This window comes from Triticum dicoccoides, chromosome 5B (assembly GCF_002162155.2).
Source record: "Triticum dicoccoides isolate Atlit2015 ecotype Zavitan chromosome 5B, WEW_v2.0, whole genome shotgun sequence".
Classification (NCBI taxonomy): domain Eukaryota; kingdom Viridiplantae; phylum Streptophyta; class Magnoliopsida; order Poales; family Poaceae; genus Triticum; species Triticum dicoccoides.
Genome location: NC_041389.1, coordinates 309184735 through 309256823, shown reverse-complemented (window position 1 = coordinate 309256823; position 72089 = coordinate 309184735). Strand labels below are relative to the sequence as shown.

General features: G+C 48.7%; 1 protein-coding gene across 1 annotated transcript; it reads left to right on the top strand.

Annotated features, from left to right (window-relative positions):
- Positions 1-28142: 28142 nt before the first annotated feature.
- Positions 28143-35021, top strand: LOC119308619 (CCR4-NOT transcription complex subunit 10-like). Its single transcript, XM_037584746.1, has 6 exons — positions 28143-28518; positions 29601-29687; positions 31157-31333; positions 31917-32003; positions 32074-32145; positions 32869-35021. The coding sequence occupies exons 1-6, from the start codon at positions 28333-28335 to the stop codon at positions 34720-34722; spliced, it is 2463 nt and encodes an 820-aa protein (XP_037440643.1). The 5' UTR covers positions 28143-28332; the 3' UTR covers positions 34723-35021.
- Positions 35022-72089: the final 37068 nt, after the last annotated feature.

The following is a 72089-nucleotide window of genomic DNA, read 5'->3' as shown; positions in this document are numbered from 1 at the left end:
TCCAGCAAAAAGTATAGCAAGTCCACCGGTCGAAGACCTATCCCAACTGCAGAGACGGCCAATTCATGTAGATTGGAACCTCATTCCATTTATTCCCAGTTTTAAAGACAATGCTTTCAATGTTGTTAGGGACTACGTGCATATATTCCCATCATGGGAAGATTATGGTGAAGACAAACACCATTTTCACATCTTCCTGTCCAACTTACGTGTAAGTGCTATTATTCATGGTTATTATTTTCCTGTTTTCTACTAATCGAACACATCAATGATTTGCATTACATTGTTGTAACTAGGCGAGGGTCAATCTGGATAGTCATGACGAGCAAAGCTTGCTTGTGCTTTTCAAGGAAGCATTGCAGCAGTATCGGTGTTACCTGAGGAAATCACACTTTGATGGCAAGTCTATAAACGAATTTCCGGTGAAGTCTCCTATGCCAAATTTAGAAGACATTGAATGGAAAAACCTTGTTATGCACTGGTCTCGTTCCCAGGACGAGGTACTGTCTATGAAATTACATGACAATTTAAACTTCTACTTTTCCGCATGTGCCTTACGGATCTTTTTTGCGGGAAATCTGCTCGAAGAAGAATTCCGGTTTGAAAAGAACGACAGGATATCGCAAATATGCTGCCCGCTGCTTTGCTCTTGTTAGTACCTGTTGTCCTGTATCACTGTACTTGCATATATACGTGGTTCATTATGTGATAGCAGTATGCATGATAGCTTGCTTATCAATTGTTCGCTCCAAATTATCTGATCTCTATGAGTGGTTACATTAGTGTAGAATATATCCAATGCTAATGATTTTTTTTAGCTCTGCATTGTTCTTGTAAGTACATGTTGTCCTTTATCAGTGTACTTATATTGACAGGTAGTTGTTCATGTACCATCACTCTACAGCTTATTTTCCTTTGCCCTCCATTTTCTACACATTAGATCTATATTTACTCTTACCATAAGGTTGGTACTGAAGAAGTTTAGCTGTGCATTGCTCTTGGTTGTGCCTTTTGCCTGTATTGCTGCACATACATTTATAGCTACTTGGTTATGTAGCATCACTCTTCATCTTAACTTAAATATTCTCCATTTTTTCGTATATTATCACATATATATTTACTCTTAACAAAATGTAGAATAAAGGCAATGCTTATGAAGAAGATTCTGTGGTAAACTTCTTGAATTGCCCCCCCCCCCATCAGCATGGACAAGGGCTTTATAGAGCCTGTCTTCACCAGTAATGTAAGTTTGTCCTTCTCAAGCCTTCAAACTTTGTTGTGTATATTTGGTTAGGCATGACTGCAACAACTGTTTATTTTTGGTGTTTGCATCAAATTGCATATTTACAGTTTATTATGTAGTTCATAAACAAAAGTTTGTCCTTCTCAATTTAAGTTTTCAGTTGTACAACCAAGTTCCTTCTTCATACCATGTAAATTAAACTATACAGAGCAAGTGATCTTCTTTTGCACTGCATGTATGCTTCTGTTCTTCATCCATAATCCAGTGGTGTGGTGAACCTACCCACTACAACACAATGTCATATTCTGCAATGTCTTAACTATGAACAATGTCACATCATTCTACTATTATTTAAACCGTCTCTTTATTTCCCAATCTGAAATGGGATAAATTGACAGCACACTAACAATTGATACTTATGAGTTCTTGATCTGTAATCCAGTGGTGTCGTGAAGCTCCCAACTCCTTCACAATGTCATTTCCTGCCATGTCTTGACCTGAACAATACCATATTGTGTTAATGCAATTTTAAACTGTGTCACTTTATTCGTTAGTAAGAAATGTGATGAATTGTCAGCACTGATACTTTTATGTGCAAAACATGTCATCTGTCTGCTTGTTTATCTTTCAGAGTGAGGAAGATATAAGTGTTGAACAAGCGCAGTCTCATCATCTTGCTCAGGTGCTTGCGCTGCAGCTCGTCAGCAGGGCTAACCTTTCTTGAACTCTATTGAAGTGTTGTCGGTTTTGTATATTATTTTGTCGGCGTGTTTATTTGCACCGGTGGCGATCTTTGATGCCCAGTGTATGTAATCTGCTGTCTGCTTGTGCTTTATTATCATAGTGGCGAACTTTGATGCCCAGTGGATGTAATATGCCGTAATTTCTTTATTGTATAATCTAGGTTTTTTCTTATTCATGATGCTGCAGTTATTTTACTATATATATATCCTATCTTCGCAGTAAACCGGCCAAACCGTATAGTTACGGTACATAATCGGGCCGTCATGCAATCACGATGTATGATCCGCATCATGGCCCCCGTCAAACTAACCCACTAGTAGATTCGGGCCTTTAATAGGCCGAGTAACCCCCGACCCTCTTTTCGCAAGAAAACTCAATGGGCTTTTAGGAGGCTGAGAAGTAGGTTGGGCCTGAAACGTGCCGAATAGCTCATTGGCCGGCAGCAGCCCGAAATGGACCCCGGCCCATGATTGTGCGAATAAAATCACAAGATTTTAACAGGCCAAAGTTGTCTCGGTCCTTGGTTGGCCCAATCAGATATCGGCTGCGAGCAGGTCGCATGCAAGTCGGGCCGTAGTTAGGCCCAACTATATGACGGGCTTTTAACAGGCCGAAATTAATATAGGGTCAAAATGTTAAACGAGCCCTTAACAGGCCGAAACTAATATCAGGCCGAATTACTAAATGGGCCTTTAGCAAGTGGGTCCAAAAGCATAGCGTCCAGTTAACGGGCCGAATCTGATATGGTCCATAATTGATCCCAAAGCCTCTTAAAGGGTCGGACCTGATCTGGGCCGTGATTTGGCCCAGAGCGTGGGAGGCTTTTAACGGGCCGGATCTCATATGGGCCATTATTAGGCCCGGAACATGGCAGACCATTAATGGACCGGATCAAATATGGGCCGGCATTTGGCCCAAAACATGGCAGCCAGTTAATGGGCCGACCTACTAGGGTCCTCAAAATCTTGTGGGCCTACAGCTCGGCCGGCCCATTAATGTCGGCGAAATCTCGTGGGCCTTTAGCTGGGCCGGCCCATTATGATTCGCAAGAATTTTGTGGGCCTTTACCTGGGCCGGCCCATTATGGCACACAAAAATCTTGTGGGCCTTTACCTGGGTCGGCCCATTATGGCTCGCGAAATCTTGTGGTCCTTTAGCTGGGCCAGCCCATTATGGTCCTCAAAATCCCATGGGCCTTTAGCTGGGCTGGCCCATTATGGTCCGCAAAATCTTGTGGGCCTTTAGGTGGGCCTGCCCATTTAAACTTGATGGGCCGCGCCACATGTCGACGTATCATAGGCGCCTTCTGTCCAATAAGTGGATGACATCTGTCCCAACGATGAGCCGACACGTGTTTCCTCCAGCCAATAATGATTTTACACATGGAAAATCCCCATTGGTCGGGGCTGTTAACGGGTTATTGGATCCAAAACCCGACCCGATAGCTTAACAACGTTCCGTTACGGTGGATGCCACGTGTCGGTCACCCTTGACGAAAGCACTTATGTGACGCGTGATTTATCGTCATGGAAGTGGACACTTCCGTGATGATAATTTTGGTAATGTCATGGAACACTTCTATGATAGCACAGGTATGATTATCTTGATTCTGTCATAAAATCGTCATGGATGTACATGCATGACAAAAAATGTGATCTACTGTGACAAACATGTATCATCACAGAAGTGTATTTTTTGTAGTGTAGCAAGCAATGACCTTGACGAAGAGATCCAGCGTATCATGGCACCATTGTCCCAGCATGCTGAAGAGGCTTATGAATCAGTTAGCACAATTCTGGACATGTCCTTCCGGGAGTCAGTGGCAACAAGCATCAAGGAGATGCAGAACAGGAACCGCCAGAAATGGCTGGTGCTCAAGGAGCAGTGCGACTCCGCCGACATCATGGATTAGAAGCTGAGGGACAAGGGCAGCAAGCTGCGCGAGTGGCACAGTGGCACAACCCTAGATTACCTGGGTGTAGTAGTTGCATCAGTGAGCATGCATCATGTTTAATTCGAAGGAATTTGAAATGAGGGAATTGTCAAAGCCTCAGAAATCTTTTAAAAATGATCAACATTAAAATCTTCTCAAATGAGTCCAAGAAAATGTTCCTGTTATTTTGTGAAAATATTGGCAAGAGGTAAAATTGAAACCAATATTTTTGGAGTCATGGAAATAATTATTTCTAGGCCTTTGAATTAATTCACTAGCTATTTGAATTGGGTTTATATTTACTATAAAATAGATATAAGCCCAATAGTTTTGAATGTTTGCATGTGGCTCTGGACTAGTTTCCTAAGTCCACATAATAATTTTCAAAAATTATAAAAATGGTTTGGTCTTTGAACTACATCAAAACAAAGTAAGAAAAATAGCAAAACAGAAAGAAAAGCAAAGGTTTTTTTACCTGGACTTACCTGGCACAGCTACTCCAGCCGGCCCAGCCCACCTGCCAACTGCGAGTCATCCACTACCTCTTGCCAGAGGGACGGGAGCGCGTGGCTGATGCGCGAGAGCACGCGCCCGACCACCTCCTACCTGCTTACCGCTGCTGGAGACGGCCCCGAGCGCCATGCACCCACCCTATAACCCCCTCGACCCTCTCTCGCTCTCCCAGTGTTTCTCTGTCCCGCTCCTCTGCTTTCCCTCCCCATGGCTGAGCATGCCCACCGCCACCGACGCCGTTCGCCGCGGCCATAGCCACAGCCCCGCCACTCCGTCGTCTCCAGAAGAACTGTTGGGGATCGTAGCAGAAATTTAAAATTTTCTATGCATCACCAAGATCAATCTATGGAGTCATCTAGCAACGAGAGAGAGGAGTGCATCTACATACCCTTGTAGATCGCGAGCGGAAGCGTTCAAGAGAACGGGGTTGATGGAGTCGTACTCATCGTGATCCAAATCACCGATGATCCTAGCACCGAACGGACGGCACCTCCGCGTTCAACACACGTACGAAGCGGAGACGTCTCCTCCTTCTTGATCCAGCAAGGGGGAAGGAGAAGTTAATGGAGATCCAGCAGCACGACGGTGTGGTGGTGGAAGCAGCGGGATTCCAGCAGGGCTTCACCAAGCGCTACTAGAGGAGGAAGAGGTGTCACGGGAGGGAGAGGGAGGCGTCAGGGCTTAGGGTGCGGCTGCCCTCCCTCCCCTCCACTATATATAGGGGCTAGGGGGCGCATGCCCCCTTGGAGATCCCATCTAGAGGGTGGGGGCGGCGTCCCCCGGGGCGGCGGTCCCCCGGGGGCAACGACCCCCTTAGGGTTTCCAACCAGGGGGGTGCATGCCCCCTCGGGGGGGCAACGGCCCCCTAGGGTTTCCAACCCTAGGCGCCTTGGGCCCTTGGGTGGGGCGCACCAGCCCACCAGGGGCTGGTTCCCACGCCACTTCAGCCCATGGGGCCCTCCGGGATAGGTGGCCCCACCCGGTGGATCCCCGGGACCCTTCCGGTGGTCCCGGTACAATACCGGTGACCCCCGAAACTTTCCCGGTGGCCGAAACTGGACTTCCTATATATAAATCTTTACCTCCTGACCATTCCGGAACTCCTGGTAACATCCGGGATCTCATCCGGGACTCTAAACAACTTTCGGTTAACCGCATACTAATATCTCTACAACTCTAGCGTCACTGAACCTTAAGTGTGTAGACCCTACGGGTTCGGGAGACATGTAGACATGACCGAGACAACTCTCCGGTCAATAACCAACAGCGGGATCTGGATACCCATGTTGGCTCCCACATGCTCCACGATAATCTCATCGGATGAACCATGATGTCGAGGATTCAATCAATCTCGTATACAATTCCCTTTGTCAATCGGTACGTTACTTGCCCGAGATTCGATCGTCGGTATCCCAATACCTCGTTCAATCTCGTTACCGGTAAGTCACTTTACTCGTTCTGTAATGCATGATCCCGTGGCCAACCACTTGGTCACATTGATCTCATTATGATGATGCATTACCGAGTGGGCCCAGAGATACCTCTCCGTCACACGGAGTGACAAATCCCAGTCTCTATTCGTGCCAACCCAACAGACACTTTCGGAGATACCTGTAGAGCACCTTTATAGTCACCCAGTTACATTGTGACGTTTGGTACACCCAAAGCACTCCTATGGTATCCGGGAGTTACACAATCTCATGGTCTAAGGAAATGATACTTGCCATTAGAAAAGCTCTAGCAAAAGAACTACACGATCTTGTGCTATGCTTAGGATTGGGTCTTGTCCATCACATCATTCTCCTAATGATGTGATCCCGTTATCAATGACATCCAATGTCCATATTCAGGAAACCATGACCATCTGTTGATCAACGAGCTAGTCAACTAGAGGCTCACTAGGGACATGGTGTGGTCTATGTATTCACACATGTATTACGGTTTCCGATCAATACAATTATAGCATGAACAATAGACAATTATCATGAATAAGGAAATATAATAATAACCATTTTATTATTGCCTCTAGGGTATATTTCCAACAGTCTCCCACTTGCACTAGAGTCAATAATCTAGTTACATTATGATGAATCAAACACCCATAGAGTTCTGGTGTTGATCATGTTTTGCTCGCGGAAGAGGTTTAGTCAACGGATCTGCGACATTCAGATCCGTATGCACTTTACAAATATTTATGTATCCATCTTGAACTTTTTCACGAATGGAGTTGAAGCGACGTTTGATGTGTCTGGTCTTCTTGTGAAACCTGGGCTCCTTGGCAAGGGTAATAGCTCCAGTGTTGTCACAGAAGAGAGTCATCGGGCCCGACGCATTGGGAATAACTCCTAGGTCGGTAATGAACTCCTTTATCCAGATTGCTTCATGTGCTGCCTCCGAGGCTGCCATATACTCCGCTTCACATGTAGATCCTGCCACGACGCTTTGCTTGCAATTGCACCAGCTTACTGCCCCACCATTCAAAATATACACGTATCCGGTTTGTGACTAGGAGTCATCCAGATCTGTGTCGAAGCTAGCATCGACGTAACCCTTTACGATGAGCTCTTCGTCACCTCCATAAACGAGAAACATATCCTTAGTCCTTTTCAGGTACTTCAGGATATTCTGGACCGCTGTCCAGTGTTCCATTCCAGGATTACTTTGGTACCTTCCTACCAAACTTACGGCAAGGTTTACATCAGGTCTGGTACACAGCATGCCATACATAATAGACCCTATGTCTGAGGCATAGGGGATGACACTCATCTTTTCTCTATCTTCTGCCGTGGTCGGGCTTTGAGCTGAGCTCAATTTCACACCTTGCAATACAGGCAAGAACCCCTTCCTGGACTGATCCATATTGAACTTCTTCAATATCTTATCAAGGTATGTGCTTTGTGAAAGACCTATGAGGCGTCTCCATCTATCTCTATAGATCTTGATGCCTAATATGTAAGCAGCTTCTCCAAGGTCCTTCATTGAAAAACACTTATTCAAGTAGGCCTTTATGCTCTCCAAGAGTTCTATATCATTTCCCATCAACAGTATGTCATCTACATATAATATGAGAAACGCTACAGAGCTCCCACTCACTTTCTTGTAAATGCAGGCTTCTCCATAAGTCTGCATAAACCCAAACGCTTTGATCATTTCATCAAAGCGAATGTTCCAACTCTGAGATGCTTGCACTAGCCCATAGATGGAGCGCTGGAGCTTGCATACCTTGTTAGCATTATTAGGATCGACAAAACCTTCCGGCTGCATCATATACAATTCTTCCTTAAGAAAGCCGTTAAGGAATGCCGTTTTGACGTCCATTTGCCATGTCTCATAATCGTAGAATGCGGCAATTGCTAACATGATTCAGACGGACTTAAGCTTCGCTACGGGTGAGAAGGTCTCATCGTAGTCAACCCCTTGAACTTGTCGATAACCCTTAGCGACAAGTCGAGCTTTATAGATGGTAACATTACCATCCGCGTCCGTCTTCTTCTTAAAGATCCATTTATTTTCTATCGCTCGCCAATCATCGGGCAAGTCTGTCAAAGTCCAAACTTTGTTTTCATACATGGATCCTATCTCGGATTGCATGGCTTCAAGCCATTTGTTGGAATCTGGACCCGCCATCGCTTCTTCATAGTTCGAAGGTTCATCGTTGTCTAACAACATGATTTCCAGGACAGGGTTGCCATACCATTCTAGTGTGGAACGTGTCCCCGTGGACCTACGAAGTTCAGTAGCAACTTGATCTGAAGTACCTTGATCATCATCATTAACCTCCTCTCTAGCCAGTGCAGGCACCACAGAAACATCTTCCTGAGCTGCGCTACCTTCCGCTTCAAGAGGCAGTACTTCATCAAGTTCTACTTTCCTCCCACTTACTTCTTTCGAGAGAAACTCTTTCTCCAGAAAGGACCCGTTCTTGGCAACAAAGATCTTGCCTTCGGATCTGAGGTAGAAGGTATACCCAATGGTTTCCTTAGGGTATCCTATGAAGACGCATTTTTATGACTTGGGTTCGAGCTTTTCAGGTTGAAGTTTCTTGACATAAGCATCGCATCCCCAAACGTTTAGAAACGACAGCTTAGGTTTCTTCCCAAACCATAATTCATATGGTATCGTCTCAACGGATTTCGACGGAGCCCTATTTAAAGTGAATGTGGCAGTCTCTAAAGCATAGCCCCAAAAAGAGAGCGTTAGATCGGTAAGAGACATCATAGATCGCACCATATCCAATAGGGTGTGATTACAACGTTTGGACACATCATTACGCTGAGGTGTTCCAGGCGGCGTGAGTTGTGAAACGGTTCCACATTTCCTTAAGTGTGTGCCAAATTCGTGACTTAAATATTCCCCTCCACGATCTGATCGTAAGAACTTTATTTTTTTGTCACGTTGATTTTCAACCTCACTCTAAAATTCCTTGAACTTTTCAAATGTCTCAGACTTGTGTTTCATTAAGTAGACATACCCATATCTACTTAAGTCACCAGTGAGGGTGAGAACATAACGATAGCCACCGCGAGCCTCAAGGCTCATTAGACCGCACACATCGGTATGTATGATTTCCAATAAGTTGGTTGCTCGCTCCATTGTTCCGAAGAACGGAGTCTTGGTCATTTTGCCCATGAGGCATGGTTCGCATGTGTCAAATGATTCATAATCAAGAGACTCCAAAAGTACATCTGCATGGAGCTTCTTCATGCGTTTGACACCAATGTGACCAAGGCGGCAGTGCCACAAGTATGTGGGACTATCATTATCAACCTTACATCTTTTGGTATTCACACTATGAATATGTGTAACATCATGTTCGAGATTCATTAAGAATAAACCATTGACCAGCGGGGCATGACCATAAAACATATCTCTCATATAAATAGAACAACCATTATTCTCGGATTTAAATGAGTACCATCTCGTATTAAATGAGATCCAGATACAATGTTCATGCTCAAAGCTGGCACTAAATAACAATTATTGAGGTTTAAAACTAATTCCGTAGGTAAATGTAGAGGTAGCATGCTGACGGTGATCACATCGACCTTGGAACCATTCCCGACGCGCATCGTCACCTCGTCCTTCGCCAGTCTCCGCTTATTCCGCAGCTCCTATTTTGAGTTACAAATATGAGCAACTACACCGGTATCAAATACCCAGGAGCTACTACGAGTACTGGTAAGGTACACATCAATAACATGTATATCACATATACCTTTGGTGTTGCCGACCTTCTTGTCCACTAAGTACTTGGGGCAGTTCCTCTTCCAGTGACCACTTCCCTTGCAACAAAAACACTTAGTCTCAGGCTTGGGTCCATTCTTTGGCTTCTTCCCGGTAGCTTGCTTGCCGGGCGCGGCACCTCCCTTGCCGTCTTTCTTGAAACCCTTTTTGCCCTTGCCTTTCTTGAACTTAGTGGTTTTATTCACCATCAACACTTGATGTTCCTTTTTGATTTCCACCTCCGCTGATTTCAACATTGAATATACTTTAGGAATGGTTTTCTCCATCCCCTGCATATTGAAGTTCATCACAAAGCTCTTGTAGCTCGGTGGAAGCGACTGAAGGATTCTGTCAATGATCGCGTCATCCGGAAGATTAACTCCCAGCTGAGACAAGCAGTTGTGAAACCCAGACATTTTGAGTATATGCTCGCTGACGGAACTATTCTCCTCCATCTTACAACTGTAGAACTTGTCGGAGACTTCATATCCTCGACCCGGGCATGAGCTTGAAAAACCATTCTCAGCTCTTGGAACATCTCATATGCTCTGTGCTGCTCGAAACGCTTTTGGAGCCCCAGTTCTAAGCTGTAAAGCATGCCGCACTGAACCAGGGAGTAATCATCAACACACGACTGCTAAGCATTCATAACGTCTTGGTTCGCTGGGACAGGTGCTTCACCTAGCGGTGCTTCAAGGACATATGCTTTCTTGGCAGCTATGAGGATGATCCTCAAGTTTCGGACCCAGTCCGTATAGTTGCTACCATCGTCTTTCAGCTTGGTTTTCTCTAGGAACGCGTTGAAGTTGAGGACAACATTCGCGTGGGCCATTTGATCTACAAGACATATTGTAAAGATTTTTAGACTAAGTTCATGACAATTAAGTTCATCTAATCAAATTATTTAATGAACTCCCCCTCAGATAGACATCCCTCTAGTCATCTAAGTGCTACACAATCCGAGTCAACTAGGCCGTGTCCAATCATCATGTGAGACGGACTAGTCATCATCGGTGAACATCTTCATGTTGATCGTATCTTCTATACGACTCATGTTCGACCTTTCGGTCTCTTGTGTTCTGAGGCCATGTCTGTACATGCTAGGCTCGTCAAGTCAACCTAAGTGCTTTTGCATATGTAAATCTGGCTTACACCCGTTGTATGTGAACGTTAGAATCTATCACACCCGATCATCACGTGGTGCTTCGAAACAACGAACTTTCGCAACGGCACATAGTTAGGGGGAACACTTTCTTGAAATTATTATGAGGGATCGTCTTATTTATGCTACCGTCGTTCTAAGCAAATAAGATGCAAAAACATGATAAACATCACATGCAATCAAATAGTGACATGATATGGCCAATATCATTTTGCTCCTTTTGATCTCCATCCTCGGGGCGCCATGATCATCATCGTCACCGGCATGACACCATGATCTGCATCATCATGTCTCCATGAAGTTATATCGCCAACTATTACTTCTACTACTATGGCTAACAATTTAGCAATAAAGTAAAGTAATTACATGGCGTTATTCATTGACACGCAGGTCATACAATAAATAAAGACAACTCCTATGGCTCCTGCCGGTTGTCATACTCATCGACATGCAAGTCGTGATTCCTATTACAAGAACATGATCAATCTCATACATCACATATATTTCATTCATCACATCCTTCATGGCCATATAACAACACACGACACATGCTGCAAAAACAAGTTAGACGTCCTCTAGTTGTTGTTGCAAGTTTTTTATGTGGCTGCTATAGGTTTCTAGCAAGAACGTTTCTTACCTACGCCAAAACCACAACGTGATATGCCAATTGCTATTTACCCTTCATAAGGACCCTTTTCATCAAATCTGATCCGACTAAAGTGGGAGAGACAAACACCCGCTAGCCACCTTATGCAACTAGTGCATGTCAGTCGGTGGAACCTGTCTCACGTAAGCGTACGTGTAAGGTCGGTACGGGCCGCTTCATCCCACGATGCCGCCGAAACAAGATAAGATTAGTAGTGGCAAGTAAATTGACAAAATCGACGCCCACAACAATCTTGTGTTCTACAAGTGCATAGAAACTACGCATAGACCTAGCTCATGATGCCACTGTTGGGGATCGTAGCAGAAATTTATAATTTTCTATGCATCACCAAGATCAGTCTATGGAGTCATCTAGCAACGAGAGAGAGGAGTGCATCTACATACCCTTGTAGATCGCGAGCGGAAGCGTTCAAGAGAACGAGGTTGATGGAGTCGTACTCGTCATGATCCAAATCACCGATGATCCTAGCGCCGAACGGACGACACCTCCGCGTTCAACACACGTACGGAGCGGAGACGTCTCCTCCTTCTTGATCCAGCAAGGGGGAAGGAGAAGTTGATGGAGATCCAGCAGCACGACGGTGTGGTGGTGGAAGCAGCGGGATTCCAGCAGGGCTTCGCCAAGCGCTACTGGAGGAGGAAGAGGTGTCACGGGAGGGAGAGGGAGGCGCTAGGGCTTAGGGTGTGGCTGCCCTCCCTCACCTCCACTATATATAGGGGCTAGGGGGCGCATGCCCCCTTGGAGATCCCATCTAGAGGGGGGAGGCCCCCGGGGCGGCGCCCCCACGGGGGCAACGACCCTCTTAGGGTTTCCAACCAGGGGGGCGCATGCCCCCTCGGGGGGGCAACGCCCCCCTAGGGTTTCCAACCCTAGGCGCCTTGGGCCCTTGGGTGGGGCGCACCAGCCCACCATGGGCTGGTTCCCACGCCACTTCAGCCCATGGGGCCCTCCGGGATAGGTGGCCCCACCCGGTGGACCCCCGGGACCCTTCTGGTGGTCCCGGTACAATACCGGTGACCCCCGAAACTTTCCCGGTGGCCGAAACTGGACTTCCTATATATAAATCTTTACCTCCGGACCATTTTGGAACTCCTCGTGACATCCGGGATCTCATCCGGGACTCCGAACAACTTTTAGTTAACCGCATACTAATATCTCTACAACTCTAGCGTCACCGAACCTTAAGTGTGTAGACCCTACGGGTTTGGGAGACACGTAGACATGACCCTGACAACTCTCCAGTCAATAACCAACAGCGGGATCTGGATACCCATGTTGGCTCCCACATGCTCCACGATAATCTCATCGTATGAACCATGATGTCGAGGATTCAATCAATCTCGTATACAATTCCCTTTGTCAATCGGTACGTTACTTGCCCGAGATTCGATCGTCGGTATCCCAATACCTCGTTCAATGTCGTTACCGGTAAGTCACTTTACTCGTTCCGTAATGCATGATCCCGTGACCAACCACTTGGTCACATTGAGCTCATTATGATGATGCATTACCGAGTGGGCCCAGAGATACCTCTCCGTCACACGGAGTGACAAATCCCAGTCTTGATTCGTGCCAACCCAACAGACACTTTCTGAGATACCTGTAGAGCACCTTTATAGTCACCCAGTTGCGTTGTGACGTTTGGTACACCCAAAGTACTCCTATGGTATCCGGGAGTTACACAATCTCATGGTCTAAGGAAATGATACTTGGCATTAGAAAAGCTCTAGCAAACGAACTACACGATCTTGTGCTATGCTTAGGATTGGGTCTTGTCCATCACATCATTCTCCTAATGATGTGATCCCATTACCAATGACATCCAATGTCCATAGTCAGGAAACCATGACCATCTATTGATCAATGAGCTAGTCAACTAGAGGCTCACTAGGGACATGGTGTGGTCTATGTATTCACACATGTATTACGGTTTCCGATCAATACAATTATAGCATGAACAATAGACAATTATCATGAACAAGGAAATATAATAATAACCATTTTATTATTGCCTCTAGGGCATATTTCCAACAAGAACTGCCTCGTCGCCCTTGTCCTCTCCGTTGAGTCACGCGGCGTCGGACACTCCCGAACGCCATCACCGCGATCGTCTTCTACCTCGAGCAACCGAGATCGCCGGCGACCTCCCATCGTCACTAGCCCCTTCCCAAGCTTGGCGAGGCCTCCGTTCAACTCGTTGTGAGCTCCTCCCTGTTCCCCCTCTCTCCATTTGCTCGCCCCCATGCCATAGCGTCGTTCCCCGCCGTCACAAAAGCTCGCCGGTGCTACGTCTGTCATCACCGTCGCTAGCAGCCCCGTCTGGCCAACCCGAGCATGCAGCCATGCTTAGGGAGCTCCCAGGAGCCCAACGCGCCCATCATCTCGCTCGCTAGCACGCTGTAGTCCCCGCGCCCGTGGAGCCATAGCTCCGGTCCCCGCCTTGCTCGCTGCCAGCGCTGCTCCCGGCCACCCCACGGCCTCCCGTCTAGTCCTTTGGATGCGAACGAGCAAGAGCTCCTCCCCAGTGCCCTCAACACGCTAAACCACCGCTCGTAGCTCAAATCTGAGCCGCGCCACCGTTGTTTTGGTTGGCGCCGGCACCCCGCTTGCAAGCAAACGACTAAGGAGTTAGTCACTAGGTGATGTATTACGGAACAAGTAAAGAGAATTGCCAGTAACGAGATTGAACTAGGTATGAAGATACCGATCGAATCTCGGGCAAGTAACATACCGATGGACAAAGGGAATTACGTATGTTGTCATAACGGTTCGACCGATAAAAATCTTAGTTGAATATGTAGGAGCCAATATGAGCATCCAGGTTCCGCTATTGGTTATTGACAGGAGAGATGTCTCGGTCATGTCTACATAGTTCTCGAACCCGTAGGGTCCGCACGCTTAACGTTCGATGATGATATAGTATTTATATGAGTTATGTGATTTGGTGACTGAATGTTGTTCGGAGTCCCAGATGAGATCACGGACATGACGAGGAGTCTCTAAATGGTCGAGAGGTAAAGTTATATAGGACGATGGTATTCGGACACCGGAAGTGTTCCGGAGGGTATCGGGTACTTATCGGGTCATCAGAAGGGGTTCCGGGCACCCCCGGCAAAAGATATGGGCCTTATGGGCCAAGAGGGGAAACACACCAGCCACAAGGGGCTGGTGCGCCCCCCATATGGACTAGCCTAAGGAGGATAAGTAAAGGGGGAAAGGGAAAGGAAAGTGTGGATTAGGATTCACACTTACTTCCCTCAACCCCCCTATTTCCTTCCCTCTCAGATAAACATGGCAGGGGGGCACAGGGCAAGGCAAGCCCCCAGGAGGCCGGTGGCCAGCCCTAGGGCGTGCCCTGGCCTCTCCCCTCGCCCTCCCACTTATATATATGAGGGAGGGGGCGCCTAACACATACAATACAAGTGTTTAGCCATGTGCGGCGCCCTCCTTCACCGTTTACACCCCCGGTCATATTTTCGTAGTGCTTAGGCAAAGCCCTACAAGGATCACTTCACCATCACCGTCACCATGCCGTCGTGTTGACGGAACTCATCTACTACCTCAATGTCTTGCTGGATCAAGAAGGCGAGGGACGTCACCGAGCTGAACGTGTGCAGAACGCGGAGGTGTCGTGCGTTCGGTACTTGATCGGTTGAAGCGCGAAGAAGTTTGACTACATCAACCGCGTTGAGAACGCTTCTGCTTACGGTCTACAAGGGTATGTAGACACACTCTTCCCCTCGTTGCTATGCATCTCCATGGATAGGTCATTGCGTGTGCATCGATTTTTTTTCCATGCTACGATTCCCAACACTATGGTCTTCCAAATCTGAACCTCTCCAAAGGCAATGTATCATGTATTTTATAATTTGCTTTTTGATAGTTTTAGGAAGATCCAGGCAGCACATGAAAAATATTGGAAGAGATGCAAGTATAGATTTGACCAATAGCAGTCTTCCTGTTGTGTCATGAATGTTGCCAGCCCCATTAATTTTCTTTATATCCTTTGAACCAAAGGTAAACATTGCTCCACAATAGGTTTTGATAAGCCAAGATAAGTGAACGGGAATTCACCTCTCGTACATCCCATGGTGTTAATTAGCACTTCAGTCCTCTCTTCACTGACACTGATTGGGACCATGTTTGATCTATTATAGTTAACCTGTAGACCAGTGGCACTTGCAAAGGTGTTTAGCAGTGCTTTCAGGCAAAAGAGTTGTTGAGTGTCTGCTTCCATAAGCACCAATGTATCATCTACATATTGCACAATAGGGAAATATAGGCAACTTGTAGCATTCAAAGGTGAGTTGATCAGCTATTTATTCATGGCCAGATTAAGGACTGATTGAAGCAAGTCTGCAGCCAGGACAAAGAGTAAGGGGGATAGAGGGTCTCCTTGCCTAACACCCCTTTCGCAATAGAATTTTTTTCCAGGGACTCCATTGAGGACAACAGAGGAAGATGCAAAGCTGAATAATAGGGTCATCTAATTAATACATCTAGTTCCAAAGCCTTTTGCTTTCAATTTTTCCAAAATGGTTTGGTGTTGTATGGTGTCAAAAGCCTTCTCAAAGTCAAGCTTGAGGAATCTACCTGTTCTTTTGATGCATGGCACTGATGTAAATATTCATATACCCAGCCCAAACAATCCTAGATTCCTCTATCTTTGAGAAGCCATACTGGTTTACATGTACAATCTTCACAATAATATTTTGTAGTCTATTGGCCAACAACTTGGCAATGATCTTAAGGCAACTATTGAGCAAAGATATGGGCCTATAATCATTAGGGCTCACAGGATTTTCCACTTTGGGAACCAGGTGATGTAAGAGGAATTGATGCTCTCGAGGTTTACATTGCCATCATATAAATCATGGATCAACTTTTTGATATCTGGTCCAATAATGTCCCAGTAAGATTTGTAAAATTCATTATTAGAGCCATCAGGACCCGGGGACTTATCATTAGGTAGTTCTTTCACTACATCATTGATTTCTTGGTTAGTGAAAGGTTTTTCAATATCTTGAAAGAGAGCAGGATCATGTTCTTGATGCTAAAGATCTCTCAAGTCAAAGTGCATTATGGGTTTTTCAGAAATGCCCAACCTTTTTCTGAAAGCATTCCATAAAGTTGCAGCTTTTCTAGCATGTTTAGAAATGTCCACTTGGTCCTCATTTTGTAAGATAGCAATGTGATTATGTATGTGGTTGATGGTGGCTTTGTGTGGAAGAATTTTGTATTTTCATCCCCGAACCCTATTCCTTTAATTTTGCCTCCTTGCTTCTAATAGATCCTCTAATTTTTAAGAAGTACAAGAAATTCCTCCTTCAAGATTGCTCTGCAGTTCCATTTAAGAATGCTCAAGTCTCTTAACTCCTCAAAAACATCAAACAAGGAGATCCATTCATTCAGAGATTCAATTTGATTTTTCAGGTTGGACAAACCCTTGGCCCACTACTTAATGGCTCTTCTGAGATTCTTGAATTTAGCATCAGTGCTTTTAGCTCCATTTGTGAACCCCACAGGAATATTCCATGCATTAGCAACCGACCTCCTTAAAGGAACTATGTTGTTGCCAGAAATTCTCAAATCTAAAGACATTAGATTTGGGAATAGAGGTAACAATTTTATTCATGCAAGGCAAATGATTAGAAATATGCCTAGCTAGGGGAAGCACTATAGTGTCAGGAAAAGAGGTCATCCAAGAAGTATATGTAAAGAACCAGTCAAGTTTTTCCAACAAAGGATTTTGCTGCATATTAACCAACTATATTTTCTCCCTTTGAGATGTAACTCTACCAGTCCCAAGTTACTAATTGCTTCATTGAACAGAAGAATTTCATTCACATCTCCCCCTTGTCTGTTTCTGTCTGTAGAGCTTCTAATAAAGTTAAAGTCTCCCATGATGATCCATTCCACATCTACTGGCATGTGAATATTGGCAAACCACTCAGTGAACTCAATTTTTGTCGGCGTTCTGGGAATGGGGGTCCCCAGACTTGCCTGCCTGCAGCCTGCGGCGTGGCTCAAGGGGCGGCCCAGCATGGCCCATCTTCATTAGCACGAGCTCAAGACCCTCGCGAGGGGCCAAGCCTCACGGGGCGGACGACAAGAGGCTTCCTCAGGCACGGCCTCGTCAGGATGGCTCGCGAGGAGGCGGAGAGATCAAGTCGGGGTACCTCACGAGGTGCCCATGACGCAAGCCATGACGACCAAGGGCGCCAGGCGGGCGCCAGGCCGCGCAATGTCCTCCCTTTCCTCTTTGGTGCAAAGGGAGCAAGCGCAGGCGAGAGCATCAAGCAAAGGCATCCATTTCGGTGCAACAAGACCAAGACTAGCAGAACGGCCGGACGGAGGTCATCGTGGAGCTCAAGCCGGCGTCACCACCAGAGCCTTTAGCACACGAGGACCAACTTTAGTCAGGATAAGTGTACTAGATGTTCCCCTTTAAAATGGCCAATTGTTGGTGCCCTTCCCGCTCAATATTTGGGGGAGGCCCAGGGCCTTTGCCTATAAATAAGACTAGCCACCACAAGATAGAGGCAGAATGGGATCCTCACCAGGAAACCAGTAGAGAGAGCGTCTGAACTCCCCCAAGTAGTTCATCGCACCAGCGAGGAACAGACCCTCGCGAGGTTGTTCTTCCTTGTATTGTTCATCATCAGCCCAAGAGGCAATCCACCACACCACACATTGGAGTAGGGTATTACACCAAAATGGTGGCCTGAACCAGTATAAACTCTGTGTCTCTTGTATTGTTCCTTTGATTGCTTAGATCCTAGCAAGGCGGCGAGGCGCAGGCAGTAGAAGGCTAGATCTCCGCGCGCACCCCAGAGTTCGAACCTAGAGGGTCTGCCGAAACCCGAAATCCGACATTTGGCGCGCTAGGTAGGGGTGCGCCGGAATCCACCTTCTGCCGCTTCGCGTCCCGTCGCATCGTCATCATCATGTCCGGCGACCAGGCAGGCAACCCCGATCCCTGGGCGGCCTGGCCTGCCCACGCAGAACCGCTCGCTCTGGGCAACCCCATGCCCCGGGCAGCTCGCGGTCCACAAGGCGCTGCGGGCCGCGGGCGGCGCGGACAGGCAGTGACAGCTCTCACAACGCGGCAGGCGCGGTCGGCGGCGAGGGCCTCCCACCATGCCGCGGCCACGGTGCCATACACCCGACGGGAGCAGGCGAACTCGAGGGCCGCGCTCACCGTGGCCCGAGAGCTGCTGCAGTGCAGGCTGCTGGAAGGCAGTGGCGACGTGCTGCTAGAGCGGGTGGCAGAGCTCCTGGGCTTCGCCGCCTCGGGGGCTCCCCCCTTCTGCACCCAACTCCCACCTCAGGTCTAGGGTGGTCTGCACGGGGGCTCCGTGCACTCCCGTGCGGCCCCAAGTGGACTCCAAGACCACCCCAACGCCGGCCAGGCCGTCAGCCCCGGGCCAGCAGCGGTGTTGCCTCTACCCCCGGCCATCAAAGAAGGACTCGCCACAACCCGCGGCCCCGGTGGGCCACCGCGCTATCACCCCAGGCAGGCACATCAAGAAGAATTGTTGGCACGCAGAGCGCTACGGCACGGCCTTCGGAGTGGCGACCCCAGAAGAGTACGTGCCCCACATGATGGACTAAGGGCGCACACATGAGGACGAACAAGGCTCGCTCCTCGACCCAAGCTGGGGGGACGAGATGCCAGAAGCTGAACTCTTCCAGGAGCCCCGAGGAGGCCCCATCGGCTATGCTGGAAACAACGAGTATCAGGTACCACTAATTCCTCAGGAGCAGGCATACGCCAACCATGGATTGCAGGAGGTGCAGGTCATGACAACGGGCGGCTGCCCCACTCCCGCAGCTTCCTACCCCTCAGGAGGAGGGCGCCGGGGCTGCAGGAGAGGGGCGAAGATCCAACATCACCACCGCGGCGTTCAGAGCAAGGCGTCCTCAGGAGGTAGGCCCTCTGCTGGGGAGGTGCCCCAGAGCCTGCCCCTAGCAGAGGACCTGTGGTCGTCGGGAGAACCGCTGGTGACCGCTCTACCCCATCGCGGCGTCCTGGTTTCCGGTCGTCGTTGGTGGCACTAGAGTGTGGCGCAAGGCGGGGCCCTCATCTGGCGATATGAAGCAAGGCCGGTACCTGTGAAGAAGGCCCAGTGCCTGTGAAGTTTGCCGCCCCGTGACACTCTCACGTAATAATGAGTGGGGCTGTACATGCCCCGGAGTCTCAGGGGTGCCGGCCTCAGGCCCTGGGGCTCCCTCCCACGCCCAGTGGCAGCACTTAGCTCCGCGTTGGTGAGAAAACGTCCAAGACTAGACTAGGTGCCGGAGGCGGCCTTTTTTCTGCTTTTCGTTGCTTTTCCCCCTTGGTTGCCGTTTCCCCCCGTTGAATTTAAGTTGATTTTGAGCTCAAGGATTTGCGTGTGTTCGGGGAAGGGGTGTTTAGTCTCGTTCAAGCAATCTCTCGCGTTCTGGTTACCGCTTCGCCTCAGCTGCCTCCCCTCGTGAGCCCATCGCGAGCCGGGCCAGGCCTAGCTTGCGTGCAGCCCAGACTGCTGTCGCCGCGCCCTCTCCGGAGGTTTTCATTACAGGTTTTATGGGCTCGTTCAGAAGACGCTCAAGGCATCACAGCCCTCCGCAGGCTGGCTCAAGGCCGACGCGGGTCAAAGGTAAACAAGCCAACCAGCTCGTCACGAAATCAGCCGCTTGGCGCAGGCGTACGAGTGATATTGCATCTACCATTACGCTGAATACAAGTTTTTACATGAGGGGCTCCCCCTCCCAAAATGCTCTTACAACCTTCAGGGCAAGGCCCGAACTCTGTCTGCGCAAGGTAAGGAAGCAGGGACAACACGCAGTCAGTCGGATAAATCCCACAATGCATCCTCAGGGGCGCCTCCTGAATCATCGCTGGCATCGCTGGACTCGCCATCGCCCTCCGCATCGCTGGCAGCGGCGGCAGGGCCGTTCACCACGTCACCTTCATCAGCAGCCACAACCGCGTCGTCGTTATCAGAAGCGAAGGCCCTGACAAGGGCGTCCACATTGTCTTCCACCCAGCGCGCCATGTCGCCCCGGACGGCCTGGGGTACTGGAGCGATGGCGACGTCAAAGTCGAAGTTGGGGAACATGTTCTGAAGGTGGCTGAAGACACGAGAGAAGGCGCGCCCGAGCAGGGCGCGGCTCCTCTCCTCCACCAGCCTGTTGGCTCCGACCGAGCGCGCCTCCAGCTGCATTACCACATTGGTGAAGAACTGAAGATTGCCAGCATTGTTGACTGTGTGAGGCTGGGAAACAGCCACCTCGCAGATGTTACCCAAGGCCGTGTTGGCTCTCTCCCGAAGCCCGGCGAGCATGGGGCCGTGCTCGTGCTCCAGAATCCGCTGCTGGAGTATGTCGTCCTCGTTCTGCCGCGCAACAGCCTCAGCCTCGTCCACCCGCTGGCGGAGAAGAAGCGCCTCGGCACGGGAGGTAGTCAGCTCCTCCTGCGCTACGTCAAGGGCGGCCCGAGAAGCGTCGGCCCGCCGCGTCACTTCCTCCAGCTTGGCCCTCAGGGCGGCGGTCCTGCCTTCAGCCTTGACCCGGATCAACCTCAGCCTCTCCTCAAACTCGCGCTCAAGGTTCAAGCGGGCCATCGCCACCCCGCGATCAACCTCCGCTATGGCTCGGGCCTCACGCGCAGCAACGTCATCCTCCGCCTGCGTCACCAAGCGCTCTCTTGTCTCCAGACGTTCAAGATCACATGCGCGCTCAGCAGCTTCCAGCATCAGTGCCTCCTCACGCCTCACGAGCTCTGCCTGGTCGACTGAAGCCACCTTCATCGATGCAAGGGCCGTCTCCCGCAGCTCCACTTGCTGCTCCAGGGAGTGGCACCGGGCCAAGAGTTCCTGCGCCCACTCCTCCGACGCCTCGCGCCGTCGGTCAGCCTCTCGGGCCTCCTCGACGGCCCGGGAACGGGCCTCCCGAGAGGCCGCCAGCAATGCCTCGGCCTTCTCGTTGTCGAGGTCACGCTGGTGGCGCGCCAGGGCAACGGCCGCCTCCAGCTTGCGCCTCTCTTCAGCCGGGCGCATGCCCTCAGCCTCAAAGCGTGCATCTTCATCGTCAAGCTCTTCACCAAGCTGGCTCACTGCGTCAGCCGCCCTCCGGAGAAACCCTTAGTGAAGGACTCGACGCCTCCGGGCGCGCTCGAGCACGTCTTCAGCGTCATCATCCGCCCAAGTAAGCGCCGGGGGCCACGAATCAGCACTCCTCCTCTGGTCAGGGGGCTGGGGGCTGGCGCCCTTGTAATGGCCGGGCACGCCTCGCCAGAAGCCCGGCCAGGGGCCGGCCCCTCCCCAAGTGAAGAGCGCAGGGCCGACCTCAGCCAATCGCCATCCATGATCAGACTCGAAACCCGAGGCAGGCTGGCTATGCCTCGAGGAGGCTCGCGAAGGAGGGTCGCAAGGCGCGCAGGGCCGCGATGCACCACAGGATGGCTCACCTCTCCAGCCGGCCTCACCGAGAGGGCTCTGCTGGAACTCGGAGCGCTCGAAGGCGATGGAGAGGGCGGAGCCTGGGGGGATGGATCCTCAGCCATCTCTGCGAGCTCGGCAGGAAGGGCCCTGCAGAGCAAGGATTAGCCAAAGCAACGGGAGGATCAGGAGCTGGGAAAGCAGAAGGCTTACTCATCAATGGCGAAATACTTCTGGCGCTTCAGCAGGCGGTAAGGGTAATCGTCACCCAAGGCCTCCCTTTTTCTCCGGAGAGCCTCGAAGTCCACACGGAAGCGACCCAGGAGATGAGCGCAGGGGTCAGCCTGCAACGAGGAAGAAGCGTCAAGATGCCCAGCGTCTAGTGCGTCGTCCTGATGCACGCCGCCGGTCGCCTCACCAAGAAGGATAGCTGGGGCCCCAGGGGCCTCAACCACAGGCGCCGTGAGCAGCGGCTCATCACCTCCAACCGCAGTAGTACGGGCCTCAGGAGCTGCCCCCTCAGAAGTGCCGCCTGGCGTCGTCACTCCGGCGGGGGCCCCCTCAGCCTCCGGCGGCCCATGCCTCCCTGCTCCGCCACTCGAGGAAGGACCGCCGTGGGCGACTGGGAGGGCAGTCACCATCACTGGGTTCTCGCGAGAGCCCCTGAGGCCGGCGGGGCGCAGCCCCCATTCGTCGAAGCCGGGCATCAGCTTCACGAAGTCGCCCCTGTTCGAGTAAAGGTACAACAAAGCCCCCCCATGTCGGACGCTGCCGGGGGAAGAATCCCCAGTCAAGACCAAGAGCACCTTCCTCAGTGCTTCAGGCATCAGGTCCTCCTCCTGGAGCCTCATGCGATCTTCACGCCCGCTGAAGGACCACATCCGACAGGAGTGGCGCTGGAGAGGAGCAATGCGGCACAGCAGGAACTCCTTCACCACCTTGGGCGCCGTCACACCAAGTGCCCTCAAGAACGCGAAGCGACGCCATACGAAGATGAGCCGGGGGCTCGTGAGCGTCTCCTGGCCCCAGCCTGAATTGGGGACATTGGGCGACTTTGGCTCCGAAAGCAGGGGCTGGGCACCCCTACATCCACGTACAGCCACCGCTCGCGGAACCCAGGCGCGGACGAAGGAAGGATGAAATCAATCCCTGAAGCTGTTGTTTCAGGTGCGGCAATGAAGCTCACGCACCCTGAGCATTGGGTGGGATTGACGAGGCGCAGAGAGAAGAAGTGGCGCAGCAAGGCAACCGAAGGAGGGATGCCCATCATCGCCTCACAGACAAAGGCGAAGACGGCAAGAAGAGTAATGGATTCAGGACCCAAATGCATCATATGGATCTGGAAATGGGAAAGCACAGCGTTGAAGAAATCGGAGAAGGGGGGAACCAATCCCGCCCACAGGGCGTCGACAAAGTACCGGACCTCGGTGACCACCCTGTCGATGGAGAAGCGGGATGCGGGCCAGGCTGTCGTCCTCCCGCACTCGTTGAAGATGGTGGCCAGAGCAGAGCTGACCTTGCCCAAACCTTCTCGGTTGAGTATGATCGACCGATCGACGGCGGAGGCCGCTGGCGACGGCGAGCGAGGCGGAGGCACCGGTTTCTTCCCTTTTCCCTTCTTCGTCGGAGCCATGGCGACGGGAAGAGGGAGGATTCAAGATTCGATTGGAAGCAGAGACTGGAGCTCGAGGGGAGGAAGAGTAGGGGATGGTCGAGCGGCGAAAAGAGGAAAGACTGTGTGCAACCACGGGTCCGCCTAGCTGGGCGCAAAATAAGGAGGCATGGGGAAGCAGGGCCACCCATGTCCAATCAACCGCCACGCGGCGCCCGAGGCCGCAGGCTGTTAGGGCCCGCGGCGCTTCGCACTTGCCCCTTCGCCTCTCTGCTCAGCCAAGTCCGGGCGCGCCTTGGGCCCGGGGGCTACTGTCGGCGTTCTGGGAACGAGGGTCCCCAGACTTGCCTGCCTGCGGCCTGCGGCGTGGCTCAAGGGGCGGCCCAGCATGGCCCATCTTGATCAGTACGAGCTCAAGACCCTCGCGAGGGGCCAAGCCTCGCGGGACAGACGACAGGAGGCTTCCTCAGGCACGGCCTCGTCAGGCTGGCTCGCGAGGAGGCGAAGAGATCAAGGCGGGATACCTCACGAGGTGCCCATGACGCAAGCCATGACGACCAAGGGCGCCAGGCCGCGCAGTGTCCTCCCTTTCCTCTTTGGTGCAAAGGGAGCAAGCGTAGGCGAGAGCATCAAGCAAAGGCATCCATTTCGGTGCAACAAGACCAAGACCAGCAGAACGGCCGGACGGAGGTCATCGTGGAGCTCAAGCCGGCGTCACCATCAGAGCCTTTAGCAGGCGAGGACCAACTTTAGTCGGGATAAGTGTACTAGATGTTCCCCTTCAAAATGGCCAATTGTTGGCACCCTTCCCGCTCAATATTTGGGGGGAGGCCCAGGGCCTTTGCCTATAAATAGGACTAGCCACCACAAGATAGAGGCGGAATGGGATCCTCACCAGAAAACCAGTAGAGAGAGCGTCTGAACTTCCCCTAGTAGTTCATCGCACCAGCCAGGAACAGACCCTTGTGAGGCTGTTCTTCCTTGTATTGTTCATCATCAGCCCAAGAGGCAATCCACCACACCACACACTGGAGTAGGGTATTACACCACAATGGTGGCCTGAACCAGTATAAACTCCGTGTCTCTTGTGTTGTTCCTTTGATTGCTTAGATCCTAGCGAGGCGGCGAGGCGCAGGCAGTAGAAGGCTAGATCTCCGCGCGCACCCCAGAGTTCGAACCTAGAGGGTCTGCCGGAACCCGAAATCCGTCAATTTTACCTTCATGAGCACATGGACCATAAACATTAGTTAAAATCCAACTCTGTCCAGATATAGTGCTGAGAACTGAATGGATAAGGAAAATCTGTTCTGAAAAATAACTTCTCCTCAAACAGTGATCCATTCTAGGCTACAAGTAGGCTACCAGAGGCCCCAATGGAGGGCAGAAAATTAAACTTGTTTATTCTGTTAGGACAAAATTTTCTTAAGTAACTCTAGTCAGTTTGCTTTCTTTTAGTCTCTTGTAAACATACTATAGCAGCAACACTTTATTCTATTTTCTGTCTAAGAGCATCCCATTTTTCCTAAGCATTAAGCCCTATAATATTCTAGATTAAAATATTCCAATTTCTGTTAATACTCATGATAACACGCATCAGGCAACGTCCAACAAACAAGAAACATCTCCTGCTTGTTCAAATAATCCACATAATAAGTATTTTCAGGCTGACCATAAACATACTTGCTAGTTCCAATACATAAAACAAGGATCACCAAAACACAGAGTCTCATACAGTAGCTCATCTTATTATTACAAAAATAAGAACATAACTAGCTTGATCTCAGTAACAGGTAGATCAAGCAATAACTCTTGCTCGTTGAGGAGACTGATCATTTGGAAATTCTGCTGGTTGTTTCCTTTCCCTTATCAGTGGACACCACTGCTGGGCCTTCACTTGCCTTGTTCTTCTGCCTTTTGGAGAGCTTCTGTTCTATCTCCTCATCAGCCACCTTGTAAAAAGTCTCGGTGAGGTTTTTGACAATGTTTCTTTGAGTTACAAGAGGGGTTGCATTACAAGGTAAGCAACTAGATGTGGTACATGAATTTATTTTAAAACCATCATTATCTTTCTTCATCCTGTTACTTCTCCTTACCTCTGATTCAACTAGAGGTGTTTCCCCCTTCTCTTCCTGATGTTTGCAGAACCAAAAGGCACTAGGAGGCCTTGCTCTATGTTGTGCTCCTCTTGATTAGCTGAGTCACATTCATTTTCCTTGTTAATCTCCCCTTCTCCCCAGGTAGCCTTACAGACAGGTGCCTGAGAGACCACACATTTGTCAGTAATGTAGAAGGTGTAAGATTTGTCAGTGGGTTCAATATCAGAGAGCATTCTTCATAGAGGAGATTTCAACATATGAATGGTCCAAGCAAACCTAACAGGTGTCATGAGAAGATGGACAATAAAATTAAACCAGCTGTTAGGTACCCGAACAGAGAGATATTTTTCACTTGATGTTGGTTTACTTGCAAAGCTCTACCTCCAGATGCTCAGTCCTTCCTCAGATACTGCAGCAAATTTTGAAGAGTGTGCCATTAACTGAATGTTTTTGAATCTAAGTAGAGAAGCATCATAATTTTAACTGAAATGATGGTCATCCATGTGTTTTAAACACTACTCTTTAATGTTCTCACCTTGATTTGTTAACTCAACCATAGTATTCTTCTCAGGAGCACAACTGTCAGTAGCAGCAACTGAAGTGGTGACAGGCAGGTCCCTATGAGCATCAGCAGCAGCAGCAATAGGTGAGCTGTCTATTTCAACACTAGTGTCAGCCCTGTCCATTTCCAAAGCTTTAGATTGCGCTGCAACATTTTTAGTTTCTGATGATAGATGCACTAGAACAATCAGGTCTTCTGCAACAGATTCAGAACCAACTACAACAATGCTGTAAGATTGTGCAGTATTACAGTCGGGGTTTTGTTCAGACAGTGTAGCATGCTGCTCTACAACAGGTACAAGATCAAGCCCTTCCTCTTTATCCTCCAAATAGGCATCCATTAAGTTAAGCAGACCATCTCCAAGACCAACAACAAGTGGTGGCAGGAACTGTGGTACAGGAAGAGCAAGCACAACAAGAGCCAGTTGGTTAACTTCGGCCCCAACACCATTGTTATGAGAAGGTCCATCAAAGACTGAAATAATGGAGGTGTTACTGCTGTCTCCTCCGTGCATTATATGATAATCCTCTCCTAGCACAAGTTCCTCCTGCCGAGGCATTACATCAGCCTGTTGTTGAGGCAAAGCCCAGTGACCATCCTCTTCCCAGCTCTCTTCTTCATCATCTTCTTGGTCCATCTGATTATTTTCTGGTTGAAATTTTTATGTGTACGTGAAGTTGATTCCCACCTCACTGCCAAGACGTACGCCTCTTTATGGTACGTCTTTCCTAACGACTCGAACAAAATGAATAAACCAACATGACACCGTCTCTTTTTCTATTTTAGAATGAGGGCCTCCAACCATCCATGCTTGACTTTTAATATGCCACGACATTGTGCTGGTAGACAAAAAAATATGCATTTGAGGCCGATGGTGGATCACAGCGGCATGGCACTGCGGAGTTTCGGCGTCGGGCACAGGCAGATGACTACGTGCAGGATCGTGGTGTTGTCCGGCGCCGTGGTGGCGTCGATGGCAGGCCTGACAAGGTCGGTGCGTCAGTGCCTCCTCTCGAGATGGACAATAGAAGACGGTGGCGACGGCGGCTTTTGAGAGTGCGTCGGACCGGTGTGTGACACAGTCCCAGTATGTGACGGGGCTGGGGCATCCGACTTTAGATGCTAGGCTTTGGTGCGATGTCTGTTTAATATTTGATTCGGATATTCGACACTCCTTCGTCATGGGCACGACATGCATTGCAAATATGGTGGCTTCAGGCTTACTGATGTATTATTTTATAAGGTCTATGCGAATAATTAATAAAGTTATTGCATGCATCACCAAGATACATAAGCCGGGTATATCCTTCTTTAAATAATAATAATAATTTGAGATTGAAAAGATTAATTTGGCGGATGAACAAACCAGGGTGAATCACTGTTATATAAAAAAACCCAACATGAATCAGGTAGGCGGCCCCTCTCGAAATGGCAGTATCGTGAAAAATATAACTGGCCAAACGAGCCGGCCCGGCACGGCACGGCACGGCCCATCCTAATCGTGCCTGGCACGGCCCGACCCGCCTAGGCACGATTATTATACGGGCCGTGCCGTGCCAGCCCGCGTGCTGCAGCCTGCAGCCCAGGCACGGCCCGTATGCTAATCGGGCCGGCCCACCGGCACGCCAGGCCCACTAATCTACCTCTTATTTTGCGCATTGAGCGTTTTTTAGCCTATTTTTACCTGTTGGCCCATATTAGAATACATAAAAAAATATAAAAAAGTTAATCGGGCCGTGCCGTGCTGGCCCGCGTGCTCGCCCTTCAGGCCCAGGCACGGCCCATGACGTGCCGCGTGCCGGGCCCGGCCCGTTTAGCACGTGCCATGCCGTGCCGGCCGTGCTACCGGGCCGGCCCAACTATCCCGGCCCGTATGGCCAGCTATAGTGAAAAACTAACAAATCAGGAGAGGAAAGCAACTCCCTCTTCTCTCTCTATCCATCGCCTTCGTCGATTTCGGCCCCCCCTCCCCCCTCCCCCCTCCCCCTCCCTCGCTCTGGCGTCTCCCATCGCCATCGCGTCCAAACCCTAGCCCTCCCCAACTCCAAACCCTACCGCCAGTGGTCCAATTCGCTGCGTCGGCTCGCGAATCGGGCGTCCGCGTGTCGCACCCGCGCTCCCGATTCAGCCGCCGTTCGTGCAAGATCTGGCGGATGGAGCCCGCGGCGCCGAAGGAGGCGCCGCCGCCCCAGGCACAGCCCGGGGTGGAGGAGGACGGGACGCTCTCCGCGACGGCAGCTATGGCAAGGGACGCCGCCGTGCTGTTCCAGAGCCGCCGGTACGCCGAGTGCGCCGATGTGCTCGCGCAGCTCCTGCTCAAGAAGGAGGGTGACCCCAAGGTGGGCGATTGGATCTCTGCTTTTGCTTCCCTATACGTTTAACTGAATATACATAGCAAATCCTGTATCTCGCCGGGTTCGTGGCGGCATGTTTTGCTCAGCGAAGGCTGTTTTTTAGTATTGCTTGCTTGATGTTTCTGTCACCACTCACTGTGCTTATATGCTTGCTCAGTGTATGTTGCACGTGAATTGTGTGGTGTGCTTGTTGTAGCTGTCCGCATGGTTCTCCCATCCTCTCATGGTGGGTGGCGGCGAGCCTGCATATGTTTGTAAGCGGTTGGGTGCATCTTGGTTGTGTGATTGTGTGCTGCTTATACCTGATGCCTGTCTATACACTGCTATCGTGTATGTGATCGTCGCATGGCTCACTAGCATCTTAATGTGTTGGTGTTGGATTGGTATCCATTTCTATTTTGTGTGTATTACCGGTTATGTGGACGTGGGTGTTAGGTGGTGCATGTGAATACCAACAGGGCTTGACTGGGTGTGGGAGTGCTTCTCATTTCCCTGATTTTAGTTAGTAATGTTGTAGTACATTTCTTGAAGTATAGGCGATAGTTTGTTTAAACTGTTCTGTTTATTTAAATTTGTAGTTCTATATGTATACCATGTAGTATGTGAATGGACCTTACTTGGCGTACATTGGCTGGATACAATGGAACTGTCAACATTAATTCACTGACCAATGTGTCTACAACAGTATTCAGGATATGACTATATGAGCGGCAAGTGAATAATCAGTAATGTTTAGACTTCAGGCCTAGACATCTGCAGAACAGTGAGCAACAATGTGACAACACATTTTCTGAATCCAATACATGAACCATCCAAACTCATCCCCCATTGTTCACACAGCCACTGCTGCACTGTATCTCTGTTTGCTAATGCCTTTTAATCGGGCTGTTACCCGGCCTTTAAGCTGATTATAGCTGATTAACCCGTGACCTGTGAGGGTACGTAGTAGGAGTATACGTCCTAGCCAATACATTTTTCTGTAGTGATTATATTGTCTCCCAAGGAAGAAATGATTGGTTGTCATGTCTTTTTGTGTTGCATCTGATGTCACAATGTTCAATTTTCAGGTCCTTCATAATATGGCAATTGCAGAATCGTTTGTGGATGGTTGTCCTGATCCAAAAAAGCTGCTTGAGATTCTTGGCAATGTTAAGGTTAGTGAATCTCCATACTGATTTGCCGTTCAGACTTGGTAGTAGAAACACATCTTGACTCCGTTAGGAATAGAAATGCTTTAATGGCTCTGGTACTTTGATACATGTGATTCGTTTTCATTTCCAGTCTAGACTCAGTTAGGAATAGAAATCATCAACCTTTAAATAGTTCCATCAAGTGGCAGAAAGGCAGTCACATTAGTGAATTTTTTTCTTGTCATGTGTGATTAGCGACTTTTATTGTTCATATTTTCATTTTGTTCTTCATCTTTACCTTTTTTTTCCGCTTGTGCACTGCCTTGGGATATCACTCAATCTTTGTCACCAGAGATTAACATTTCTTTGTACTGAAGAGTTTTAGGTGTCATGTGCATTGGTACACAAAACAACAGTGATGCATAGATGCAAACAAATGTGCTTCTGTCTAGTATAGGTACAAATGTACACGATAAACATCCCTCTATATTCATATGCACGGATGCTTTTGTTGCATGATTTGTACCAAGTGAATGTGTATATTCTGAATGTCCATGATTTATGGTTTAAGTTTTTTGTTCGCTGCAATCAAGACCCTAGATTCCTACTCCTGGTCACAGTAGCCTGGTTCGCGGGTTGAAGGTCCGTTCTGTGTCCCGGGGTCGATCAACCCAGATTGAGGGCCAGGAACGATGTAGGGTCGAGCTGGGTCGGTGCACGGATCGCGACCCCAGTCCATGAATGTTGACCCCAAACAGTATGCAAGATTGTAAGAAGTTCATGTGGCTTACCAGGCAATTCGCCGCACCGCCTGCCACTCCACCGGAGTCCGCCCGTCCGTGGTCCAGCCGAACTGCACGCTCTAGGCCTCTTAGTGCTGGCCTTGACATGCCGCCGATGCCCCACTCCTCTGCACCGGTTCGTGCAAGCCCTCTGTCCATGTCTTTCCCTCCAAACTGGGCCTGCAGCCCATTTTTTCTTTCCTCCCCAACGGGCTAGATGCAGTCTACATCTAACTGGGCTATACCAGCCCATGGTCTTGAACTCTTGATTTAGACTTGATTTAGCGCTACTGAACGTATTGAACATCTCGTGAGAAGCTGGAGTCGGGATGGAGGAGTAGGAGTCAAGTTTTTAGGGAAATTGGAGGACTTGCGAACGGGCCCTCAGTTATTTGAGTTGTGTGCTTCTTTGTCATTCAAATGCGACATGTAACTGACTATATTTGACTGTTTGCATGTCAGCACATGCGCTAAAATGCCGTGGTGACTCTCTAACCGTTTGTTTCGATCACTTGGTGTGGAATGATGTTTAGACTTCTCTTTTTGAGAGGCATCTTATTATATGTTGAAACACATCATCATGCTTATTCATTAACAAACGCTAATGTTCTCTGTTGTCTGTTTGAACCCAACTACAAATTTGGAGTTGTGTCATTTCATTATACTATATTACTGCTTTCGTTCTAATGTTATACTAATACATGCATTCAGATAAGAAGCGATGAACTTGCCTGTGCATCTAGAGAACAAGCTGATTCTGCCAATGGGGTAGGGAACAATACTTCTTCTGAACCAAGAGGCAGTGGCATTGCACCGTTGATTTCTGCTGCACATAATGCAACAGCCTATGGAGATGAGTTTGACACAACCATAATAACATTCAACACTGTATGATCTCTTGTTTCAGTTGATGTAATTGTTTGATTATTAGGATATCTTATCTGCGGTTTTCATTTATCCTCTATCCTCTTCGTAAATAGTTGCAACCCACTACCTATTTTTCCTCTCCATGCATCCATGCCACATCATCAAGTCATCCATCAATCATGCCACATCATCAAGTTATCCATCAATCATGCCACCTCGGCATAATTTAAATTTTTGCATTAATTTTTGTGTGGTCATAGACTGTATATGTGTTGGACAGTTGAAGCAAATTTATGTAGTTCATGATCCGCATCATCCAAAATTTTCTGTTCTTATTCAACATTTGTTCACATGCTTCATATGTTTCTATTGTTCCAAAATATAAACCAGAGCACTCTTACATTTGCTTTTGCATTAGTTTTAGTTGCGTTTAGCACCTATTTATGCATTTGTTTTAACAAGGTTCCCGCGACAACGCGCGGGCTGCGGGGTGTCATCTAGTTAGTAATGTTTTTGCCATTTCAAGCTTTATGCATACTCCTTGATGTAAGCTTTAGCTGAAGACAAGCTGATGAATATGATAATGGACTTGTTAAATTTGCAGGCTCTTATCCTTTATCATCTTCATGATTATGAATCTGCACTGTCTGTTTTGGAGCCATTGTACCGAAATATTGAACCAATTGATGAGGTATTTCTTGTTATTTCTTAGCTTAAGCTAAATGTTTTTTACTTTCCCTAATCATTCTTCACTGCTGCAGACAACTGCTCTTCATGTATGTTTTCTGTTATTGGATATTACATTAGCTTTGCAAGATGCATCAAAAGCCGCGGTAAGTTTTTTACCACAGTACAACCTTCAGTTGACATCTACAGCTGGCTCCATTGAACTAGTAATTTCTTTCCAACTATTCTTTGTGGCCTGTGATATTTTGTCAAAGGATGTCCCTGAAAATGTCTCATGAGTTGTAGCTTCTCCTTATGACACAGCAAATTGGTGTGACAGTAAACTAACGACGTTGGATTTAACATAGCAAAATAACATGCCAATTTATTATGCCCTCCGATCCAAAATAACTAACCTTAGTTAAAAGCTGCGACACTTATTTTAGATTGGAGGGAGTACTATTTTTAACGTGATATGATCAATGGCTCGATGCTGTCTACTCTACTTTGTCCCCATATACTTCACTGTGCCAGTATATCCTGCTATAACATGCATTTTTGATATACACAAAACTTGCACTGACACTGCCAGTATGACAATACTTTATTACGGGATTGTTGCTGGTAAATGAAAAACTAAAGAGGGGAGAGAATGAGAGACCTAGGGTGGCTGATCATTGAGTTCCTTTTGTCTGTTAGATTTTATTGGGAATAATTGAGATTATATTCTCCCTTTGATTTCACTAGAATTCTTGAGCTCAGTACTATCAGATTAATTTGTGATTTTAACTTGTATGACAAGCAATAGCATTTGTTAGCCGTCTTCCTTTCCAAAGTTGCAACATAGCCTTTGTCTAGATGGAACTTTGTTCATCTCTCTGTTTTTGCAGGATGTCATTCAGTACTTGGAAAGATCATTTGGAGTAGCTAATACAGGGAACCAGAATGAAATTGCTAGCACAGTTCAGCAGCAACCTGCTCAACCGAAACCTGCAAAAAGTAACACGCCTCCAGATTCTGATTCAAATACTTGTCCTGGTGGATCTGAGATTCTTTCAGTTGGAAGTTTTTCGGATGATACACTGGAGTTTGAATCATTTTACTCTACTCTGGATGGTGGAAATCACTTGGGCAGACCTATCTTAAATGAGTTCTCAAGGGCATCAGCTGATCTTGCTGCCACAGCTGCTGATTTGAAAGTTAGACTACAAATTTACAAGGTCCGGCTTCTACTTCTCACAAGGAACCTGAAGGTTGCCAAGCGAGAACTCAAAGTTCTAATGAACATGGCACGTGGTAGGGATTCATCTACAGAGCTTCTCTTGAAATCTCAGCTAGAGTATGCCCGAGGAAATTATCGGAAGGCTGTGAAGCTTTTGAGCACTCCCAATAATCGGACTGAACCAGTAATGCTAGCCATGTTCTACAACAATCTTGGTTGTATACTCCATCAGCAGAGATCCAACCATACATCAGTATTGTGCTTCAGCAAAGCACTGAAATACAGTTTATCTCTTCGCTCAGAGAAACCATTGAAGCTGTCTGCACTATCACAAGACAAATCTTGTCTGATATCATACAACTGTGGGATCCAACATTTGATGTGTGGTAAACCACTGTTAGCAGCTCGTTGTTTTCGTGAGGCCATGCCGCTCTTGTACCATCGTCCCCTCTTTTGGCTCCGTTTTGCTGAGTGTAGCCTGCTAGCTCTAGAAACGGGCTTCCTCACTGCAAGCGGTGCTACTTCATGCAAAGATGAGATTGAAATTTATGTTGTGGGGTCAGGGAAATGGCGTCATTTAGTTATCAGTCCGGTGAACTCAGGAAGTCATTTATCAGATTTTGGGAGTTCAGGTGAACATGAAAATTTGATATCACTCAGATTTGCTAGACAGTGTCTACTCAATGCCCAACTATTAATGGATGCTTCTGAGCAGAAAAAAATGGTGATTTCAGATACAGAGGAGTGCAACCAAGGGTCACAATGCCAGAAAAGTTCAGGCCAGAACACAATGAGTGTGGAATCCAAAGTCCACTCTGGTCCAACAACTAATGCAAATGGAGAACAAAAGGGAGCCGCGAGCTTGAATGCCACTTTGCAGAGCTCTCTTGCTATGTATGATGACATCATTAGAAAAGAGAACCTGAAAATTCGACAAGCCATCCTGGGGGACCTGGCGTTTGTCGAATTGTGTCTTGAGAATCCCTTAAAAGCTTTGTCTACTGCCAACTCACTGTTGCAGGTTCCAGACTGCTCCAGGATGTACTTATTCCTTGGCCATGTATATGCAGCTGAAGCTTTATGTTTGCTGAACAGGCTAAAGGAGGCTGTTGATCAGTTAACTGTTTATTTGAGAGATGACAATGCTATTGAGTTGCCCTACAGTGTTGAGAATCGTGAAAAGGCCCCTGTTGAGAAAGACAGCGATGGCGAGGATTCAGTCACTCCTGCCATGACAAAACTTACCTCAGAAGAATCTCAGCACTCAATGTCTCTCAAGCCCGAGGAAGCCTGTGGGGTTCTGTATGTTGACCTTGGCATGACTGCTGCAGTGCAGGGAGAGCTTGAGCAGGCCAATTACCTGGTGAGCCGTGGTTTTGCAATGTTGCCCAACAGCCCTAGGGCACTGCTAGCATCCATCTATGTGGATCTTCTGCAAGGGAAGGTGCAAGAAGCTATCGGCAAGTTGAGAAGGTGCAGAAACGTGAGATTTAAGACCAGTAGTGTAGCAGCCAGCAGATAAGACTTGCCTCGTTTTGATGATTTATCTATAGTTGATAATTGCCATTTCTTGAGTTGGACCCCGACCCCATGTGGATGATCATCCTGAAAGATTGTAACGTTTTCCTGTGTACCATACATAAGAAAAAGAACTTTAGATCTCCTCCCTGTCCCCTCTAGCTTTCCCAGATTCAGGGGTGTAATTTGTGTTACTCGAGTTTTGGAGCCCCTCTTTGGACTGAAATGATGATACCTTCTGATATTCCTTTATTCAGGAAAGAAATGTGCAAAAGGCATCAGAATCTAAAGAACTTCAGTATATATTTCGGTGCATCTCTTGCTCGAGGCGTCACTTCACATAGCTGTGTTACTCTGGTTTCCCAGCACGATTGCACCTTCTCCCCCAACGATTTTCTTCTGTTTATATAACCGTGCGTTGCAACGGCACGACACACTGTGAAAACATAGTCATGGTAGCGACGCCTCAGGAGTTTAAACATACCTTACACTTATCTGACAATTTTTATAATCTTTGAAAATTGTTATAGGCAATTTTGATGGGAATTTAAAACATGTAACACATTCATAAGGAGTACTTTTTTTTGTTGTTGCAACTTACACGTTTAGTTTACTTCAGTCATCGTTTGGTTTCAACAAACTATGAACACAACGTGCGTAAGTAGATGCACGGATTGGAAGTTGGAAACTCACCTTTAGAATAGTTCATTGATGGGCCATGAAAATTTCCATATACGAGCTCCATTTGAGTATAGAGTTATCCGTGCTTCGCTATGGAGCAAACACCAATTGCCACGAATCAAAGGTTGGCCAAGTCTAGAACTAGGGCGCGAGATAAGAGTCGTGGATCGATTGAGGCCAGGGTTCTTTGGAAACGGAGCAAAATGATTTACAAACATCATAAAGATCTTATATGGTTATATGACATTTCAACGATGTTTCATAAAGACGAACGACAATGTTTTGTGTTATCCATCTTCATTTACATGGTTTTATCTTTTTTTTTCGAGAGTACGCAAATTGCGTACCTTAACTTTATAGAAGGCAGAGGGTTAATTACAAGAATTACAACGGGTGGCAATCCCACATTGGGAGCAAACCCAAACTCCATTCCACTCCACACTCTAAGCAACTACTCGGCAAGCTGTTGAACTCCTCTCCTTCGAGCCGCTATCCAAAGTCTTAGCTCTCAAACAATAATGTCCGCAGCTCCCCACTCGTTGGCATTGTTGGGGTGCGAGAACACTCTGCCGTTTCTTTGCTTCCAGAGATTCCAGCATATCAAGATGACTAGCGCGTCGAATCCCTTACGGTGTGGTTTGATGATGCGTTTCCTGGAGATAGACCACCATGCCTCCAAGCGATCTTGCTGTGTCGGTAGTATAGAAAGCTCAATGCCTAGCCGCCTGAAGCAAATGAACCAAACTTGGCGAGCATAGACGCATTGCAGCAAGATGTGATCCACCGTGTCCTCTTCTTGCTCACAAAGGAAACATGGCGAGCTATGTTCTTGAAGGCCATGCCTTTGCCTCCTATTGGATGTCCATACACGGTATTGCAGCGCCAGCCAGATGAATATCTTGCAGGTCAGCGGCGCCCAACATTTCCATATTGCCGATGAGCATTGAAATCTGATGCCTCCTTCGCATAGCATCTTATAGGCGGTGCGGGCTGAGTAGATACCATTGGAGCTCCATTGCCAAATAGGTTTGTCTTCAGAGTCAGGGTCCAGGATCATACCAATGACCAGATCCCAAAGCCGGATGAATTGCACCAGGGCATCCGTGCTCATATCCCCAACAATGTCAGCTGTCCATGCATGAAGATGTAGAGCATCCTTAACTGTTCTCCTGTTGGCGATTTGTGTCTTGATAATGGCTCTAATCATCGGGGCCACCTCAGCGATGGAGCTTCCATTAATCCATCCGTCCTTCCAAAACAGTACACGTCTCCCATTGCCAACCTCCCATTTGACCAAGTTGTTAAACGCCATGGTCACCTGTTTGTCGGCCATGAGGTTCAGTCCTTGCCATGGCCGGAGATCGTCCGTGCGCTTGAGCCATTCCCAACGCAACCGGAGCGCGATCCCTTGCTTGCAAAGATTCAGCACGCCGAGACCTCCTAGGTACTTTGGTCTGCACACACGCTCCCATGCGACCAGGCACTTGCCACCATGGACCTCCTCTGTCCCAGCCCAAAAGAACTTTCTGCAGCCTTTGTCAATTTTTTCTAACGCCCACTTAGGAGCCTCCGCGACGATTAGGTGGTGAGTAGGCCGCGCTCGAACCACGTGATTAACCAGCGCAAGTCGCCCAGGCCTGGTGATAAGCCCTCTTTGCCATCCCGGCATCAGTTTAAGCACTATGTCAATGATCGGTTGCCAGTCGGATCTCTTCAGATGCTTGATACTCAGCTGCAACCCTAGGTACTTGATCGGAAATTTCTCCATAGTCCAGGGACGCGCCTCCTTCACCAGTTCCTCCTCTTCCTCGGAGGCTCTGATCATGACAGCCGAGGACTTGGCAAAATTAACGACTAGTCCTGAAGCCTGTCCGAAGATTCCAAGAGCTTCCTTAACAAAAAACAGATCCGATCTTGTCGGTCTAATGAACAGGACAACATCATCCGCGTAGAGAGACAACCGCTGCAGAGGTGTGCAGCCAGGAATCTTGCTAAGCACCTGCCGCTCTTGAGCCTTGATCATCATCGCAGTAAGCACATCCATAGCAATGACAAAGAGGAGAGGGGAGAGGGATTCTCCTTGGCGCAGCCCTTGCGCATGCATAAATTTCTCTCCCGCACATCCATTGACCATGATTCTGGAGCTTGCCGAAGTGAGCAGAGTTGCAATCCAAGAGATCCAGCGGGCAGAGAACCCCTTAGCTCGAAGCACCTCAAAAAGAAACGGCCAGGATAGGGTGTCAAACGCTCTCGATATGTCTAGTTTTAGCAGCACACCTTTGGTTTTTCTCTGATGAAGTTTGCGGGCCATTTGTCCAACGAGTAAGAAATTGTCGTGGATGCTTCTACCCTTGATGAACGCCGACTGATTGACACTCACTATTTCTCCCATCCTCCTGCCCAGTCTGGATGCAAGAAGCTTGGAAGCAAGCTTGGGCGCACTGTGAACGAGACTGATCGGCCGAAAGTCCTTGACCTGGCAGGCATCTGGCTTCTTTGGCAACAGCGTAATCAGGAATTTATCACTGAAGTATCTAACTGCAAGCACATCATGAATTTTTATATATCAATGGGTGGATGATCTTTTACATCGGCTTGGTAACCTACCATATAAATTCAGAGATGGATGCTTTACAATAGCAAGAACTGTAGTAATCTCTACTAATATTATACTACTTCATAAAGATGTAAGTGTTGAGTTGTATTTTGTGTTGCATGTATTACGTGTTGTGGCCCACCTCCTAGTTGTGTATAGTTGAGTTTGAGACCTACCCTGTACTTATATATACGTGCACCAGCACCCATCAATACAACGATTATTGTATTGGCAAAACATATCTTCTACATGGTATCTATCGCAAGTCGATCCTAACCCTAGCCGCCGTCGCCGTCGTGCCTCCATCGCGCCGCCGCCGCCGCTCCATCCACCCGTCGCCGCCGCCCACCGCCGCCGCCGCTTTCCGCTGCACCCACCGTCGCCGCCGCACCCAGCCGCCACCGTCTCTCGCCGCTGCTGCTGGTCCGTGCCGCCGCCGCCGCTCATCCCTATCGCCGCCGCCGCCTATTGTCGCCGCCGCTGGTCCGTGCCGCCGCCGCCCATCCAAACCGCGCGTCGCCGCTGTGACTCCTTCCCTAAACGCCACCACCGCTGCTGCGATGTCTTCTGCTGCGTCGTCTCTCTTCGGCTACATGTTGAAAGGATCGAGAAGGGGTGTCTAGAGGGGGGGGGGTGATTAGACACTAAGTGAAAAAGTTATAGTTTTTAATCTCTTCAAGTTTAAGTGGAGTTTTGGCACAAGTTTAACAATCACAATACATAACAAGCAAGCATGCAAAGAGTATATGAGCAGCGGAAAGTAAAGCATGCAACTTGCAAGAATGTAAAGGGATGGGATTGGAGTGTGCAAACGCAATTGGAGACACGGATGTTTTTGTCGTGATTCCGATAGGTGGTGCTATCGTACATCCACGTTGATGGAGACTTCAACCCACGAAGGGTAACGGCTGCCCGAGTCCATGGAGGGCTCCACCCACGAAGGGTCCATGAAGAAGCAACCTTGTCTATCCCACCATGGCCGTCGCCCACGAAGGACTTGCCTCACTAGGGTAGATCTTCACGAAGTAGGCGATCTCCTTGCCCTTACAAACTCCTTGGTTCAATTCCACAATCTTGTCGGAGGCTCCCAAGTGACACCTAGCCAATCTAGGAGACACCACTCTCCAAGAAGTAATAAATGGTGTGTTGATGATGAACTCCTTGCTCTTGTGCTTCAAATGATAGTCTCCCCAACACTCAACTCTCTCTCACAAGATTTGGATTTGGTGGAAAGAAGATTTGAGTGGAAAGCAACTTGGGGAAGGCTAGAGATCAAGATTCATATGGTAGGAATGGAATATCTTGGTCTGAACACATGAGTAGGTGGTTCTCTCTCAGAAAATGAATGCTGAAAGTGTAGGCACGTTCTGATGGCTCTCTCCACGAATGAAGAGTGGGTGGAGGGGTATTTATAGCCTCCACACAAAACCTAACCATTACACACAACCTACCAATCTCGGTGGGACCAAATCGTCAAACTTGATCGGACCGATTTAGCAAATAATGTGACCGTTAGTATTTTTGGTGGGACCGACATGCAACTCGGTGGGACCGATATGGTTAGGGTTAGAGCATAACGTAATCTCGGTGAGACCGATTACTCAAACTCGGTGAGACCGATTTTGGTAATAAGCTAACCAGAGAGTTGGTCAGGCAAACTCGGTGGGATCGATTCGCTCATCTCGGTTGGACCAAAATGTTATGAAGAGGAACAAAGAGTTTGCATTGTAATCTCGGTAGGACCGATTACACAAACTCGGTGGGACCGATTTTGGTAACGGACATACACAGAGAGATTACAATCCCATCTCGGTGAGACCGAGATCCCTATCGGTGAGACCGATTTGACTAGGGTTTGTGGCAGTGGCTATGACATCTGAACTCGGTGGCGCCGGATAGAAAGAATCGGTGGGGCAGAGTTGGACTTTTGGTTTGGGTCATATGTGGATATGAGAAAGTAGTTGAGGGCTTTGGAGCATATCACTAAGCACTTTGAGCAAGCAAGTCTTAAGCAACACCTCATCCCCTCTTGATAGTATTGGCTTTTCCTATAGACTCAATGTGATCTTGGATCACTAAAATAGAGAATGTTGAGTCTTGAGCTTGGAGCTTGAGCTAATCCTCTGTCCTTAGCATCTTGAAGGGGTTCCACATCCTCTAGTCCATGCCACTCCATTGTTGAACTTATCTGAAACATACTAGGTAAAAGTATTAGTCCAACAAAAGATATGTTGACATAAATTACCAAAATCACACAGGGAGCACTTGTGCTTTCACATGTACGCAGACGCGCCGGTCTCCTTCACCCACATGCAGCCGACCCCTCCAATGGCCGGCGGCCATGCTCCGCCCGCCCCGTCGATGGATTCTTCGGGCTACTTTACCACCTACGGTGGTCTCGCACCCGCCGGGTGTTACCCGTTCCCGTCACCCGCGCCTTCCCAGCAGCAGCTGCACAGAGAGGGGGCCGACGTACCCGGCGTGGCGGCCGCCGTCGCCGCCTGCAGCAGCAGCCGGTCCAGGGCGCCGGGGGGAGGGGTGCCGCACTACCAGCAGGCTCTTCCCGTGGGCCACCAGGGGTTCCTCGGCGCGCCTTACCAGTCGCCCGACACCGGCTACGGCGCCCTCCTTGCGCCGCCACCCCTCGGTGGTCATGGTCCGCCCGCCCCGGCGCCGCCCTACGGGGGCCTTCCGCCTCCGCCGGTACCTATGCCATGGGACCCCTCCCTCCTCGCCGCCCAGCACTCCGTGCCGTCGCCGAGTAGCTCCGTCGGTGGAGGCGACTGGTACATGGACTCAGGTGCTACTGCGCACATGACAGCTCATCCCGGTAACCTAACCTCCTCCACTCCCATTCACACACCCACTCGTATCACCGTCGGAAACGGCTCCTCCTTACCTATTACTCATATCGGTAGCACTAGTTTTCCCTCCACTTCCACACCCATCACTATGTCTAATGTTCTTGTTTCACCTGAATTAGTCACGAACCTAGTTTCCGTTCGTCGTCTTACTCGTGAGAACCAACTTACTGTTGAATTTGACAGTGTTGGCTTTTCTGTGAAAGACGCCCGTACCCGGATGGTCCTTCACCGGTGTGACAGTCCCGATGAGCTCTACCCCGTGCACGCCGGCGCCTCCACCTCCACACCCGTCGCCCTTGCCGCCGGCATTGACCTTTGGCACGCTCGCTTGGGTCACCCCAACCACACCGTTTTACGTCAAATTCTTAGGAGTTTCTCTTTCTCATGTAATAAGCTCACCGAGCACTCTTGTGAGGCTTGTCGCTTAGGCAAGCACGTTCATCTTCCCTTTAGTGCGTCTTCTTCAGTTTCCACTTTTCCGTCTCAATTACTTCATAGTGATGTTTGGACATCTCCCGTTGCGAGTAACACAGGCTATCTATACTACTTGATGATTTTAGATAATTATTCTCATTATGTGTGGACTTTTCCCTTTCGTCGTAAATCCGATGCTTTAGCCACACTCACCGCCTTTTATTCCTATGTCACCACCCATCGGTCGCCCCATACTCAAACTCCATACGGATAACGGAAAAGAGTTTCACAACGTCGCTCTCCGCACGCTTGTCGCCTCTCATGGCACCATCTTTCATCTGACTTGTCCATACACTTCATAGCAGAACGGCCGCGCCAAGCGCATTCTCCGCACTCTTAATGATTGCGTTCGCACGTTACTCTTTCACTCTAACGTGCCCGCTCGGTTTTGGCCCGATGCTCTCACCACGCCACTCTACTAGTTAACATTCGTCCGTGTCGCCCTCAGGGGAACTATGCCCCTCACCACCTTCTCTTCGGCACACCACCTTCCTATGATGGTCTCCGCATCTTCGGGTGTCTCTGTTATCCTAGCACCGCGTCCACCACGCCACACAAGCTCGCACCATGATCCGTCCCATGCGTCTTCCTTGGCTACCCTCCCAACACCAAAGGTTACCGGTGCTATGATTCTGTCACTCATCGTGTGTACACCTCAAGGCACGTGTAGTTTGTCGAGACGATGTTCCCTTTTTTCCAGGTTCCTCCGGCTTCGGCCCTTCGGCACCGGCCCCCGCGCCCCCTTTGTGGAGCGATGCGCGACGGCACCCCCCGACGGCCTCCTCGGCCCGGCGCCATCTGCCACCACCACCCGACTTCGTGACTCCCTCCCCCGAGGTCGAGTCCGAGCGGGCCCTTGGGTCCCCGTCTTCCTCATATGAGGTTGAGCCTGGCACCCCGCCCGCCACCCCTGCGAAGGGCTTGACGTCACCCTCGCCCGTCGCCCCTTCCGCCGCCGGATTGACCGGTGCTGCTGCCGTCACGGGTCCCACCCCCGCCATCGCCATTGCGTCCTCCACCGCTGCTGCGGCCTCCGCCGCTGCCGCTGCGGCCTCCACCGCTGCCGCTACAGCCTCTGGCACCGCCGCCGCTGCGGCCCCCGCCGCGGCCGCGGCCCCCATCGCCGCATCGGGTGCCCCCGTCACTGCGGCACCCGCCGGCCCTGCTTCCCCGTCACTTCGTGTGACCACCCTTGCCCGAGCATGAGTGCTTCGGCCCAGCACACGCTACTCCGTAGACGAGTATGTGTGCACCGCCTCGACGTCGACGCCATCACCCGTCCCCACCTCCGCTCGTGCTGTCCTTCGAAATCCCCACTGGCTAGCTGCGATGCAGGAGGAGTTCGACGCCCTACAACGCAACCGCACGTGGCAGCTTGTTCCGCGACCCCCTTGTGCCAACATCATCTCTGGCAAGTGGGTGTTTCACCACAAGACTCGCCCGGACAGTTCTCTCGAGCGCTACAAGGCTCGATGGGTGGTTCGCGAATTTCGGCAGCGCGCGGGCGTGGACTTCACCGACACCTTCGCCCCGGTTGTTAAACCGGGCACGATCCGCGCTGTGCTCCAGTTGGCGATCTCGCGCGCCTGGCCTGTGCACCAGTTGGATGTCTCCAATGCCTTCCTGCACGACCACCTTGCCGAGCAGGTGTACTGTGAGCAGCCCACTAGCTTCGTCGACACCGAGCACCCAGAGTCTGTGTGCTTGCTCTCTCGTTCTCTTTACGGGTTGAAGCAGGCGCCACGGGCTTGGTACCAGCCAATGTTTTCGAGTCGATGAGTCGATGGGTCGCTTGGAGGGGGCGACTCTAGACTAGTCGTGACTAGTCTAGACTCACGGTCGATGAGTCGACATGGCGACGAGTCGACATGAGTTAAGCAATAGGCAGTCAGGGGAGGAGTACAAGTGCACAGCAGCAGCAGCAACCAGGGGAGGAGGGGAGGAGGGGAGGAGCACAACACCAGCAGCAGTAACCAGGGCCAACTGAGAGATGGGCCACTAGTTATGCACTTCCCTGTGGCCCAAAAGCCCATCTAGTAGCTATATACTCCTCCCGTGACCTAATCCACCATCCACACTCCCTCCTCACTCACCACAGCCGCCACACATTCTGCTGCCACTCTCTTGCCACCAGTCCACCACTTCTCCTCACATCGATGGATCTCTCAACTCCCCCGCAACAGCTCTCTTGCCACCGCTCCTCCTCCCAGCCCGCTCCTCTTGCCGCTGCAACTTCAGCAGCAGCAGCAGCGGCGGCCAGCACTACAGCGGGGGTGCAGAAGCAACAGCAGCAAGGCAGCACAGCAGCAGCATCAGCAGCACGGCGGCGGGAGAGTGCTCCTGATCCAGCGCTGCCTCGAGTAGTTCGACCCAAAAACCATGACCAGTCGTGACTAGTCGAGACTAGTCGCGCGAGTCGCTCGACTCATCCCAGGAGTCGAGTCGAGAGGTTGAGTCAGTCCTGGAACTGCGACTCGTCGACTAGTCGACGACTAGTCGCGACTAGTCGAGCGACTCAAAATCCATACCAGCGTATCACAGCCTTCCTGCAGTCTTTGGGTTTTCGGTCCACTCGCTCCGATGCCTCACTAATCGTGTATCATCAGGGAGCTGACACTGCATATCTGCTACTCTACGTCGACGACATCATCCTCACGGCGTCCGCCACCGATCTCCTTCAGCGGTTGACTGCTCGTCTTCGTGATGAGTTCGCCCTCAAAGACTTGGGGCCCCTGCACTACTTCCTCGGCGTCGAGGTGGTCCGCCGGCCTGATGGCTTCTTTCTGCATCAGCAGAAGTACGCCCACGAGCTCCTGGAGCGTGCCAGTATGCTTAACTGCAAGCCGGCGCCCACACCCATCGACACGAAGGCGAATGTCTCTGCTCTGGAGGGGTCTCTTGTGACCGATGGAGCGTTTTATCGCTCCATTGTTGGTGCTTTACAGTACCTGACGCTGACTCGGCCCGACTTGCAGTACACTATTCAACAGGTGTGCCTCCACATGCACGCCCTGCGTGACTCCCACTAGACCTTTGTGAAGCGTATTCTCCGATATATACGCGGAAGCATGTCCTTGGGACTTACCCTGACGGCCTCCGCCTCCACCGACCTTGTGGCCTACTCGGATGCCGACTGGGCTGGCTGCCCCGACACTCGACGCTCCACGTCCGGCTACTGTGTCTACCTTGGGCCCTCGTTGATCTCTTGGTCATCGAAGCGGCAACCCACGGTCTCCCGCTCCAACGCCAAGGCAGAGTATTGTGCCGTGGCTAATGCCGTGGCTGAGTGCTCTTGGCTCCGTCAGCTGCTCCAAGAGTTGCTTTGTGATGTGCATAAAGCTACTCTTGTCTACTGTAATAACGTCAACGCGGTCTACCTTTCCACCAACCCGGTGCACCATCGTCGTACAAAGCATATTGAGCTCAATATTCACTTCGTGCGCTAGCAGGTTGCCCTTGGCCGTGTTCGAGTTCTTCACGTGCCAACATCGCAACAGTTTGCTGATGTGACGACTAAGGGATTGCCTACTTCCGTCTTCGAGGAGTTCCGGTCCAGTCTCTGTGTCACTGGCGACGCTTCGACTGCGGGGGGTGGGGGGGGGGGTGTTGAGTTGTATTTTGTGTTGCATGTATTACATGTTGTGGCCCACCTCCTAGTTGTGTATAGTTGAGGTTGAGGCCTACCCTGTACTTATATATACGTGCACCAGCACCCCATCAATACAACGATTATTGTATCGGCAAAACATTTCTTCTACAGTAAGGTTCCACCCCCCTCCTTCTCTATCTCTGGTTTTCTTCACCGGTTTCCCCACCTTTCATTGACTTATCAAAAAAACCTATGTTTTCTTTGATAAGCCAATAATTTCTTATCAAATAAGTAATTTTTATTTATTCCCCAAAAAAGCAACTTTTATTTAGGTAGGTAAATCATTGGCAGGGTTTCAAACTTTTATTTACACAACCACATTAACATGTGTAGGTAAATAATGGGCTAACATACTAGACTATTTATATCCAGTTGAAATGCACGAGCAATTATTTAGTTAAAATAAAGAACAGATGAATGTTAGGTTACACCAGTATGCCCCACCGTGTAAAACAATGTTGAACAATGAGACAAAACTGATAGTATTATAAGTCTCAGAGACACAATTGGTAGTATTTAAAACCAAGTGCTTCATCATATTTTTTTGTGAAAAATATTCGGATCTATTATAAAAAATCATCAGAAGTACAAAACACCTCAAACATAATAAAATAACACGAGGTCTCTAGACCACCAAAATACCACTACCGCTGCCGGAACGAGCTGCCAACGCCCCTCGTCGCTGCTCTCTTATCAGAGTCGAGTTGACTTTGGCAATGACAGCTGGGAACTCTGCATGTGCCCCCAAGGACCAAAGCCTTGGAGCCGCAGTCCTCGCCGTTAAACCCTTGAATAGAACTTAAGCAACTGACACAAAATCTCACTATCGCGCACGCACGACAAGAAAACCTAATCTTTCCGTCCCAAGGAGGCCACATGAATCTATGCTAGAGCTCCGTCGACTACGTACAGATGGACAGAATCGAGGATGATTGGAGCTCGGAAGACAAACTCGAGGATGATTGGAGCTCGGAATACAAACTCGAACGAGAAGCGCCGCCATCTGCCCACCTCACCTGCAAGGACAAAAAACCCTAACCTAAACTACTAGACGAAGAGAAGGCACCAATATTTCTCTCCCCGCCAGCACGCCAGAAAAGCTTGGAGGGAGAATAAGAAACCACTTTGAGAAAAGTCTGTGAATCCAAATAAGTGCTTGATTTGATTGGACATCCTATCGAAATGAGAGTGTAGTACCTCCATGTATAGCTGCAACACAAAATATGTGGGGTAATAAGCAACCTAAAGACATTAACTGATCTAGGAGAACAATGAAAATTCAATAGACGCATCATGAGAAAAACAAGCATGCCCAACTACCATACATAAGCTCTAGTTGGCCCCTAGATCCTTCAAACGACCCTTCATTGCAGTTTATACAAAGTAAATATATCAGACCGTTAACTAGGAAAACCATGTGAAAGGACTCTGTGAATACTGCTAGACATGAGCCATGATCATAAGCCAATAAAAAATTATTTCTTACTATATATTATGGAAAAAGTATATAAAATATGGCAATCAAGTGGGCAAGAAATTCCACCAAAAGTTTATAAACAAGTAACCCTTGAATGAATTTAATGGATTTCGTGTTAAGGACTAACTGAAGACGCAATGACTCAACTATTACACTTCTGGAAAACTAATTTGTGTGAGCAATGCGATGTGAGTATTACCTTGAAAGATAATTTTTTTGTACAGTACAGGAGAATCTTGTAGGCCAACTGTAACATCCCAATTTTCAATTTGGATGTTATTTATAGATTATTCATATGCATCCATGATTTATGCATTTTGTTGTTTTGTTTTAGTTGCATTTTGATCCAAGAGGCCTTAGGAGACTCAAGGACCAATTTGAGAGAGTTGTAGGTTTCACAAAAATCCAATTTTGATTTATCAAAACTTGGTAAATTCGATCAAATTGTTTTTTGAAATTCTTTTCCAGTTATTTTAAAATAAAGAGAGAAGATAAAATGACTTCTTCAAAATCAGTAAGGAAATATTGGAAACTGAATTTTGAATTTTTGGAGAGTTTATTGGATTTTATTCGCTAGGTTATTTATTAGTTAGCGAAGTAATTAGTACTGTAATGTTTGTTTTTAGTTTAGTCATTTAGGCCCAGAAAAATGTTCACTAGGTCAATAATAAGGCCATATAGCTACGTGAATTTTTCTAAAGTTTTTAGGATTTTATTCATATTTATTTATCGTGTTTTTTTCTCTGGAAAAATTGTTTAAAAAAAGTTTGGGCCGACCGAACTAGGTCACGCCCAACCCAGCCGGCCCAGGCCGCCGTCCCCGCCGTCTCCGAGCCGGACTCCGACTAGGAGTCCACCGCCGCCACGGGAGTCCGCCGCCGCCTCGCCCTTGCCCCCTTCCCAAGCCGCATTGGCCCCCGCACCTATAAATATGGAGGCCCCGTCCCTCGTCTCTCTGCACCTCAAGCGCCGCCGCCGCAAGCCGCCACCGCCACCGCACTCCACGCCGCCCCACCGCCACAGCCGCCGCCACCCGCTGCCGCGTTGCCGCCGCCGTACCCCGCCGCACACCCTCCCACCGCACTTCGTCGCCACCACCCGAAGCCGTTGCCGCTGCCGCCCGAACCACCGAACCGGTATAAAGCTGTCCCCGGTCCGATCCGGTTTATTTTCGGTTTTCTTTTAGTCCGGTTTATTTTTTTAGTTCAGTTATTTAGCGAACGTTCGTTCGTTTAGTTTCTGTAATGAACAGATTCGTTAGATTAGGTTCTGTAGTGAACGTTCGTTCGGTAGATTTTTCTTTTTATTCTACTTTTAGTCTAGGGACCTATCCGCGAATATTTTTCTTCGCAGATTAGCCCCTAATCTTTAAACCCTCGTAATTTTTTGCTCGTTTGTCCAAATTCGACGAAACCAATGCCAAAATCTTCAGAGCGATCCCATCTATCCTGTAAACCAACTTGAACATGATGTTGAGAATTTAAAACTTGAGTTTAGTTCATATTTGAATTTGATCTTGTTTTGTTCGTATCTTGAGTTTCGTAGCTCCGTTTGAGTTGATTCTTTTTGCAGATCGTAGCTAATCACATGTACCTTCTGTTAAGACCTAATCCACATAAATATACTGCTGTTAAAATTTGTTTTATGTTCAGATTAGTTATTTGCTTGTTTTCGAGTTTTCTGGATCTTTTCTTCAATTTCTCTTTGCATGTTTGCTTGAGTGCTTATGTATGCTATTGTTTGTCTATGCTAGATCTTTCGGAGTGCGAAGCTTGTTACTACGAATCTCTAGAGTTTTCGGATCGTCAGCAAGGCAAGTTACACTTTGATCATACTTTTCTATACCCAGTTTTTACTATGCATTAGTTTTGCCCTCAATGATTTGCATGTCTAGTGTGTGGTGAAGCAGCCCACATTTGCACCTTGTCATCTCCTGTTTTATCTTACTGATGTGGCTGATGATATGAACAACATGCCATGCACGTTAACCAAAATAGATACAATGATTGTCTTTGCCCTTCATCTATGCTTGTTATGTTGACATGGTAATCTAGTAGTGTGGTGAAGCTCCCCGCATTATGAACAATGCCAAATTATGCTATTGATATTTTGAACTTACTCTTTATTTTCTAATTTGAAATTGAATGGAATTAACAGCACAGTTAACATCTTTGTTTATACACGTGCAAAACCTGTCATCTCTCTGCTTGTTTCAGGGTGAGATGCCTGATGGCATGCACAAGTCTGCTGAAGGCTATGAGACAAACCCAACCTATATTGCAGCAAAGAAGGCAAAACATCTTGAAGAAAGCGAGACAACCCCAAAGTATTGTCTTGATGTAGTGTTCAAGTTACTTGAGACTAGCAGTCATACAAGCTCAAAGAATTCGCTGTCTAAATCAGTTCGTCTTCTTCAGTCCCAAGTTCTAGCAGAAAGGCATTCTGCAACTCAACTTCGACTTGAAGTCCTATCTCTAAGAAAGATTGTGGAGAACACCAATGAGAACCTCATTGCTAAACAACTACACCTGGAAGCTATGGCCGACATGCTAGGCCGGTCTCACAGCCTTGCTCAGCAGCTTGCACAACAGTTCCCGCGCAAGGCTAACCTTTCTTGAATTGTCTTGGAAGTGGTTTTGGTTCAGTATTATTTTGTTATGCTGCAATGGCGCCCAGTTTTTGTAATCTGCTTCTTCGTTGCGCTTTATGATCACTGGTGGTGAACTTCGATGCCCAATGGATGTAATATACCATAAATCATTTATTGTATAGTGTAGGTTTAGTCTAAGTTACTATGCCATAATTTATTTATTGTATAGAGTAGGTTTATTCTTAATTCCTACTAGTTACTGCCATCATTCACTATCTGTAAATAAATGGAGAAAATCTAATGTAGTCGACCGGGCCGAAACATTTGCCTATAACTGGCTTGCTTTTTAGCGGGCCACAATTGGGCCAACCTGCAACTTTCTTGGGCCTGAAAGGCCATTGGGGCCTTCACACTTTGCGTCAGGCCCACAACTTACATGGGCTTACATTTAGCCCATAGTTTAGTTAGGCCTTTAGTGGACCCAAAGCTTAGTTGGGCCCATGTAGCTTTGGGCATCAACAGGCTAAATATTGTGCTGGCCTGTTACGGCCAGAAGTAACCATGGGCCTTTAGCAGGCTGAATATTGTGCTGGCCTATTACGGCCCAGAAGTAACCATGGGCCTTTAGCAGGCCGAAATGCATGTTGGGCCTCAATTTTCACTAGTCGTCGACGGGCCTTCAGCAGGCTAAAATGTAGACTGGGCCTTTTTTGGCCCAGTTATATGACGGGCCATTACCAGGCTGAAACATATCTCGGGACTTAGTTGGCCCACTGATATCATGGGCCTTTAATAGGCCAGAAGCTTTGTAGAGGCATCAACGAGCCGAATTGTACGACATGCCTTTAACAGGCCCAAAGTCACGTTGGGCTGAATTGTTGCCACCTTTATCACGAGCCATTAGAGGGCCGGATGTCGCGTTGGACCATATATGGCCCATGGGCAGCACGAGCCATTCCAAGGCCGAAAGACACACCGGGCTGAAATAGGCCCATATCTACATTGGGCCTCTAACAGGCCGTAATTTCACTGGACCGTAATTGGACCCAAATATTTGGCGAACAATGAACGGGCCAAATGTGGCTACAGGCCATAAATGGGCCATGTTTAAACATGCCATTATTGGGCTGGCCCTCTAGTACATGAGTAAATACTACGGGCCTTTGACTGGGCCGACCTTTTTAACCTATATGGGCCTCTGTTGGGCCATGCCACGTGTCGACGTATCATAGGCGCCTTCGGTCCAATGAGTGGATGACATCTGTCCCGACAGTGAGCCGACACGTGGTTCCTCCGGCCAATGAAAATTTACACGTGGAAAATCCCCATTGGTCGTAGCTGTTAGCGGGTTATCGGATCCAAAACCGGACCCGATAGCTTAACGGCGACCCACTACGGTGGATGCCATGTGTTGGTCACCCTTGACGAAAGAACTTCCATGACGCGCGATTTATCGTCATGGAAGTGGACACTTCCGTGATGATAATTTTGGTAATGTCTTGGAACACTTCTACGACAACACAGGTATGACTATCTTGATTCTATCATAAAATCGTCATGGATGTACATGCATGACAAAAACCATGACCTACTGTGACAAACACGTATCGTCACGGAAGTGTATTTTTTGTAGTGGAGATTTAAAATTTCTGTCGAAACTTCAAATCAAACCAAACATCACAACAGATATGATACTTGTTGAAGTACACTAAAGGATAACAGAGGCAAGTGTACACAACAAACTGTAGAGAGAAGATTAAGCAAAACTTTCGATGAAAGTGAAGATAATCTTTCGGGTATAGTAGCACAATGCTTTGGCTATAACAATAGTGCCGCAGAATGAAAGTAAAGCGAACAACATAAGTGGATATCTATGAAGGATAACACGTTATGATCACACACAACTAGACAGAAGAACATCAAATCATGCAATAGATATGATGAACTAAAGCATGGAGAGATAGATAAGTACCACGAGCAATAAGCAAGATAACGATTAAGACCTGAGATATCTATCGAGGAATCGAGCACCGAAAAAAAACTATCGAATGATTTTAGTAGAATAGAATGAACCAGTGGTGCTCGATGGCCACAAATGATTTGGTAGGACAGTTCAGTCTTCTGCAAAAGAGCTACATCTGGTTAGAGGGACTTGTGATTGAACACAGGAGCAAATGTCTCTTCGTCCTATTCTCATTCAACCCAAAGCTGATCAGACTTTGGTTGAATTCACTCGGGGTAGATTCTTATCGGCAATCTCCAAACCTTCGATAGACTTCTTCACGAACCACAATTACTCTTGGTTGTTGAACATTTAGCTTGGTGAAGACAATTATTCTTCGACAGTCAAGCCATCACCTATCCGTCTAGAGTGTGTGCATCTCTCAGGAGTAATAGGTACAAGAACTCTAACTCGGATCTACTGTGATGCTCAACCACTATCTAAGTTTTGGCTCTTGATTTCTCTCGGTGGATCTTAAACTCAAATCTCTCAAAAGGGGTGCTCAATCAATCTTCTCAAAATCTCAAGCAGAGGAACCAATGAACAACATTGGTGTGGGGTGGCTATTTATAGCCACAACCTTCCCTGAAGGGAAATGACCATTAGGACACGTGATTGAGCCAATGGCCAACTGACACGTTTCCAACGGTCAGAATTTGAGCACAACGCTAACATTGATTGCGGAACAAGTAATGCTAAATCCTCGGTCTGAAGGATATCTCTTGCAACATAGAAGAATATCATCGCTGGTTGGCAAGTATTGATTCGAAACACAAAGAGATTTCTCTCAGTCTTTCATAGGTTTCGGCTAAGCATCAGAATAGACCTAAGCATTGAGAACCTATACCCCTCTTATTAGTATGAAGGTCCTATGACTCAAATAAGAGAAGAGGAGAAACGAAACAAATGCCACATCTTCGCTTCATCTTCAATCTTCTCGACTACAGTCATTCTTCTTTGGACACATCGAATGAAAATTGCTTTGCCTCAGCAACAATTTTAAGGGGTCAATCCTTTCACACAATCTTCTCGGTACACTTTCTTCTTGAAATGTACCTTCTTCTTATCTGCAACACAGATGTTCCTCGACGAAGTTCTTCAAACTTCAACGAAGAATACAACATTCTTCTCAGTACTTTAGGGACTATTTCTCTCTATGTGGACTAGCAAACAAATTAGTTCCTTACTATTTCTGTCAACAATCTCCAAAACACAAAGGGGAAAGTTATTACACCAACATAGTGCTTCCAAGTAGATAGTGGGGCAACTCTGTTAGGTCAGACATAGTTCCAACACCTAACTGCAAAAGGGAATGCCCAAAATAAATGAAAGAGAGTTTCCTCTTGTTAGCAATTCATCAGAGCACAATTATAAGATTCCAGATAAAAACTCTTCCTCCTGAGTAGATTCCTAGTGTTGACTGTCATGAAGCAACATCCAGAAAAAAAATTGATGCTTGGGTTGGCAGGAACAATTCCAGATCCACTGAAAGTGTGGTGGGTCAATCTTCACTCCAATCATGACATTATATGTTTTTTCTGAACTAAACTTTTCTGATCCCCGAATATAACCCCATGTATTAGTATAGGTTGAAAAAGCAAATGATCTGAGCTCATCACAAATTTCCTCAAGCTGTAGGAATTGCCCATATGCTTGCACTGAAAGAGGTAGGTGGAATAGGTCCTCAAGGTACTCACTTTGAATGGAAGTATGACCATATATCTCAACATCCCTGACAAAGGAGAATAAGTGAGGGGAACTTAAATGAGCACAGTTTGAGTGCCAAAGGTCTGTAAAAAATTGTTGATTTCCCATCTCCAAGGTTACATTTAGATGTAGACTTGTATAGGTTAAGCAGCTTTAAATTTTCTTTCCACCAAAATGATCCTTGTATTTGCTGACCAGGTAAATGCCCATTGGAGTAGTACGATTCCCAAACCATATTAACCTATGGAACGTTATGCGTGTTAAAAAAAATTTATGGAGATTCTTGAGAACGAGTGCTTTGTTTTGCACATTCAAATCTTTAACTCCTAAACCTCCTTGATTTTTAGGTCTGCAAATAACTATCCAAGCTACCATTGCAAGCCTATGATCCTCTAAATCAGGACCACTCCACAGGCAATGTCTATGGTATTTTATAATCTGTTTTTTACAGTTTCTGGAAGATACAGGAAGCACATGAAGAAAGTTAGTAGTGAAGCTAAAATTGACTTAACCAAAAGAAGTCTTCCTACTTGTGTCATAAATGTAGCAAGTTCCATTAGTTTAGTTGCAATCCTTGTGACCAAGGGCATACATTTCCCAATTGTGGGTTTATACGGACCAAGAGGCAGACCCAAATAGGTAAAAGGGAAGCTTCCCTTCTTATAATTCAAGATGTTGATAAGAATTTCAGCTTGTGCTCAGGAACATTGATGGGGACTAGGCTAGATTTGTTATAGTTGACTTTTAATCCAATGGAATTAGCAAAAGTGTTTAGTAGAGCCTTGAGGAAGATTAGTTGTTTGGTGACAACCTTCATGAGAACCAATCATCATCATAGTGTACTATTGGAAATTCAGGGCATGATGTTAGGTGTAAAGGTTGTGTAAACAAACCTTGAACCATTGCCTTGTTCAGAACTAATTGTAAGAGATCTGCAACAATCACAAACAAAAGGGGTGATAGAGGGTCCCCTTGTCTTGCTTCTCTCTAGCTTGTAGTAGAATTTTTCCCTGGAACCCCATTTAATATAATAGCTAAAGTATAGTAGCCAAGTTAAATAGCAATTTCATGCACATTATCTAGTTTGCTCCAAAACCTTTGGCCCATAGAATATTAATTATGGCATGGAACTCTAGAGTGTCAAAAGCTTTGGTTCCTGCTCGCAGCCATCCCAAGGGCAAGAAAAGCAAACTCGATGTACCTTTAGTGACCTTCCAATTGCGTTGTGGCCTTCATAGAAACAAGGAAGGATTTGTGGAGATTTCACTTCCCTCTCGTCCAGGCGGGCACAAGAAATCTGATGTTCCAGCAGCACCAACTCCTGAGGGCTTGCAAGTTCATTCTACGCAAAGGATGGGTGTGGAGCTCTACGATGTCGACCTGGCGGAGCTCACTAAGGAGTTCCTTCTTCGTCAAGCTTAAGAAATTTTATCTTTCTCGCTCTTAATCTCATTTTAGCAATGTCATCTTGTGCTAGTTTGATTCTTTGGAATGTTTTATGTTGGAATGTGTGTGGGTTAAACTCTAAGGCAAAGTGGTCGACGCTTAGGAATAAAATTGAAGAGAGTGGGGCATCTACTATGTGTTTTCAATAAAAAAATCCTTTTGATTTCTCTACTATTTGTAAGTTTGCTCCTCAAAGATTTCATCATTTTTCATGTGTCCCCTTTGTTGATGCATCGGGTGGTCTTCTTATTCTATTGAACATTTGGAGTTTTAAGGGGTTAATTGTATCTCAAGAAAGTTTTGGCGTTGTTATGAAGCTTACCTCAACTTCACATGTACATTGGTGAATGTTTATGGTCCATATACTCAACCTAGGCGCTCTGAATTTATTTCTTGGCTCTCTAAACTTGAGATACCTAATGATGAGTTGTGTTCTTAATGGGAGATTATAAGTTTATCATTATACTAACAACTGCTACGTGGATGGTGCTGATATGAATGTTATATTTATTTTTAGCGATCTTATTCATCATCTTGGGGGTGGCTCATTTACATGGAGTGACATGCGAGCCCATCCCTGAGCAGTTGGATTGGCATTTTACTTCAACTCCCTGGACTCTCAAATTCCCTAACACGCAAGTGCACCATTGTCACGTCCAGTGTCTGACCACATACGGTGCGTTATTCATGTTGATCTGTTCATCCCTAAGGCAAATTTTTTTTTCATGTTTGAGAATTACTAGATCCATAGGTCATGTTTTTTCTCCTTAGTGGTTGATGTTTGGAACATTCATAGGGAGGGGAATAATGCTAAGGTGTTGGTTGCGTAATTGCAGCTTTTTTTGGCAAACTCTGAGAAAAAATGTCTTAAAATGTATCTCAGTTGGATCTTCTAATTGAGAATTGCAACATGATTATTCATATGTTTGATACTTTTAAGGAAGAAAGGTTGTTGCATATTATAGAGAGAAATTCCAAGGACATTGTTAAAGCTCGTTTGCTGCATCTTCTGGATTGTAAGCGAGATTTTATAAAATGTTGCACTAGAAGGTGGACAAAGCTTGGGGATGACAATACTGCCTTTTTCATTCCATAGCCACACGAGTACATGCAAAACAACATTGCAAAAGTCACCATGGCTGATGGCAGGGAAGTGGTGGATCACTCAAAAAAGCTGTAATTTTATGGGAGGCTTTTAGAATCCGCTTGAGGTAATCCATCTCTACAGAAGTACTTCGGGACATGCTTGTTCTCATTCCCATGATTCTTGATCTTCAGGACTTATCTGCACATTGTGTTTGAAAAAGAAATAGACGATCTGGTTGCCTATCTAACTTGTGATAAGTAACCGGGCATGGATGGTTCTAATGGTTAGGTTTTAACAAGCATTATGTCATGACTTCCACTCTGGTTTCATGGATCTTACTAGTATTAATGCTTTTTTTCATTGCATTAATCACCAAAATTCCTTCTCCGAAGACTCCTAATGATTCCCAACTGATATCATTACTAAACTGAAGCCTGAAACTGCTGACTAAGCTACTTGCAAATCACCTCCAAACAACAATCTTGGATTTGGTATATTGTAACCCATATGGATTTGTAAAATCTCGTACCATACAAGACTTCCTATTGTGGTCATTTGAATATATGCATCAGTCCAAGCATTCAATAAAGGAAGTTATTTTTACTGAATTGACTTTCAGAAAGTGTTTGATCTAGTTGAGCATCGAGCTACTTTGCAAAATTCATGAGCAAAAGGGGTCTCATCAAAGATGGTCAAGCTGGATTGAAAACATTCTAGAAACTTCCCTATTGCCTTTATTAAACAGGAATTTGGAAAGAAAAATCTCAGCAAGCGAGGTGTTCATCAAGGTGACCCTCTCTTGCCCCTCTTTTCATCATTGTGCAGATTTACCTTGGGCGGTAGTTAATGATCAGTTTTAGCTTGGCAATCTTTCCTCTTCGGTGCATATCTAACGTGATGAATTTCTGATTGTACAGTACGTTGATGACACACTTTTAATATTTGAAGCAAGATTTGATCAACTACTTGTCTCTAAAGATGCATGGTTGGCTTTCCAATTTGCTACAGGTTCAAAGGTGAACTTTCATAAATATTGTTTGGTACCAATTAATGTTGATGCATGTCACGCTCAAGTTCTTGCATAGTTCTTTAGATGCACTATTGGCTCTATGCCTTTTACTTTACCGGGCCTTCCCCTGGGCACAACTAAGCCAACAATCAATGACTAGGCACCTCTAGTTGATATTGTTGATAGACGTCTGAATACTCCATCTAAGATTCTTGGAGTAAATATCACAAAACTACCACAACTTAGGCCAGGTTTCCAAAAATTATCACTTTTGTAGACAAAACACTACCACCCTGAAGATAATATGATGCAAAAAATCTATAACTTTCTGTTAGAGATTGGTTAGGACGATTTAACCCTGATTATGATAGGATTGGCTCACCAATCATGTCCACTTGCGCTCTCCTAACTGACTAATTGGGAGATGTTCTTCAACAATGTAGCTACCCTTGTTTATAAATCCTGGAGCTGGCTCAACAACCTTCATGACAGTTATGTTCAAAACATTTTTCTACTGAAACATGCCCACCATTTCTTCTACATCTTTATGCTCCATCCCTTCCACCCACTTCACAAAGTACATGTAATCCTCTACTCCATAGCCCTCAATCTCAATCAGGGCCACCATATTGACTAAAGTGATATTTGACATGGAATTTTTTTTCTTTCAGGATTGTCTCCCTTGGAAATGGAACCTTATTTAATAGTTTTCATCATCCAAACCATAACAAAATTCAGTACACTAGTAAGGCACTACCATAAAAAATGTTATTACTAAAATCATCATCTATGTTGCTACTAGGTACACTTAAAGATTACTATGGCCAATTTTTATATTTACTATAAAAGTAGCCTGATTCAGACTATAGCTACTCCAATTTCAGAGAACTATGTGCCTACCACAACTCACTATTTCACAGGATGTGTTCAAACCCCACATCCACTAAACATATTACTATGGAGATGGCAAGGAGAGAGAAGATGGCCATACCTTATGCCGCCGAGGGGGTAAGCTGGTGACAGTTGGGTCAAATGTCGGGAGACTATGTCGCGAAGCTACCACTCCTGAGCCAGCTGTCAACCTCAGAGTACTCACTGCCCATGTTGTCGTACCTCCGCCGCCCCAGAGTCGCCTCTATAGTTTGTTTTTGTCGCTGACATGGCTAACCTAGGCCAATGGAAGAGACCATGGGGAGATAGGAGAGTGAGTGAGTTGCTACTGCAGGAGAGAGAGAAGACATGTCGGTTTTGACCAGGGTAGGACCAACCAAGTGCTCTAACGGTCGTCATCATGTCACCATCTCCCACGGAGCACATGTGGACCTAGCTGGTGCGCTAGTCCTATCACAATAAAGGTTAAATCGGCCAAAAAACGCTCACTAGCAGAAATAGTAGCTTGGGACGTATTACCTTCAGGGTGGTCGCGTCCCATAAAAAAAGGTTGTTTTGGAGAACCCTAAGCCGAATTATGGTAGTTCTATGCTATTTACTTGGATTCTTGACATATGTAGGTCACTTAACCTACATCCATTTCCTTTTGTTTGCTCTCTCAAACATTTTTGCGTGCATGTTTAAGTTGCAAACGACCTTGATCAGTTGTCAGGATAAAATTTGGAGGCTATGTCTATGAAGAAAAGATGATTTGAAGCGACACCCGAACTCGATTGTAGCATGGTATATGGTTTCCCAACCTAGAGCTAGGGGTGATCTTGGCATAATTGGTTTGTAGCTCCAAAATGAGGCTTTACTTTTGAAGCAGATTTCCCACCTTTTTAATAAGGTCGAATGGTCGATAAAACCTGGGTTGAAATCGTTTGTGCATGGAAGGGTTGGGTCGTATGCTCACAAGGAAAGTGGTTCTCCCACCCGTCTAACTAAACTTCTCTGATGTCATTACTTAAGGGGTACCACTTGCAAAGGTCACTCCTGTTGAGTATATGTGTTGTGCATATTCTGTATTGGGCCCACCTCCTAGTTTCCTTGTATAGTTGAGGTTGCGGTCCATTGTTGTACATCATATATACGTGCGATTGCGCCTTAGTAATATATCATGCAATTCCATCATCATACATGGTATCAGTTTTTAGGTCTCAACCCTAGCTTCCGCTCCACCGCCGCCGCCACGCCCTCCTCCGCGCCGCCGTCGCCGCTCCAGCTGCCGTCGGCGCGCTCCTCCCATTGCGCCGCCGCCACCTCTTCCTCTCTCGCCACCAAGCCACCCCCTGCCGCTGCTGCCCTTTCCCTATCACCGCAGCCGCCTCACCTGCCGCTGCCCTGATCCCCTGCAGCCACCGCCCTACCCGAGTGCCACCACCACCACCTCCCCTTCCCTCGCCGCTGCCGCGACACCTTCCCCTCCACCTGAAGCCGCCGCCGCACCTCTCCCTGCCGTCGCCGCCTCATCCAACCCTAAACCTAGCAGCACCACCACCCCGCCACCATGTCGTCTATCACCTCGTCCGGCTCCTCTAACCCCTCCAACCCGTTCACCTACGCCAACCCTCCCGACGCTGCTGACATTTGCAACCTCAACATCTACGAGTGGGTCCCGGTTCGTCTCTCCCAGACGGACTCTTACTATGCGTGGAAGACGTACTTCTCCCTCGTGTTCCGGGAGTACAACCTCCTCGACCATGTGGACGGCTTCGTCGACTCCAGCCTCGTGCCCGCGTTCCATGAGTGGTCCAACATCGACTCCACGCTCATCCGGTGGTTCTTCCTCACCATCTCACCAGACCTATTTCAGACAGTCGTGCAAGATGGTGATGATGCCCATGCCGTGTGGACCAAGCTGAACGGGCTCTTCGCCGACAATCGTCTTCAACATCGCGTTCTTTTGCAGCAAGAGTTTTTTGAATGCCACCAAGACAACTCCTCCGTCGATGACGATTGTCGCCGTCTCAAGACTCTCGCTGACGAGCTCCACGATATTGGCACAAAAATTGACGATGATCTCCTCCTCAGCACGCTCACCGCCGGCCTCAACGAGGACTTTGGCAATGCCGCGGAGAAACTCACCCTCATCCCCGAGCCCTCCTTTGCCAAGTTCGTGGTTTACCTCCGGCTGGAGGAGCATTGGATGAAGCAGGTCAAGGCGCGGGCCATCCACACCACCCTCGTCGCCGGCACCACTCGCGGTGGGCCACCACCACCACCCACCGCCCCGACCACCCCTCCACTGTCGCGCCACCCGGCGCCCTACCAGCCGCAGCAGCAGCCGGTGCTGCTGCCCTTGCCGCAGTAGCCGTACGGGGCACCCGCCCCTCCCGCGCCACCCACTGATCGGCGCCGCGGAGGCCGGTGCGATGGCCAGCAGCAGCCCCAGGCGCCTCCTCCGTGGGCTGGTGGGTATAGCCCATGGACCGGTGTCGTTCATGCGTACACCATGCCGGTCCCACAGGCCCAGGCGCAGACTCTTCCCATGCCGCGCCCTCCGGCGCATCAGGCGTACTATGCGGTCCCGTAGCCCTATGGAGGGTACCAGCCGCCGTAGCTGAGTGGCGGCTACGACTTCCCAATGGCGTCTTTGTCACCTCCGCCGGCACTGCCACCGGAGCCGTGGGATCCGATGCTCGTCGCGCTGCAAACCGCCCCTACGCCGAACAACTACACTGGAGGCGGTGATTGGTACATGGACACCGGGGCCATTGTTCACATGTTTGCTCATCCTGGTAATCTTGCCTTTTTCACTCCTGTTACCACCATCCACCGCATCATTGTTGGTGACGGTTCCACCCTCCCTATTACACACGCCGGGCACACTTCTTTTCCTTCTAATTCCATGCATTTATCTTTGTCTAACATACTTGTGTCACCTCATCTTATTAAGAACCTTATTTTGGTTGGTTGTTTCACTCATGAAAATCCTGTTATTGTTGAATTTGACGAGCTTGGTTTTTGTGTCAAGGACGCTCGAACCAAGATGGTACTTCACCGATGTGATAGCCCCAACAAGCTCTATCTGGTGCATCTGCCTTCCTCCACCACCACTGCACTGGTCGCCCTCTCCGCTGGTGTTGATCTATGGCACGCTCGTCTGGGTCATCCCAACCCCACCACCCTTCGTCGTATTCTTAGGAGTTTCAGTTTCAGTTGTAATCAGATAGAGGATCACACTTGTCATGCATGTCGTGTCGGCAAGCACGTTCGTCTTCCTTTAATAACTCCACCACTTTTGCTTCTTTTCCTTTTTAGTTGATTCATAGCGATGTGTGGACCTCTCCAGTTCCTAGTAATTCGGGCTATTTATATTATCTGGTTATCCTTGATGATTATTCTCATTATGTGTGGACTTTTCCTTTGCGATGAAAGTCGGATGCACTTTCCACTCTGACGGCTTTTTACTCCTATGTCAACACATAGTTTGGGCGTCCCATCTTGCTCTTCAGACTAACAATGGAAAAGAGTTCGACAATCTTGCTTTCCGCACCTTTTTGTCGCACCATGGCACCATTTTTTGTCTTGCTTGCCCATATACTTCATAGCAGAACGGTCGAGCCAAACGCGTCCTTCACACTCTAAATGACTACGTTCGCACGCTCTTGTTTCATTCTAACGTGTCGCCTCGCTTATGGCCGGACGCACTTGCTACCACATCACTGCTCCTTAACCTCCGGCCCTGTCGCCCGCGGTGGAACTACGCACCTCACCACCTCCTCTTTGGTACGCCACCTTCTTATGATGGTTTGCGTATCTTTGGGTGTCCATGTTAACCTAGCATTGCCGACACTTCTCCTCATAAACTTGCATCACGTTCTGTTCCATGCATCTTCATCGGCTACCCTTCCAACTCCAAGGGCTATCGGTGCTACGACCCCGTCTCCCACCGTGTGTTCACCTCCCGGCACCCCCTGGCTTTGAGGCGCATCACTCGTCTCCGGCTGCCTCTGGGTCCAATGTCTTCCCCGCCTCGACATCGTCTTTCAGCTCGGTGCCCGCCTCGCCATCGCCCTCCGACATGGCGGCCCCTGCAGCCTCTCCTACCTGCCCGATGTTAGAGCCGCCCTCCGCCGCTCTGTCACTGCCGTCGCCGACCGTGGCCCCATCTGTCGTGGTGCCCCCTTCGACCGCGGCCTTGTCGGCCAGCGGGTCAGCCCCGCCTTCGGCCGCGGCCTCGTCACCCCTTGGCGCCTCTTCACTGGTGGCTGCAGAGTCACCACCCGCTATCGACCCGGTCACTCGCGCCCGTACGAGCGTTTTTCGCCCGAGCTCGCGCTATGCTTTGGACGAGTACGTCCACACGGCATCCACCTCTACGTTGTCGCCCTTGTCGTCCTCTATTCAAGCCGCTCTTCGTGACCTGCTCTGGATGGTTGCGATGCAAGAGGAGTTTGATGCCTTGCTGCGCAACCGGACGTGGCAGCTTGTTCCCTGTCCCTGGCACACTAACGTGATTACTGGGAAGTGGATCTTCAAACACAAGCCCCGTCCCAATGGTACCCTCGACCGCTATAAAGCGCATTGAGTTGTTCGTGGTTTCCGGCAACATGCTGGCATTGACTTCATCGACACCTTCGCTCCGGTTGTTAAGACCGGGATGATCCGCATAGTTCTCCACCTTGTAGTCTCCCGTGCCTGGCTGGTGCACCAGATGGACGTCTCCAATGCCTTCCTCCATGGTCACCTCGAGGAGCAGGTCTTCTGCTAGCAGCCCACGGGGTTTGATGATCCAGCGCATCCCGACCACATGTGTCTGCTCTCGCGGTCCTTGTACGAACTCAAGAAGGCTCCTCGCGCTTGGTATCAGCACATCACGGTGTTTCTGCACCAGCTCGGGTTTCGCTCTACCCGCTCGGACGCATAGCTGTTCATCTATCACCAGGGCTCTGACACTGCATATTTGCTCCTTTACGTCGACGACATCATCCCAACGGCACGTACGGCTGGCCTTCTCAGCCAGCTCACTGACCGTCTTCGCGTTGAGTTTGCCATCAAGGACTTGGGTCCTTTGCACTACTTCCTCGACGGTGAGGTGGTGCGTCGTCCGGATGGCTTCTTCCTTCACCAGTGGAAGTACACTCATGAGCTCCTGGATCGCGTTGGCATGCTTAATTGCAAGCCCGCCGCCACGCCTATTGATATGAAGGCCAAGCTCTCTGCCACGGATGGTTCTCCTGCTTCGGATGCTGCCTTTTACCGGTCTATTGTTGGGGCTCTTCAGTACCTCACTCTTACTCGACCGGAGATCCAGTATGCAGTTCAGTAGGTGTGTCTTCACATGCATGCTACTAGGGACGTTCATTGGGCTGCTGTCAAGCAGATTCTCCGCTATATTTGTGGCACTATAGACCTCGGTGTCACGCGTCACGCTTCCACAGACAGGTGTCATCACCGCCTACTCCGATGCCGACTGGGTTGGCTGCCCCGACACTCGTCGCTCCACCTTAGTCTACTGTGTCTTCCTTGGACCCTTGATCATCTCGTGGTCGTCCAAGCGGCAGCCTACGGTCTCTCATTCCAATGCTGAGGCTGAGTATCACGCCGTGGCCAACATCGTCGCCGGGTGTTCGTGGCTTCGCCAGCTACTTTAGGAGCTCTCATGTCCTGTCGACCGAGCCATGGTGGTCTACTGCAACAACGCCTCGGCGGTCTACCTCTTCGCTAACTCGGTTCATCATCGTCGTACCAAGCATATTGAGTTAGATATTCATTTTGTTCGGGATCAGGTGGCTCTTGGCCATATTCTTGTTCTACACGTTCCTACTTCCCAACAATTTGCAGATATCATGACCAAGGGCTTGCCTACTGTCGGTGTCAAAACCGGCAGATCTCGGGTAGGGGGTCCCGATCTGTGCGTCTTAGGCTGATGGTAACAGGAAGCAAGGGACACAATGTTTACCCAAGTTCGGGCCCTCTCGATGGAGGTAAAACCCTACTTCCTGCTTGATTGATATTGATGATATGAGTAGTGCAAGAGTAGATCTACCACGAGATCATAGAGGCTAAACCCTAGAAGCTAGCCTATGATGATTGTAATTGTGATAGTGATCGGCCTTCTAAGGACCAACCTCTCCGATTTATATAGACACCGGAGAGGGCTAGGGTTTACATGGAGTCGGTTACACGGAAGGAAATATAATATCCGGATCGCCAAGCTTGTCTTCCACGCAAAGGAGAGTCCCATCCGGACATGGGACGGAGTCTTGAGTCTTGTATCTTCACGCTCCAATAGTCCGGACAAAGTGTACAGTCCGGCTGTCCGGATACCCCCTAATCCAGGACTCCCTCAGTAGCCCCTGAACCAGGCTTCAATGACGACGAGTCTGGCGTGCAGTCTTATCTTTGGCATTGCAAGGCGGGTTCCATCTCCGAATACTCCAAAGTAATTATCGAACACTTAGACCGTGTCCGGATCTGCAAGATGATCTTCACATAGCATAAATCTGATCCGCTGGCAATCTTCGTATGTTGTGCCCTTGCATCGTGGCCCGGCCCAACACGAACCGGTGTTTCTTGGCCCACCTCGACTCGCGTTGCGAGGCGGTTTTATTGGCACGCCCTGCCGAAGAAGAGATCGTGTTCCCCTTATTATGGGATCTTCCATCAATATGGGCGTGCGCAACCCCACGACGACCGTTGGTATGACTCCGTGTGTTTTTAGATAAGTCTCAAGCGGTCATGCTGAGGACTCTTGATATTCACCCCCTTTATAAAGGGGCCGAGGCCTATACCTCTTTTCCACCACCCTTGCGCCCTTTCGCATCTCGAGTTCTAACACCCGAGACCCAAACTCAAACACCCCAGATCCTCCAATATGTCCGGACCCAACTCTCAGGGCCAGTGGGTGGCCTCCTCGATCAAAGAGGAGGACATTGCGAGGCTTAGGGAGGTCAGATATCTGACTGCCGACATCCAGCACAGGCTTCCAGCTCCAGGGCAGGTCATCCCAACTCCCGAGCCTAATGAGAGCGTCATATTTGTCCCTCACTTCCTCTGTGACTTGGGCCTCACCCTTGATCCCTTTGTGAGGGGGCTCATGTTCTATTATGGGTTAGATTTTCACGATCTAGCCCCGGACGCTATCCTCCATATCTCGTCGTTCATCATTATGTGCGAGGCTTTTCTCCATGTCACTGCACACTTCGGCTTATGGCTCAAGACCTTCAATGTGAAGCCAAAGATGATCGAGGGGCGACATGCGGAGTGCGGAGGTGCCATAATAAGCAGGAACGCTGATGCCCCATGGCCAGAGGGTTCTTTCCCAGAGGTATCCGATGTATGGCAGCGGAGGTGGTTTTACGTCACGGCTCCCAGAGGCACAAAGTGGGTCGCCGCCCCCGAGTTCCGCTCGGGCCCTCTGTCAAAATTGGCGTCATGGACCGATGTAGGACGGAATTGGGGGCCCGCTAGTGATGTACCAATATTGCAGAACCGTATCCGGGAGCTTCTTGAGAAGGACATTAACCTTGTCAGCATAATTCAAGTAATGTTAATCCGATGGATGTTGCCGTGCAAACACCGGCCTCTACGGATGTGGGAGTTCAATCCAGAGGGTCCGCGGACTATTAAGCATTTCTTCGGCCTGAAGCTCGAAGGGATGTGTAAATTATTCTTCGGACCACATGTAAAGTGTCCGGACACCACCGAGGATGCCGGCCTAAGCTACAATCGCCTAGATACCCAAGTATGTAACCTTGAAACTGTACACTTCGTTTATATTTGTCATAGTCATTATTCTGAAGATCCTCCGTGGCCAGGAATGACTCAGCAAGGCGGAGAGAATCAGGTGTCCGGCGCCACTTCCCGAAGGCTCGCCTAGTCCAACCATTGCCAAGATGCTTGGCCGGGTGCTCGGCAAAATGCCGTCAGGGAAAGATGAAGGGAAGAACAGAGAAGCCGAACTTCACACACTGTGCATCCAAACGGGGGAATTGCTACCTCCCCTAAGGAGGATAGTCAGGAAGGGGAGTCTAAAGCCTCCTCCCTGCACGGGAAGAAGAGGGCCGCCTCCGAAGACTTAGAGACGGAGGTGCCCAAGCAAGGGAAGAAAGCGTCACCTGGGGGCCCCGCCCCGAAGGGCGTCCTTACTGCGTCATGCTCGCCAACGGGCTAGCCCGCCACCGAGCCGTAAGTTAACCGTAAATTCGAAGGTACTACTTTTCTCCGAGTACACTAACCAGGATCCATTCTTTGCAGTCCGGCTAGCAGCTCTTCTCAACAGAGTTCGTCTTCGGGTGATCTTCCTCCGGAGATGATGGAGAGTGAGACCCCACCAGCCTCTCCGCCTCATGAGGCGGGCGACACCGAGGTGTCATCACGAAGGAGTCCGGATCTGCCGAAGCCAGAAGCTAATCCTTCAGCCGCCCTGAGCTCGGAGCGTTCGGCTCCCACGGGGGGCGATGAGAAGGGTCCAACACAGTTCGGTGTCTGGCCGGACATACTTACGGGCCTTCTGGAGCGAGCTGCACTCTTGGAGGAGCACCGCTCATTAATGAGCACGGTGCTCAAGAAGATTTCATCCGCCACAAGCGGTTTGAATGAAGCATTTACGAGCCTTCTCAGAGGCTTTGAGGTATGTAGTGAAAAATACACAATTTTTTGGCTGTGAGGCACATGCTAGATGTGCTCCATATGGATAGTAGCCCCTGAGACTCTGGTTGCTCGCCCTAGGCGGCAAACGGAGGATCATATTGTGTAAGTAATGATGGCGCTATACATATGCGCCGGTATCTAAGGATCCGGTAGCCGACCAGTCCGTCGAAGTTGCCAAACTAAGGAGGCAGATTGGATCTATTGATGCCGATATCACGCTGATGAACGAGCGGCTGGACGAGTCACAAGGTATGTGCTCTGCTTTCCTTATTATGTTGTATAGGAAAATATGAGAGGGGCATAATATTAATGCGACATGCTTGGACTGCAGACGGTGCTGCTGCCGTGGAAGCCCTGAGGGAGGAACTTGCCCAGGCCAAGGAACAAGCTCAGGCTAGCAATGCGGCGGCCCTAAAGGCGGCCGAAGAGTTGAGAGCCGAACAGGCTGCTCATCGCCGAAGCGAAGACAAGATAGCCGAAATGGCTGTGGAGTTGAAAAATGCCGCCCACCGGTATGAGCTCCTTGAAAAGGAGAATCGGGTTAATTCGGTTGACCTGAACAAGGCACTTAATGCGGTCAAGGAGATGCGGACCAAAATCAAGGATGTGCGGGAGGAGCTTCGACAGGCCGGAAAAATCGCGGCCGGGAGCCCTTACTTGTTGCAGATGAAGTTTTTGGATCCGAAGTATGCTCTCCTAGATCAACGCTGGAGTCCTGCCGATGCTTATGCGGACTTGGCGAAGAGTACACTGATGCCGCCAAGTTTTTTGGGGATCAAGGTGATAAAGAAGTGGAGAAGCTGTTCTGGTCCCAATTCAATGCTCCTGCACGTCCATTGCCGTTGAGTGAGAAGATGGCTGCTTTGGCGGAGCTCCATAGGTTGTCCGGGCTTGCCATGCGGTCTGTAATAGACCATCTTTGGCCGAAGGGGCCTAAGCCGGACAACTATTTTGGTTTGGTGCAACAATTCCTCGGTGCCGTATCTCAAATAGATGCCATGAGGAGGTCGGCGTGTATAGAGGGTGCACGGATGGCACTTGCTCGCGTTAAAGCATATTGGACAGATATGGAGGCCACCCTCATTGCGACCCAGAATCTGGCGGGAGGCCAGGATCCGGCCGAGCACTACTTGGAGCAGGTAACAGAAGGTGCTCGCTTAATAGAGGCTCAATGCTCGAAGAATGTCATGTTCGAGTGACAAATCGTGTCATTGTAAAAACAATGTTATTTTGATTATGAGGCTATATTTATACTTTGTGCCCAAAAGTATTATTTGTGCCTCCTGTGCGGCCATTTTTATGTATATATGTAATTCTAAAAGTTAGCAATCGTTGGCTTCAGCCCCCACGCATACAATGCGGGGGTGTTAACGAAAATTTTTACATAGTCACACTTGATCCAACATCTTGGTCCATTAAGGAGGTGATCACACCTCGAACTAGGCAACTAGACTATATAGCTGTAACACTTTCACTTAGCCATAGGAGTTTGACGGTGGGGCTACTATGTAGCCCCTAGTACTTTTGCGTGCATCTGAATACGGGCGCGTGTGTACCTGACCGGGAAACGGCCCTTCGTTAATGCGGAGGAATCCTAAAGATTATGGTAAGTCTTCGAGTGGTTGGACAGTCTCTCGCTATATCATGACAGTTAGTTTTCGGCTTTCTCTACTGAGGTGCTCATCTGGAATAACCAGTGCACAATCGCAGTAGTTCTCCTTTGCCCGCCTTAGCCGATAAGAACGGGACATAAGGCAGCAAACCCAGGAGCCGGGCAAACCCACCATTTGACCAAAGACATGATTCGGAGTTGATGCATATAAGGCCAAACTCGTGACGCCGAACACTCCCGAAGGTATTCGGACTTTATGACAGAAAATAGGCTGAAGAATGCCCTTTCATTATAAACCCTGTATTTCCAGGTATGTGCATTAGTCTATCGTGGCGAAATGCCAATAACGGCAGTATCCTCTGTGGGTATAGTACCCATGGGATGTGTAAACAACAAGAGGCAATAGAAAAGGTTTACACATGGGCTTAATCTAAAGAGAAACCTTTGAGTGGGGCCTTGCAGCACGTCTGCGCCTTTGTCTCTGTTGTGCCGTGTCCTGGAAGGGTATCGCACGAATGTTGTCTGTAAAAAGAAAACTCATGTAGAAGAGTACAATGTAAGCATGCGATGGATAGTAGAAGTGTAAAACATTGGCCTGCCAATAAGGTTGAGCCAAGGGTGGGGCTGTATTAAATAACTATAGCCCCTAGTGTCCTCTATGGGATTACGTACATGGCGCCCTGGATCAGTTTCATCCAGACTGCCGGACTCGTCTAACCGTGTCCGTGGTCTTAACGACCAGTCATGCTTTCTGGTATTGGAGGCCGCTTAGAATCCGGCCGCTGGAGACGTCGCGTATTCCTCCGCGCGTGGAGAGCGCTCTGTGATTCCGTTAACGGTGATGACGCCTCGTGGACCTGGCATCTTGAGTGTGAGGTAGGCGTAATGCGGTACTGCGTTGAAGCGGGCGAAGGCCGTTCTCCCAAGTAATGCGTGATAGCCGCTCTGGAAGGCTGCGATGGTGAAGAGTAGTTCTTCACTTTTGGAGTTGCCTGGGTAGCCGAATGTTACCTCCAATACGACAGAGCCCCTGCCGTAGGCTTCAATGCCTGGTATCACCCCTTCAAAGGTGGTGTTGCTTTGGTTGATTCTGGATGAGTCTATCCCCATCCCGCGGACAGTGTCCTGGTATATTAAATTCAGACTACTGCCGCCGTCCATGAGGACATGAGTAAGATGGTATCCGTCGATTATTGGGTCGAGCACCAAGGCCTCTGATCCTCCGTGCCGAATACTAGTTAGGCAGTCCGTGTGGTCGAAGGTGATCGGACAAGCCGACCAGTAGTTAGGTGTGGGTATGATGGGCTCTATAGCGTATGCGTCTCTGAGCACGCATTCGTGCCTTCTCGTGGATGTGTGAGTCGCGTGGATCATGTTTACTGTTTTTACCTCCGGTGGGAATTTCTTCTGTCCCCCAGTGTTCGGCTGGCGAGGCTCACCCTCGTCTTCGCTTGGTGTTTCCCTTCCCTTGTGTTCGACATTTAATTTGCCGGCCTGCTTGAAGACCCAACATTCTCTGTGAGTGTGGTTCGCAGGTTTGTTGGGGGTGCCATGAATTTGGCATAGTCTGTCCAGGACTCTGTTCAGACCGGACGGTCCCTCTTTGCTGCTTTTAAATGGCTTCTTTTGCTGATCGGGTCGAGAGCCCCTGAATCCGGCATTGACCGTTGTGTTGTCCAGGCTCTCTTCCTTATTTTGACGTTTGTTTTTATTACGCCATGGCTTCTCGTGATGTGCTTGGGTCGCTGGTGCCTTTACGGGCCAACCAGCTATCTTCACCCGCGCAAAAGCAGGTCATAAGGCTTGTTAAGGCTGCCATTGTCCTTGGCTTTTCTTGGCCGAGGTGTCTGGCGAGCCAATCGTCACGGATGCTGTGTTTGAATGCCGCTAAGGCTTCGGCATCCGGACAATCGACAATTTGATTCTTCTTAGTGAGGAATCTGTTCTAAAGCTTGCGGGCGGACTCTCCGGGCTGTTGGATTATGTGACTTAAATCGTCTGCATCCGAAGGCCGGACATAAGTCCCTTGAAAATTGGCCCTGAAAGCGTCCTCGAGTTCCTCCCAACTTCTAATTGAATTTTAGGGGAGGCTTTTCAACTAGTGTCGAGCTGGTCCCTTCAGCTTGAGGGGAAGGTATTTGATGGCGTGGAGGTCATCCCCACGAGCCATGTGTATATGCAGGATAAAATCCTCGATCTAGACCCGTGGGTCCGTCGTTCCGTCGTATGCCTCTATGTTCACAGGTTTAAAACCCTGTGGATGGTTCATGGTCCAGTACTTCTTCGGTGAAGCACAGGGGGTGAGCAGCCCCTTTGTATCTTGACGTGCTGTGGCATGCCATCGACTGTTGTTGTGTCCGGTGTTTATTCTGAACTGGTATTCGATTGGTATGATCGTTTTGGTGACCATAGTCCCACACCGGGGTGTGTCCTTTAGATCCATAGATGGACCTAGCCGCATCGGCTTTCTTATCCAGGTGCTCACGTAAATCATGCGCGGCGTCGGTAGCTTCTTTGTTGCGGTTATGAAGTGGTTCGTCCGGCCTCCTGGTCGTGTTGTTCTTTGGTGGAACGGCCTCGTCGTCGAATTCTGGCAGCAGCTTGCGTTTTGGATAGCTCTTTGTATGGCGGTCGTCGTCGTATCTTTCTTCAGTGTCTAGCACTTTATTCCATCTGCGATTGAGCGTTTCCTGTGTGGCCTTTAGCCGTTGCTTCTGCTTCTTTAGGCTTCTTGCGGTGGCCATAAGCCTTCTGTGGAGGTTATCTTGTTCCACGCGTGTTTCCGGGATGATGAATGCATCGTCATCCAGACTATGTTCTTGTCCTGGGGCGGTTTGATGAACTCGTCCCTCGGGATCATTGTGATCGGGCGTCTGCTCCGAACTGTGTTCAGCGTGACCTGGCTCATCCTGCTCCATCGCTGGGTCCGTATGGTCGTTGTTGCCTTCGGAGTTGACTGGGGTGTCGATCTTTCTGGCACTCTTGTCGCTATTTCTACTATTGCTGGACTTGGAGCGGTGTCTGCACCGTCGTTTTGGTTTTTCCCGGGGGTTTTATCTTCCGGATTGTCGCCGTCCTCCTCCTTGGGCGTATCCACCATGTATATATCGTATGACGGGGTGGCTGTCCACCGCCCTGCGAGCGGTGGTTCTTGTTCTTCTCCTGCATTGTCGTCCATACCTTCGATGTCTTCGGAGTTGAAGTCAAGCACGCGGTTAAATCATCAACCGTGGCAATGAAATGGGTGGTGGGTGGGCAATGAATTCCTTCGTCGCCTGCTTCCCACTCGAGTCGGACATAGTTCGGCCAAGAGTCTCCTGTCAAAGAGAGAGATTTTAATGAGTTCAACATGTCGCCAAAGGGCGAGTGCTGGAAGATATCCACAACGGTAAACTCCATTACTGGAACCCAACCAGGCTCGGCGGGCTCGGGAGCGCGCGGACTGGAACCTATAGCTGGATACGTGTCCGGGGGTCCGGTGTCACAGGCTTCCTTAGAGGTAAGGCCTGTGTTCGGCTCTACCACCGATGAGTGTGCGGCCTGCGGGGCGGGGTCCATCCACCCGTCCTTGGGCAACGCAGTCTGCTCTGGATTTAGGTCCGGGGCTACCGCAGGGGTGATATCCCAAGCATTGTCCGACAGCAGGTCTAAGCCGTGCTCGTCGTGACTGTCCGGCGTTCCTGGCACATGCCCGATTCCGTCGAAGATCAAGTCTCCGCGGATATCGGCCGTGTAGTTCAGGTTTTCAAATCTGACCTGGTGGCCAGGGGCGTAACTGTCGATCTGCTCCAGATGGCCAAGCGAATTAGCCCGCAGTGCGAAGCCGCCAAACACGAAGATCTGTCTGGGGAGAAAAGTCTCACCCTGGACCGCGTTGTTGTTGATGTGTGAAGGAGGCATCAAGCCTTGCAGTGACGACACAGAGGAACTCTCAATGAAAGCACCAATGTCGGTGTCAAAACCGGCGGATCTCGGGTAGGGGGTCCCGATCTGTGCGTCTTAGGCTGATGGTAACAGGAAGCAAGGGACACAATGTTTACCCAGGTTCGGGCCCTCTCGATGGAGGTAAAACCGTACTTCCTGCTTGATTGATATTGATGATATGAGTAGTACAAGAGTAGATCTACCACGAGATCATAGAGGCTAAACCCTAGAAGCTAGCCTATGATGATTGTAATTGTGATCGTGATCGGCCTTCTAAGGACCAACCTCTCCGGTTTATATAGACATCGGAGAGGGCTAGGGTTTACATGGAGTCGGTTATAGGGAAGGAAATATAATAACCGGATCGCCAAGCTTGTCTTCCACGCAAAAGAGAGTCCCATCCGAACACGGGACGGAGTCTTGAGTCTTGTATCTTCACGCTCCAATAGTCCGGACGAAGTGTACAGTCCGGCTGTCCGGATACCCCCTAATCCAGGACCCCCTCACCTACGACATCATCCGAGGAGTTCTGGTCCAGTCTTTGCGTCAACAACGGTGCCATTTCGACTGTGTGTGTGTGTGTGGGGGGGGGGGTGTTGAGTATATGTGTTGTGCATATTGTGTATTGGGCCCACCTCCTAGTTTCCTTGTATAGTTGAGGTCATGGTCCACCGTTGTACATCATATATACGTGCCATTGCACCTGAGTAACACATCATGCA

What these genes read in the sequence shown, in the direction of transcription:
- LOC119308619 (XM_037584746.1), top strand. Translation starts at nt 28,333, where the DNA reads ATGGAGCCCGCGGCGCCGAAGGAGGCGCCGCCGCCCCAGGCACAGCCC. An exon ending in AGATTCTTGGCAATGTTAAG is followed by an intron (nt 29,688 to 31,156) that starts GTTAGTGAATCT and finishes ACATGCATTCAG; the next exon opens with ATAAGAAGCGATGAACTTGC. An exon ending in AAGATGCATCAAAAGCCGCG is followed by an intron (nt 32,146 to 32,868) that starts GTAAGTTTTTTA and finishes CTGTTTTTGCAG; the next exon opens with GATGTCATTCAGTACTTGGA.